The following is a 65,769-nucleotide window of genomic DNA, read 5'->3' on the forward strand; positions in this document are numbered from 1 at the left end:
TTCGACAACATATTTTTTGCCATGTTGACTGTGTTCCAGTGTATCACCATGGAGGGCTGGACCGATGTGCTCTACTGGGTAACATCAGACTCTTTTTAAAAATGTTCTTGGCTTCATCATAAATGGTACCCTATTCCCTATAGTGCGTTACTTTTGACCAGAAAGCTGTGGGCATTGTGGACTCTAGTCCAAATTAGTACACTACATAGGAAAAATAGTGCCATTTCAGATGCACACTAGTCCTTTTTTCTTCCTTTTAGGATGTTAACTTGTAGTGTATTTGAGGCTTCTGAAGTTTGTAATTTCCACTTTGACATTTCAGTCTTCCCTTACGAAAAATGTATCAATCCCTACAAAACATATTCTAATCCACATAATAATTCACTTTTCCTGTTGCTGCAGGATTATTTTCCCGCTGCAGCAAACTGGCTCAAATTAAGATCTGACATCTGTACTCCTCTGATCAAATTCTCTATCTTCATATGGAACACACCCACATGACACACTGCTTGAATTGACATCTGTGCCCAGTGGGCAGTGTCTGATTAATGATTCACTCTCTCTCTCTCTCTCTCTCTCTCTCTCATATATATTCCTGCAGATGAATGATGCAATTGGCTTTGAGATGCCCTGGGTTTACTTTGTCTCTCTGGTCATCTTTGGCTCGTTTTTTGTACTCAACCTTGTATTGGGAGTGTTGAGCGGGTGAGTGAGTTGAAGTGTGTGTATATGTTTGTCTTGTTTTAGATTTGTGTGTGAAGGCCTTGTCCGAGTGTAGGTTGTATAATGTGTGTGTGCATGTCTGTGTGTGCAGAGAGTTCTCCAAGGAAAGAGAGAAGGCTGTGGCTCGTGGAGAGCTGCAGGACGCCCAGAATAAGAAGCAGATGGAGGAGGATATGTGTGGTTACATGGACTGGCTCATCGAGGCCGAGGATGTGGATGAGGAAGGAAACAAACGTATGGTTAACTGACTGCCTAAGAGAGAGACACACACACATACATATAACTGTACCCACACACAAACATAGCCTCACACCTATATATTCAACCTGTGTGTCTCCTAATAAGGTGCTGCTGTTGCCAAGAAGAAAATGATGAAGAAGTTTGGCTGGTATAAACACAGCGAGGACGGAGGTATGATAACCTGTCACCCTCTTCTCACTGTTACTGTCTGTGTATTTGTACTAATTGATTCTCTGTAATCTTAGATGGAAAGCTAATGAGGATGGTAGCTGACTCTATAGCCACTCCTATCTGTCATATCATTAATCTGTGCCTAGAGGAAAGTGTTTGTCCTCAGGCCTGGAGGGAAGCCAAAGTCATTCCGCTATCAGCTTGCTGCAAGCTCTTAGCAAACTATTGGACCAAAATGGTGTTTGACCAAATGCAATGGTATTTCTCTGTAAACAAATTAACGACAGACTTTCAGCATGCTTGTAGAGAAGAGCACTCAACATGTCTGCACTGACACAAATTACAGATGATTGGTTGAAAGAAATTGATAATAGGAAGGTTGTGGGAGCTTTACTGTTAAATGTCAGTGTGCTTTGATATTATTGACCATAACCTCATGTTGAAAAAATGTATGTGTTATGGCTTTTCAACCTGCCATATTGTGGATTCAGAGCTATCTATATAATAGAACACAGAATGGAAGCTTCTCGAATGTTAAACATGTAAAGTGGGGTGTACTACAGGGCAGCTCTCTTAGCCCTCTACTATTTTCTATTTTTACCAATGACCTGCCACTGGCATTAAATAAAGCCTGTGTGTCCATGCATGCTGATAATTCAACTCTATATGCGTCAGCAACCACTGCTAGTGAATTCACTACAACCATAAACAAAGAGTTGCAGTCAGTTTTAGAATGGGTGGCCAGAAATAAACTGGTCCTGAACATCTCTAAAACTAAGAGCTTTGTATTTGGTTCAAATCATTCCCTAAGCTGAATCAGGTAATGAATGGTGTGGCTGTTAAGCAAGTTGAGGAGACTAAATTACTTGGTGTTACCTTAGATTGTAAACTGTCATGGTCAAAACATATTGATTCAATGGTTGTAAAGATGGGGAGAGAACTGTCTGTGATAAAGAGATACTCTGCTTTTTGACACCACACTCCAATAGCAAGTCCTGCAGGCTCTAGTTAGATCTTATTTAGATTATTGTCCAGTCATATGGTCAATTGCTGCAAAGAAGGACCCAGTTGAGTTGCAGCTGGCCCTGAACAAAGCTGCACATTTTGCTCTTCATTACGATCAGAGGGCTAATATCAATTTTATGCATGCCAGTCCCTCTTGGCAAAGAGTTGAGGAAAGACTGACTGCTTTTTTTAATAACAAACATTAATTCCAAATTGTTTGCATAGTCAACTTACACACATGATTGACACACACACTTACCCTACCAGACATGCCTCCAGTGGTCTTTTCACAGTCCCCAGGTCCAGAACAAATTCAAGGAAATGTACAGTACTATATAGAGCCATGATTGGATGGAACTCCCTTCCATCTCATATAGCGCAAGAGAACCGCATTTTTTTTTTAAGAATAAAGCATAAAGAATAAAGAATAAAGCAACACCTGAAAGGCACAATGCCTTTCCCTTGTGTGACCTACTTTTTGTGCGTCTGTATTGACATGTACAGTGCATTTGGAAAGTATTCAGACCACTTTACTTTTTTAATTTATAAAAACTGAAATATAACATTTACATAAGTATTCTGTGTCGTTGTATGTGTCGAACTGCTTTGCTTTATCTTGGCCAGGTCGCAATTGTAAATGAGAACTTGTTTTCAACTTGCCTACCTGGTTAAATAAAGGTTAAATAAATTAAATAAATAAATAGTTATTTCTGGGGTTTTTTAAAAATTAACTTGCAAAAAAAAAACTTTTCTCTTTCTCATTATAGGGTTTTGTGTGTAGATTGATGAGATTTAAAAGATATAATAATTTTGAGGCTGTAAGGCTGTAAGGTAACAAAATGTGGAAAATGTGAAGGTGTCAAAATACTTTCCCAATGCACTGTATGTTTAGCTGATCGATGCCTACACACATGTTCATGTTCAAGTGTTTTGCCTGTTGTTTTTCATTATGTGTCGGACCCCAGTAAGACTAATGAAGGTTCTAATAAAAACAACAACAGAAAATCGAATCTATGGCTCTGTGTTCAACAGAATCGGATTCAGACTCTGAATTTGGAGCATATTTAGATGACGACAATGGCTGCTGCGCATCTCTAATGTAAGGAAATAAACAAATGTTAATTTTTTGTTAATTTGTCATTGTTATCAATGGTGATATTTTAATGGTTCTTCCTCCTTTTTTTGTAGGGCTAAAATGATGGCCAACAGTTTCTGGTAAGTGGAGCATGCCTCTAAGAATATACACAATGTTTTATTTTCAGTTTAAGAAAAAGTGTACACTACACTACAGACGTTTGACAAAGCCTGTTTCTGACCCTTACGCTCCTCATATAACGTGTCTACTGATTCTCTCTTCACTCAGTGACCAGCTATGCCAACTGAACCATGCCTTTCGGAAAAACTGTCGTGTAGCAGTCAAATCCCAGAACTTCTATTGGCTGGTGCTTCTTCTGGTGTTTCTCAACACTGCAGCCAGCGCCTCTGAACACTACGGCCAGCCCAAGTGGCTCACCGAGATGCAGGGTCAGGATCCACTCTCTTCTCTACATCTGTCTGTTCTACTTTCTGTCTTCACCTACTTGTATCTGTTATTTTCTATTTATTTCTACGTCCTCCCCTCTCTCCTTTTCTCTGGGTCATTTTCTCTAATTCAGCAGGTTGAAATGGTGACATCAGGAACAGTAAATAAATACATAAATAAATAACCTTTATTTTCTCTGTCTTTCCTTCAGAGCGGGCCAATAAGATCCTCTTGATGTTGTTCACGCTAGAGATGCTGTTGAAGATGTACAGTTTCGGTTTCCAGATCCATTTCTTGGCTCTGTTTAACCGCTTCGACTGCTTTGTGGTGTGTGGTGGCATCCTGGAGACGGTCCTGGTTGAGTTGCAAATCATCCCTCCCATCGGCATCTCTGTGCTGCGCTGTGTCCGCCTGCTCAGGGTGTTCAAAGTGACACGGTAGGTAACTGCTGGCCTGGTCCCAGATCTGTTTGTGCTGTCTTGCTAGCTTAATTCCAGATCTGTTTGTGCCATCTTGCTAGTTTGGTCCCAGATCTGTTTGTGTCGTCTTGCTAGCCTGGTCCCAGATCTGTTTGTGTTGTCTTGCTAGACTGGTCCCAGATCTTTCCAGAATACGCTGCTATGCAAATCAAATGTACTTCTGAAGGAACTCTCTGAAATGTCACTCTCTGCAATTGATTAAATGCTTTGCATGCATGAATTCCATATGGAAGGGTACTGCATACCTTGATTCTTTACCCTCAAACACTGAAACCATCTGTCTCCTGTTTAGGCACTGGGCAGCCCTGTCAAACCTGGTCAATTCACTGCTCAACTCCATGAAGGCTATCTGCTCTCTACTGCTCCTGCTCTTCCTCTTTCTAATCATCTTCTCCCTGCTGGGTATGCAGCTGTTTGGGGGCAAATTCAACTTTGATGAGACTCAGATGAAGAGGAGCACATTTGACACTTTCCCCCAGGCCCTGCTCACCTGCTTCCAGGTGACTTATACTTCTAATACCCTTCACACTACAATCACATAGCATGTGCTTTTCCTTACAGACCCCCTCTTTCTGTCTCTCTCCCTCTCTCTCTCTACCTTTTTCCTCTGTAGATCCTTACAGGAGAGGACTGGAATGCAGTGATGTATGATGGGATCATGGCTTATGGCGGGCCAGTCTTCCCACAGATGATCGTGTGCATCTACTTTGTCTCCCTCTTTGTTGTCGGTAACTGTATCCTTTCTGTTTACCAAGACAGAGTGTTGGTTATTCCATAATCAACATTTGTACAAAGCCATTTAATGTACACAAGCCTCTATTAAGAGGTACTCTAGAAGATACAGACTGTACTGATCTGTATTCACTGATGTTCTCAAGCTCTTGGTCAGTTCCTTAATATCTCTTGATCAGATATCCTGCTCAATGTCTTCTTGGCTATCGCTGTGGACAATTTGGCAGGAGATGGTGGAAAAAAGAAAGTAGAGTAAGTATCACAAAAGGCAGACAAAGAAAAGGTATAATTTGATGGTCTGAGCTTAGTACTGGACATCTCTAAGTAGCATCAGTAATAAGGATGATATGTAGATGGTGAACAACGACCAAGTGCTGAAAGTGCTTTTCAGAGAGAAAAAGGAGGAGGAAGAGGACTGGGACGATGACGAAGACAAAGAGGAAGATGCAGCGGTATGTACCTAGATGTTGTTTCAGGGGAACAATACACAATTATTTTTATTTTATTTGATTATTGATTATTTACCCCCTTTTTTGTGATTACGATCTTGTCTCATCGCTGCAATTCCCCTACGGGCTCGGGAGAGGTGAATTTAAAGTCATGCGTCCTCCGAAACATGACCCGCCAAGCCGCACTTCTTAACACTCGCTCGCTTAAACCGGAAGCCAGCTTCACCAATGTGTCGGAGAAAACGCTGTTCAACTAACGACCGAAGTCATCCTGCAGGCATCGAGTTGCTAGAGCCCCCGAAGTCATCCTGCAGGCGTCGAGTTGCTAGAGCCCTCCTGGCCAAACCCTCCTCTAAACCGGACGACGCTGGGCCAATTGTGCACCGCCATATGCGACTCCCGGTCACGGCCTGTGATCCTCAGTGTTTTAAAGATAAACAATTATCTCATGTTTGCATTTCTTTTGCTCACTCTTTCCTTGTGCAGAATGAGATGGATGACTGGGAGGAGAATGAGGAGTTGAGAGCCATTGAGGGTCTGGAGGGTAAGTTTTGTTCCATATACCTCAGATGGTTCCTCATCAGACTGTGACACATGAATTGTTATCTAAAACTGCTGATCTGATCAACTCCCCTCTCTCTCTAGGAATTATGCCTGTGAAGCCTGAATTTTCCGCTCCAAAAGAGAAGATTGAACCCATTCCAGATGGTAGCTCCTTCTTCATTCTTGGAAAGAGAAACTGGTAAGTCACAGCCATAGAGCCCTATGGGTTCTGGTCAAAAGTAGGACACTATATAGGGAATTGTGTGCCATTTCAGAGCACCCATATAATTTGCATGTTCTCTCCTCTCCCCTCAGCCTCCGAGTGGCCTGTCACAACCTCATCCACCACTCCTACTTCACCAACCTCATCCTTGTCTTCATCATCGCCAGTAGCATTTCTCTGGCTGCTGAGGATCCAATCAGAGCTCACTCCTTTAGGAACAACGTAAGGCAAAGAAACTAAAGAGCCTCTAGATATCTCCTCAGCCAACAGTCAGTCCCGACCTCACAACCAAACACAAACTACTGCCCAATCAGTATATAACTGTCATTGATTCGACTGTTCTCACTCAACTCTGCCACACATCTACCGCCACTGATCAACAGTTTCAACCAAAATTACTGTTCTCATACTCACTCACCTTACACCGGCCACCAGCAAATAGTGTTTCAATATGGCTGTCATAATCCTGACATAGGATATCTTGTCTATCCTCAGATGCTTGGCTATGCTGACTATGCATTCACCTCCATATTCACTGTGGAAATTATATTGAAGGTAAAATAGGACCAAATATGTTTTGTTATATTTACTTCCTTTTGGAATGTTCCTTCATTGTGAATTGACAATGTTCTGCATAGGCTATCTTTCCTGCTGGCAGTGGCTGTATCAGTGGAGGATGGTGGGAGGAGCTATAGCAGAACAGGCTCATTGTAATGGCTGGAATGGAATCAATGGAACGGTATCAAACACTTCAAACATATGGAAACCCCATGGTTGACCACATTTAATGTATTCCATTACAATGAGCCCATCCTCCTATCGCTCCTCCCACCAGCCTACACTGAGCTTTATGTCTATCTGTAAACGTATATAGTTGTACACATGGCATTGTAAGTGCCATTTAGAATCCCCCGTAACTCTTGTGATTTAATCTCCCTCTCTAGGTGACAGTTTTTGGTGCGTTCCTTCATCCTGGATCGTTCTGTAGGAATGCCTTTAATCTTCTGGACCTACTGGTTGTCAGTGTGTCGCTCGCGTCCTTCTTCCTCCAGTGAGTATCTGTCAGAATGTTAGCTCAGCAGGCTTGAACCTCCAGCTTTAAAGCTTGTGCCTGAGGTGAAGCAGGGGGTACATTGACAATATAGTACAATAACTTTCAACCAACCTTTACTTGCCAATACTGCCTTTATTATTTGAAAGGCTCTGGTGTCTTATAAACCTTCTGTTTCCAGTTGCAGGTGGAACTCCAAAAACCAGAGAATATTCAGAAAAATATTAAATCCACTTTTTCTATCGATCAGAGTTGTGTAGGTTACTTTCTAAATGTAATCTGTTGCAGTTACTAGTTACCTGTCTAAAATTGTAATCAGTAATGGAACATTTGGATTACCCAAACTCTAGTATCTGTAATCTGATTACAATATCTTTGCTGGTAATGTAACTGGTTACAGTTTTTGTAATCATATTAAATGTAACTGATTGCATGTACATGTAATCAGTTACTCCTCAACCCTGGTATCGAGTGAGAAATGGCCTTTCACATGTGTGTAAATATTTGTGTGTGTTGTTTGAGTCGCTCTGCGTGATGTGCTGTCATCATCTTCTACATATGGCTACTGCCACATTGCTTAGAAATGACAAAGATGTTGTAAAATGCCAGATGTCTGGCAACTAAGATGGTGAGGAACCTCCTCTCGAGGTGCAAAAAGTGGATTTAATATTTCTCTGAATATTCTCTGTTTTTTGGAGTTTCACCTGCAACTGGAAACAGAAGACACTGGTGCCTTCCGAAACAGGAATTATGAAAAGTATCGGCAAGTAAAGGTTGGTCGAAAATACTGGAGCTGTATCATGCTTTTCAATGGACCATTGGATCAAAGGCCATCACAAGATAGTTAGCTAGCTATGCAGATGGATGTAAGATTTGATCAGCTGTCGGTGTGTGTCGGTGTATCGATGTGTTATATTGACATAATACTGTAACAGCACTCTCTGCTGGTCAGACAAGAACAAGTCTTTGTGATTCATTCTCACACTCTTATCTGCCTCCTCTTATATTCTCAGTTCCAGCGCTATCTCTGTGGTCAAGATTTTCAGGGTACTCAAAGTGCTCAGGCCTCTTCGAGCAATCAACAGAGCCAAAGGACTCAAGGTAATCATTTGAAAACTTTGACCACCTCTCTCTTGCTCTCTCAAATACAGTTGAAGTCGGAAGTTTACATACACTTAGGTTGGAGTCATTAAAACTCGTTTTTCAACCACTCCACAAATTTCTTGTTAACAAACTATAGTTTTGGCAAGTCGGTTAGGACATCTACTTTGTGCATGACACAAATAATTGTTCCAACAATTGTTTACAGACAGATTATTTCACTCATAATTCACAGTTTCACAATTCCAGTGGGTCAGAAATGTACATACATTAAGTTGACTGTGCCTTTAAACAGCTTGGAAAATTCCAGAAAATGATGTCATGGCTTTAGAAGCTTCTGATAGGCTAATATACAATTTACATAATTTGAGTCAATTGGAGGTGTACGTGTGGATGTATAACAAGGCCTACCTTCAAACTCAGTGCCTCTTTGCTTGACATCATGGGAAAATCAAAAGAAATCAGCCAAACCTCAGAAAAAAATTGTAGACCTCCACAAGTATGGTTCATCCTTGGGAGCAATTTCCAAACGCCTGAAGGTACCACTTTCATCTGTACAAACAATAGTACGCAAGTATAAACACCATGGGACCACGCAGCCGTCATACCGCTCAGGAAGGAGACGCGTTCTGTCTCCTAGAGATGAACGTACTTTGGTGCAAATCAATCCCAGAACAACAGCAAAGGACGTTGTGAAGATGCTGGAGGAAACGGGTACAAAAGTATCTATATCCACAGTAAAACAAGTCCAATATCAACATAACTTGATAGGCCGCTCAGTAAGGAAGAAGCCACTGCTCCAAAACTGCCATTAAAAAAGCCAGACTACAGTTTGCATCTGCACATGGGGACAAAGATTGTACTTTTTGGAGAAATGTCCTCTGGTCTGATGAAACAAAAATAGAACTGTTTGGCCATAATGACCATTATTATTATAACATCATTATGTTTGGAGGAAAAGGGGGAGGCTTGCAATCCAAAGCATGGGGGTGGCAGCATCATGTTGTGGGGGTTCTTTGCTGCAGGAGGGACTGGTGCACTTCACAAAATAGATGGTATCAGGAGGATGGAAAATGTTGTGGATATATTGAAGCAACATCTCAAGACATCAGTCAGGAAGTTAAAGCTTGGTCGCAAATGGGTCTTCCAAATGGACAATGACACCAAGCATACTTCCAAAGTTGTGGCAAAATGGCTTAAAGGACAACAAAGTCAAGGTATAGGGTGGCCATCACAAAGCTCTGACCTCAATCCTATAGAAAATTGTGTGCAGAACTGAAAAAGCGTGTGCGAGCAAGGAGGCCTACAAACCAGACTCCGTTACACCAGCTCTGTCAGGAGGCATGGGCAAAAATGTATTTTTTGTGGGAAGCTTGTGGAAGGCTACCCGCAACGTTTGACCCAAGTCAAACAATTTAAAGACAATGCTACCAAATACTAATTGAGTCTATGTAAACTTCTGACCCACTGGGAATGTGATGAAAGAAATAAAAGCTGAAATAAATCATTCTCTCTGCTATTATTCTGACATGTCACATTCTTAGGACCACTTTATTTTAACTGACCTAAGACAGGGAATTCTTACTAGGATTAAATGTCAGGAATTGTGAAAAGCTGAGTTCAAATGTATTTGGTCAAGGTGTATGTAAACTTCTGACTTCAACTGTAACTGCAAACGTGGTCTTGTCTCTGCTTTTGTTGGCAGAATGTAGTGCAGTGCGTGTTTGTGGCAATCAAAACAATCGGAAACATCTTGATCGTCACAACGCTCCTCCAGTTCATGTTTGCCTGTATTGGAGTGCAGCTCTTCAAGGTACTTGGTCATTGCTTTTAGCAGTACTTTGAAAATACTCTGTATGTTGTCTTCTCATTATAAAGCCATGTGATGTTCTGCTCTGTGTGTTACAGGGAAGATTCTACAGTTGCACTGATGAAGCTAAACACACTCCATATGAGTGCATGTAAGACTTCATATTTTGTCATTTATTTGTCTTTTAGCCAATGCATCACTCAAATTCCTGTCATGACATACTACTGTATATGTGATTTACTAATAAGCATAGCTTTGTGTGTGTGTGTCTGCGTGCTTTGTGTTTTAGGGGAACGTTTGTGGTGTATAAGGACGGTGATATGAATCACCCTATGGTGAGAGAGAGGAAATGGCAAAACAGTGAATTCAACTTTGACAATGTGCTGCAGGGCATGCTGGCCCTGTTCACTGTGTCTACATTTGAAGGCTGGCCGCAGTGAGTACCAAAACCACACATTAGTACATATGATGACTATCTGTTTATATATTAAACTTTTCATCTCTCCCATTATAAACTCGTAGGCTGCTGTACAAGGCCATCGACGCCAATGCAGCAAACCATGGCCCTATTTACAACTACCGTGTGGAAATCTCCATATTCTTCATCATCTACATCATCATCATCGCCTTCTTCATGATGAACATCTTCGTGGGCTTCGTCATCATCACGTTCCGTGAACAGGGAGAATCTGAGTTCAAAAACTGTGAACTGAACAAAAATCAAGTTAGTCCTTTTCCTTGATGAACTTATTTTGACGTTCGTCACAATCACAAAGCTACTGTACCTTATCATGTCAAAGGCATTCAGTCCACTGAGAATGCGAGTGATCACTTCACCTCCCACCTTCCCTGTGTCTCCTGTCCTGCCCTCCACAGAGACAATGTGTACAGTACGCTCTGAAAGCCAAGCCCATCAAGATCTACATTCCCAGAAACCCATCCCAGCTAAAGTTCTGGAAAATCATCGCCTCCAGCCAGTTTGAGTACATCATGTTTGTCTTAATTCTTCTCAACACCCTCACCTTGGCTGTGCAGGTACAATACTGCAGTTTCAACTACACCTAGTCATAATGTATGCATAATGTACATTGAACCAAAATATAAACGCAACATGTAAAGTGTTGGTCCCATGTTTCATGAGCTGAGATAAAATATCCCATGCATTTTCCATGCGCACAAAAAGCTTATTTCTCTCAAATTTAGTGCACAAATGTATTTACATCCCTGTTAGTAAACATTTCTCCTTTGCCAAGATAAACCATCTACCTGATAGGTGTGGCATATCACGAAGCTGATTAAACATCATTAAACAGGTGCACATTGTCCCGGGGACAATAAAAGGCCACTCTAAAATGTGCAGTTTTGTCACACAACACAATGCCACAGTTTTGAGGGAGCATGCAATTTGTATGCTGACTGCAGGAACGTCCAACAGAGCTGTTACCAGAGAATTGAATGTTAATTTTTCTACCATAAGCCGCCTCCAAGATCGTTTTAGAGAATTTGGCAGTAGGTCCAACTGACCTCACAACCGCAGACCACGTGTATCGCGTTGTGTGGGCAAGCGCTTTGCTGATGTCAACGTCGTGAACAAAGTGGCCCATGGTGGCGGTGGGGTTACGATATGGGCAAGCACAAACTACGGACAACTAACACAATTGCATTTTATCAATGACAATATGAATGCACAGAGATAATGTGACGAGATCCTGAGGCCAATTGTCGTGCCATTCATCTGCCGCCATCCCCTCATGTTTTAGCATGACAATGCATGGCCCCATGCTGCAAGGATCTGTACACAATTCCTGGAAGCTGAAAATTTCCCAGTTCTTCCATGGCCTGCATAAACACCAGACATGTCACCCATTGAGCATGTTTGGGATGCTCTGGATCGCCTTGTACGAAAGCATGCTGCAGTTCCCGCCAATATCCAGCAACTTCGCACAGCCATTGAAGAGTAGTGGGACAACATTCCAGAGGGCACAATCAACAGCCTGTCCAATTCTATGTGAAAGAGATGTGTCGCACTGCATGAGGGAAATGGTGGTCACCCCAGATACTGACTGGTTTTCTGATCAACACCCCTACCTTTTTTTTAAGGGATCTGTGACCAACAGATGCATATCTGTATTCCCAGTCATGTGACATCCACAGATTAGGGCCTAATGAATGTATTTCAATTGACTGATTTCCTTATATGAACCGTAACTCAGTAAAATCTTTGAAATTGTTGCATGTTGCGTTTACATTTTTGTTCAGTATATATTGCAACAGGAATAAGATTGTAAACTGTTTACATGTATTGCCCTGCAGCATTATGAGCAGTCTAAAACATTCAACTCTGTGATGGACATCCTCAACTTGATCTTCACAGCCCTATTTACCATAGAGATGGTCATCAAGCTACTGGCTCTCAGAACACATGTGAGTTCAACAGGCTTTCACTGGACACATGTTGATATCATTACAGTGTTCTAATGTTCCATGTTCTAATGTTCTGATACCATGTTCTAATGTTCCATGCTGTTGACTGTGTTTGTGTGTGTCTGTATATCCAGCAATATTTCATTGATGCTTGGAACACCTTTGATGCTCTGATAGTTGTGGGCAGTGTGCTAGACATCATGGTCTCAGAGCTTAGTGTGAGTACTATCTCTGTATCTCCTTTAGCTACTTCATGTTACATCATCTCTTGCATCCTCAGCCATTTCTTTACGTTAGGGAAACATGTGATGCTTAGAAAACGCTTGGAAGATAGACCTGCAACACTATTTGTGTACTGTTATTCATTGTAACATCTCAAGGTCAGTTTAACAAACGCATTGCTTTATAATACTCTTGTGTAGGGTTTGCTACAGTCAGAATAACTGTTGGATGTTCATATATGTCAGGGCTCTCCAGCCCTGTTCCTGGAAAGCCACCCTCCTGTAGGTTTTCGCTACAACCTTCGTTATAACTAACCATCATATCAACCAGCTAATTATTAGAATCAGCTGCGCTAGATTAGAGTTGTAATGTAAACCTACAGAATGGGAGCTCTGCAGGAACAGGGTTGGAGAGCTCTGATATATGATATCTAATGTATATCTTTCTGTTTTTTTCTATTTCCAAGGGTGGAGATGAGGATGGAGAAGTAAGACCACGACAGGGACACAACTCTCTCCTCTCTGTCTCTCTCTCTCACCTTCTTCTCTCTCTTTCTGCCTCTCTTTTTCTCTCTGTCACTCTCTCTTTCAAAAAAAATATTTCCTTTAATCTCTCTCAATAAATTGTGTGAAAACAAGCTTCTGTTCCCTAAACCTCTGTGTTTCTGTCCAGGCCATTGAGGCCGCAGCCAAAGCCGCAGCTGTAGCTGTACCTGGAGCACCGCCCGGGGCCAAGAAGGAAAGCGGAAAAGTATCCATCACATTCTTCCGTTTGTTCCGAGTCTTGCGATTGGTCAAGCTGCTCAGCAAAGGGGAGGGCATTCGAACCCTCCTCTGGACTTTTGTCAAGTCCCTCCAGGTCAGTGCTATGCTCAGGCAGATGTCAAGACGAGACAGACAGACATGCACAGTGTTGATTTTTATTTTGTAAATCAAATGTATGTTTCTACCTCTCACAGGCCTTGCCATATGTCGGTCTCCTTATTGCTATGATCTTCTTCATCTACGCTGTGATCGGCATGCAGGTGGGTCTCCTCCCATGTATTGTATCCCCTTCAAAAGTATTTAAAATGCAGCTGGTGACAATATGGCCTATGCTCACACCTTTTGCAGACATTTGGAAAGATTGCTATAGATGACAACTCGCATATCAACAGGAACAACAACTTTCAGACCTTCTTCATGTCTGTCCTACTGCTCTTCAGGTGAGCTCTGCAGGAGAGAGAGAGAAATAGTAAATAGGTAGAAACTCGACCACCTTCTCCTTTTCTCCCGTAGCTATCCACTCTTCGTTTCCCCTCTGTTCTCTTCTTTTCTCTTCTCTGCAGCCTCTCCTCTTCCCATTCTTTCCTCTCCTCTCCCTCCTGTGTCTTCTTTACGTTCCTCAGTCCTAATGTGTGTGCTGTTCCTGCAGGTGTGCAACCGGAGAGCAGTGGCAGGAGATCATGTTGGCAGCATTGCCAGGGAGACGCTGTGACCCCGAGTCAGACTTTGAGCCCGGGGAGGAGAGCATGTGTGGCAGCAACCTGGCCTACATCTACTTCATCAGCTTCTTCATGCTCTGCGCTTTCCTGGTGAGGGAGAGGGGAAGGGAGGGAGGAGGTGGTGTCAGAGGAAGGAGGGGAAATCTGTATGTGAGAGGTCTCTGTTGCGAAAGAGAAGTTTATCTCAATGAGACCAACCTGTATAAATAAGGGACAAATAAAGAAATGTTGAAGCAGACCGGCTGTGATCAATACACTCCGTGTTCCTCTTCTCAGATCATTAACTTGTTCATTGCTGTCATCATGGACAACTTTGAGTACCTGACCAGGGATTGGACCGTACTGGGTACTCATCACCTGGACGAGTTCAAACGAGTCTGGTCGGATTATGACCCAGAGGCCACGTAAGAGACGACTCTCTGTATCTATTTTTTATTTATTTCAAATCATGTATTTTAATGTCAATGGTCTTAACAACCCAATTAAAAGAAAAAATATACACATTCTCTTAAAATTGAAAGGAAAGGAAAGCCATTTATAATTTCTTATATTTCTCTTCTCATCAATCCCTTTTCCCCATTTGGTCCTTTATTTGGTCCTCATTTCCAATGGCTCGTAGTGGAGCTGTGTACATTGTGCTGATTCCTTTCTCTGTTGCAGGGGTCGAATCAAACATATCGATGTGGTCACTATGCTGCGCAGGATCCAGCCACCCCTTGGTTTTGGCAAACTGTGCCCCCATCGTGTGGCCTGCAAGGTAGGGCAGATCATATTTTAATGTTAAAAGTTGCATAAATGAAAAGGTATAATAAACGTATTAGCTTGAATTATTTGTATAATTGAATGTTTGATATATGTCAGATAGTGTGCAGTGATAATGATACCCTTAAAATTACATTTTATTCATCAAAGTCAGACTCCCACTTAATACAGTATATCAAGACAGGCTACATGTCCTACAGCGGATCAGTGGTATTTACTCCCTCAGCCTTGGCTGCCTTTCCTTCTCTTCCCCCTGCCAATCCAATTAAACCCTCCCTCTCTCTTCCTTCTCCACTTCCTCTCCCCTCCTCCCTTTCTACCACTCTTCCTCTCATCTGCTTGCTTGTCCTGTCAGAGGCTGGTTGCTATGAACGTGCCGCTGCACAGCGATGGGACAGTCACCTTCAACGCTACCCTGTTTGCGCTGGTCAGAACCTCACTCAAGATCAAGACTGACGGTCAGCCAGCACACACACACACAGTGTATCATTCACACATCATTATTTAGTGCAGTGGTGCTTGCAGCCTTTACTCCTGTGTTTTTAAAGGTCTTGTGTCACTCCACTAGGGCCTGTTGACCAGGACAACGAGGAGCTCAGGGCCATCATTAAGAAGATATGGAAGCGCACTAAACCCAAGCTCCTTGAAGAGGTCATTCCACCCCCTAGAGGTAAAACTCAGGAGGTGCCTTTTTTAACCAACTAGACAGAGACCTTATTACTGTATACTACCGTATAACCACACAGACCACTCTAATGGTAGTTTTAAAGTTACAGAAATACAGGTTTCTTTCTGTATCTCACTAGGATATTTGTCTGTGTTTTTTATCTTAGTCCTTCTCTATCACTTTCCCATTTGCCTCCTCCCTTTGTTTAAAATGATTTTTTTCCCATTCTCCTCCTCTGTGACGATTCTTCCTGACTTAGGGGAAGAGGTCACTTGTGGGAAGTTCTATGCCAGCTTCTTGATCCAGGACTACTTTAAGAAGTTCCGCAAGAGGAAGGAGCGGGAGAGGAAGAAGAAGGGAAAGGACAAGAAAGACTCTCTCCAGGTATACCAGTTACCTGTTTACACGTGTTACTGTTTGGTGACTGTGTGTGTGTTTGTGTATCACACTTTTTGTGTGTGTGTGGCAGGCAGGGCTACGGTCACTGCAGGCACTTGCCCCAGAGTTGCATCTGGCCTTGGCAATGGAGGGAGAGGAGGAGGAGGGTATGGAGGGAGAGTTGGACGAAGAGTTTTTCAAAGTAAGTATCTCCTATTGACTGTCATTAGTGTATCAAAACAGTATGTACTGACATTTTTTTAATTTCACCTTTATTTAACCAGGTAGGCCAGTTGAGAACAAGTTCTCATTTACAACTGCGACCAGGCCAAGATAAAGCAAAGCAGTGCAACACAAACAACATCACAGAGTTATACATGGAATAAACAAACTTACAGTCAATAATGCAATAGAAAAAAGGCAATAACTAGGCCATAGTAGCGAAGTAATTACAATTTAGCAAATTAACACCGGACACTGATAGCACTGATAGATGTGCAAGTAGAAATACTGGTGTGCAAGAAGAGCAAAAAAGTAAATAAAAAACAATATGGGGATGAGGTAGGTAGATTGGATGGGCTATTTACAGATGGGCTGTGTACAGCTGCAGCGATCGGTTAGCTGCTCAGATAGCTGATGTTTAAAGTTAGTGAGGGAGATATGTCTCCCACTTCAGTGATTTTTGCAATTCGTTCCAGTCATTGGCAGCAGAGAACTGGAAGGAAAGGCGGCCAAAATGATCTGTCTTTTCTATTTTGACATTGATCAAATATGCAAATATCACTTACAGTAGGTAAACATAAATGTTTCTATAGTATTTACAATAAGCAGCAGTTGACTGTATATTAAAGCTGATCTCTCTGTTTTCCCCTTCCTTCAGAATGAAAATGTTTTTGAAGATCCAGGCACCTCTGTCACCAATACTTCATCCACCACTCCCATACCAGGTGACATGGAGGAGTCCACCACCATCGTTTTCATGGAGCCCTTCATCGAGCCCACTATATTCAGCGACGTGGTCACAGAACAGCCATTAACAGCCAGTGAGAGATCAGAATCAGCTCTGTCATCCTTTGATGTGGTGGTTGAACAGCCAACGAGATCTGAGGCCCTCCTTCCACCAGAAGAAGTACCAGCCCAATCCCCGCCCCACCCAGCCGCATCACCACCAAAAGATCCATCCCCTCCCCAACCAGCACCGAACCCATCCCCACCACAGGCCCCATCCCCTCCCCAACCAGCACCAGCCCCACCCCCAACACAGGCCCCATCCCCTCCCCAACCAGCACCAGCCCCACCCCCACCACAGGCCCCATCCCCTCCCCAACCAGCACCAGCCCCACCCCCACCACAGATTGCTTCTCCGCCACAAATGGTTGCCCAATCCCAACCTCAAATAGTGATAGCCCCACCAGAACCAGAGGCAGCTCAAATAGTGTTAGAGGCAGCCGCTGCCCCACCTCAACCAGAGCTAGTGATGGAGGGAAGAGGAGGTGAAACTTATGCTGCACAGCAGGTGTACTACCAACAGTACCCAGTGGGCATGCTAACAAACGACAGGTAAGTGGGAAGGGGAGAGAGGCAGATCTACGTTAATGAAGCTTAGTTGAAGAGCGTGCATGTGTGCGTGCGTGCATAAGTGTTCCCTTTCCCTTCACAGGTATGCATATCAAGAGCAACCTGCAGCATCCCATATCCCACCAGAGTACATGCAGAGTCATGCTCCTAACTTCACCAATGGGAGTGTTGCAGGAGTACCCTACGGAAATGGAAATGGCATGAATGGGAATGGCTATAATGGCGCTATGAATGGTATGAATGGAGGTAGCATGAGTGGCTACACCGGTAATGGTTACATAGGAAACGGCTACAATGGAAACGGCTACAATGGCAACGGCTACAATGGAAACGGATTGGAGCCGTATGTCCGGAGACGTGTTCTTCCTCCCACTCCTGCAGGTAATCATCACATGGTCTCAGTCTTTCTCCTCAACACCAGTAGAATCAGTAGAACTAGAAACACCCAGTGACCGTCTTAGTACATTTCCATGTATTTTCCCGTCCAGGTCGTAAGCCGCCCTCCTTTAACATCCAGTGTCTGCGGGCACAGCACAGCGCGGGTGACATCCCCATCCCTGGCACATATGAGAGTAACTCACCCCCATGCAGATCTAGACTGGTGAGAAACACACACATGCAAAAGAATAGTCAACAAATACTCACTGAATCATAGTCATTTTAATTTAATAATAGAAATCAAGATTTGAGTCATTTTCCTCTTGGCGTTGTCATCCGTCGTCCTCCAGACCCTTGACTCCCGCCGCAGCAGTGTCTCCTCCATATCCTCGGCCTCCTGGGCCAACAATGGAGGAGGACCTGCAGGGTCAATGCCAGGAGCAGGGGTGTCAGCAACATCAGCAGCAGCCGCAAAGAGAGGGCGTCTGCTCTACGCCCCTCTGATGCTGGTGGATGAGGCCGGGGGCACCCAGCAGCTGTGGGGAGACAGGACCCAGGCCACCTCCAGCCTCCCTGCTATTGCAACTAGGCCCAGTGGCTGGTACCCTGGAGCCCCAACACTTCCCATGCACACGCCACAGAACAGGAGCTACACCAACGGCAGAGTGCCCTCCCAGATCAGCCAAAGACTCATAGAGAAAGGCAGTGCAAACAGCCTGGTGGAGTCGGTAAGTGATGAATAAAACAAAACGTCCAGCTAAAAGTCAGCTAAAAATCCCAAGGCTACATATTGTTTACCGGTAGGCTATACCTTATCTGCCTAATGGTGAGTGGAGGAGTCAAGTGCACTCCAAGCGTCAGTAATTTACCTGAAAATTTGCTTTGCTTTCCAAAAAAGTATATTTGCCTAAGTCAGTGATTATGAATATTCAATAAACACTTGTATGCTGTAGGTTGTTGGGATATGGAAATATATATGGAGAGAGAGACTGATAGAGAGAGAGAGATTTGTGTTCAGTGTTTCACTACTCTTCTTACTCTCCCACAGATCCTGATATCAGAAGGCTTGGGCCTCTATGCAAGAGACCCAAAGTTTGTGAACTTCGCCAAGCGGGAGATCGCTGACGCATGTAACATGACCATTGATGAGATGGAAAACGCAGCCACAGATCTGCTGACCCGTTCTACTGGACAGCCAATAGGACGCTTCGAGGAGGAGCTGGCAGATGAGATGAACTGTGTGATTTCCTACTGAGAGAGAGGAAACAGAGAGAGAGAGGGAGGGAGGTAGGGAGAGTAGGAGGGCAATGAGAGCCTTACCTCTCCATCAACATGGGGGGGGTAAGAATGCTGTCGCAAGCTATTGATCTTAGGAAACGGTCTATATCTCTTTGATCATGCTATTTTTCTTTTCCAGATCTTCTCAGTTAATTTGGCTTTGTTGAAAGCATCAGTGTGTCTTGAACAAGAGTCTGAAAGAACCATTGTGAATTAGACGGCATATACAGTACAGAGCCCAACTATTGAGGTTTGGCCTCAATACTCTTTACACATTATTCTAATGTAAGAGTGTACTGTACTATAGCCTGCCGAACATGATTGCAATTCGTATTCTACTATGAACTAGTTTATTGCTATTTTCAAAAGCGGCATTTTTGGATTGTATTTCCATTTTTGGTACTGTTCTAGAATTACTGTCACTTATACACCCAAATCATACAATAACCCTGCTAGGGTCATAAAAACATATTAAAAGCTGGCATAAATCCAAAAAAAAGAAAAAGAAATACAGTACCTGTCTATAGTTCAAGTGAGCTCCACTTGTAACCATAGATCATGAAAATGGGTTTATGATTGTCATGTCAGTTGCCCAGTGAAGCATTAGCATAGCATTAACAGTAGACTTTTGAACCATGTCATGTCATATGAACCTTTCTAGCGCAGGGGTTTCGCTAGCGGAACACCTCGACAACATTCCGCTGAAGAGGCAGCTCACGAAATTCAAAAATATTTTTTTGAAATATGTAACTTTCACACATGAACAAGTCCAATACAGCAAATGAAAGATAAACATCTTGTTAATCTACCCATTGTGTCCGATTTCAAAAATGCTTTACAGCTAAAGCAAAGTCGAAAAAACACACAGCCATTTTTCCAGCCAAAGATAGGAGTCACAAAAAACAAAAATATAGATCAAATTAATCACTAACCTTTGATGATCTTCATCAGATGACACTCATAGGACATAATGTTACACAATACATGTATGTTTTGTTCGATAATGTGCATATTTATATCCAAAAATCTCAGTTTACATTGGCGCCTTACGTGCAGTAATGTTTTGATTCCAAAACATCCGGTGATTTTGCAGAAATACTCATAATAAACATTGATAAAAGATTCACAGAATTAAAGATAGACTTCTTAATGCAACCGCTGTGTCAGATTTCAAAAAAACTTTACGGAAAAAGCATAATCTGAGAACGGCGCTCAGAACCCAAAACAGCCAGAGGAATATCCGCCATTTTGGAATCAACAAATTTAGAAACAACACCATAAATATTCACTTACCTTTGATGATTTTCATCAGAAGGCACTCACAGGAATCCCAGTTCGACAATAAATGACTGATTTGTTCCATAAAGTTCCATCATTTATGTATGTATGGAATCAATCATTAGGATGTTTTTAACATAAAACATCAATAATGTTCCAACCGGAGAATTCCTTTGTCTTCAGAAAAGCACTGGAACGAGAAGTAACTCTGTCGGGAGCGCGCGTCATGAGACCAAGGCACTCTGCCAGACCACTGACTCAGAGGTCTTATGAGCCCCTCCTTTATAGTAGAATCCTCAAACCAGTTTCTAAAGACGGTTGACATCTAGTGGAAGCCCTAGGAAGTGCAACCTCATCCGTATCTCAATGTGTACTCGGTAGGCCATGCTTTGAAAAACTACAAACCTCAGATGTCCCACTTCCTGGTTGGATTTTTCTCAGATTTTCGCCTGCCATATGTGTTCTGTTATACTCACAGACATCATTCAAACAGTTTTAGAAACTTCAGAGTGTTTTCTATCCAATACTAATAATAATATGCATATATTAGCATCTGGGACAGAGTAGGAGGCAGTTCACTCTGGGCACGCTATTCATCCAAAAGTGAAAATGCTGCCCCCTATTCCAAAAAGTTTAAATCAACAGAAACCCCAAAGAAGATTCTCATGACAGTCATGTTAATGGTTTCTCTCTAGGTTTCTTCCTAGGTTCCTGCCTTTCTAGGGAGTTTTTCCTAGCCACTGTGCTTCTACATCTGCATTGCTTGCTGTGTGGGGTTTTAGGCTGGGTTTCTGTATAGCACTTGGTGACAACTGCTGATGTTAAAGGAGCTTTATAAAATACATTTGATTGATTGATTGATTTATCTCCCTCAGTGAGAAACTTTTAAATAGTATTTATGTACGTATATGGTTAACAGGAACGCAACTTGTAAATGTAATAATAACAATTGTTAGATTTATTTTATTGTGACTGCTAACACTTTGAACTGTCAGGTATTTGTGTGTACAGTAATAAAGTGTAATGTACTTTTTCTCAAAGTTGTCATGTAGCTAGTTCATTTAGTAGCAGTAACAATAAGGCCGGAATTTAATCATGCAAATACTGGAGACATGGGCTTTTCATAAAGAACTGGCATAACTCTACATAATTATAGAGGGTGTAACATTTCATGATTTTAAGGAACATCATAAAATAAACACATGAATTGCATAATGACTCATTAGTGCCTTAACAGATGGAGAACATCTGTGTTTCCTTGGCCCACTCAGTTCCACATTTAGAAACTCCTCTTTAATTACCATGACAACACTTGGCTTAGTGGCTGATTTTCAGGTGTTTTTGTTTTCAGCAAAGAAGATAAATAAAGATGTATATGTCTGGCCATATTTGACTGAGAAACATGGTAATGGTTAAAAAGCATACATCTTTTGTCAAATTAACCTCCAAGGGGACGGTTGAGCTAACGTGCGCTAATGTGATTAGCATGACGAACATTTCCCAGGACATAGACATGTCTTATATGGGCATAAAGATTAACAATAATTTAATCTAACTGCACTGTCCAATTTACAGTAGCTATTACAGTAAAAAAAATGCCATGCTATTGTGAGGAAAGTGCACAACAAAAAACTTATCACGGCACTTAGTTTGATAGATTCACCTCTGAATAATAATAATAATAATTAATAATGTACTTACATTCATTGCTCTGATTTGTCATCCTGAGGGTCCTAGAGATAAAATGTAGCATAGTTTTGTTTGATAAAATCCATTTTTATATTAAAATGTAGGAACTGGGTTCTACATTTGGAACACCTGCTTTTTCAGATCTTTTTATCAGAAGTTTTTGGGGCATTTTAGCTAACCCTAACCCTTTTCCTAACCTTAACCTAATAATCCTAACTTGCTACACTCTAAAAATGAGGGCTTCAACAAGGGTTCTTCTAAGATCCTCAAAGTTCCTTGAAGAACCTTAGGGTTTTTGGCACTGAAAAATGCCCCCAAAACATTCTTCCAAGAACCCCATAGGAGATGGGATTCATTGAGGAACCTCTTTAGTTCTTTGGGGTTCTTGCAAGAACCTAACTGCCCAACTGAAATATTTTTTGAGAGGACAGCAGGTGCAGACACCTTACTGAAAAATGTAAAGATGTCCTCAATTTAAGGCAAGGTTTCTCCCTTTATGATCAAAATTGATATTGTTTTATGATGATAGGCCTACCATCTATCTTTTCATATTTGTCCAAATGGCTGTTTTGACACTCTCCCTTTAAAAAAAAAATGTAAACAATTCAATGGATATGAATCAACAACGAGGTAAGAATATGTAAGATGTTAAAGGCTATAGTCGTATTGGGCGCAGATGACTGAACTGCTCACTTCTTTTTTTGTGTCTGTATACTGACGAGGAGGCCCACAAAAGTATGTGCAATTTGTATTGGTTTGTCTCATAATATTATGCAGATCACATGTATCACCTACAATTCATTTGAATGAATGGTGTCTTTAAAACCTTTTGACTCAGTCACAGTAGCCATCTTCCTCCTCCCTTACCTGTTCAATGAAGATCCCAGATGGCCTCTACATTATGGACAAGGTATGTATATGAAAACCGCTGTCAAGTGAACAGTGTTTTCATTCACATCATTTTTACCACAAAAAATAAGATATGAATACTGTTGTGTGCACGTTTTGTTAATTATATGTATATTTATATATTTGTTTTATTCACAGACTTAACACTCCCTACACCTGTTCAATCACCATGCACTGCTAAATCATTTTGGAATGTGAGACATGGGTTTACATCTAGACACTAATGATCTTGGAGCAGAGGGGAAAGGGCTCAGATTCCGGGGGTGTAGCCGCGGGGCTATAGCAGCGTGCCAGCGCATCTGGCTTAACATCCTTGGGTACCGGCCGGTGTTGTGGAAACGAAGTGGCCCGGGCCCTACTGAACCCCTCCCGGATGTCCCGGTATTCCACGGGAATGGCAGAGAGATCCGGGGCAATTTCCAAGTCCCCAGGAAGACGTTCCGGGGCAGGCAGAGCTGATTTCAGGCAATGAGTGTGGCAGAAGGGCTGCAGCCCACAATGGCACCAGTAGACCAGTCAATTGAGGGATTGTGTCGCTGGAGCCAAGAGAATCCCAATGCCACAGGAACCTGCAGAGACTCAAATAGGAGGAATTGGATCGTCTCACTGTGGTTCCCCGACACTCATAGGTTGATGGGGGTGGTATGGTGGGTGACCCGGCCTATAGAAAGCCCGTCCAGCGCTCTAACATTCATGGGAAAGGAGAGGGGTTGAGTGGGGATGCGCACCTCAAATGCCAGGGTAACGTCCATAAGACTCATATCGGCCCCCGAGTCGATGAGTATCTGGAGGGACTTGGACTGGTCACCCCACAGTAGGGTGGCATGGAGAGGGGGGGCGAGTAGGGGGAGAAGCTAAATTGGTGGGATCCTTCAGTGAGCAATTGGGACCGCAATCAGACCTCTTCTCCTTCCTACGATCCCGTAGCCGCCCATCGATCTGGATGGTCAAAGCGATGAGTGAGTCGAGATCCGTCGGTTGTTCCAGGGCTGCAAGCTCGTCCTTTACTTCCTCCGAATACTCTGTGCAGGAACGTGTCGAACAGCTCTTCCGGGTTCCAGGCACCGCTGCTAGCATGCGGAATTCCACCGCATAGTCTGCCACACCGAGGGAGTCCTGCCGAAGCTGGAGTAACCGCCGGGCAGCCTCTCTCCCAGACATCTCAGCCCCGAAAACTTCTCACCTCTGCCATAAATATCTCCAGACTGATTGTTGCTCCCACAATGCCATGGCCCATGCGAGTGCCCCCCCGGACATCAGCGTAATGATATACGCTATCCTCGAGAGGTCGGGGGGGAATGAAGGTTGCAGCTCGAAATTGAGGGAGCACTGAGAGAGAATGGCCCGGCAGGTTCTGGAATCTCCATCATAGCGCTCCATGGGAGGTAAGTGGGGTTCCCGGGAAACCGGGGTGATGGCGCTGCTACCAGCCGGGTTACTGAGGGTCTGGGAGGTTACCGTCATGGTAGACTGCCTAGTAGGCCACCCACGGATTTGCTCCTGCAATGCATCCAAAGCTAGGTTGTGACTTTTAGTCACGGCCTAGAACCCTTCCATCAGATGGCGAAGCAACTCCTCGTGCCTTCCAATGGTGGCTCCTTGGGAGGAGATGGCGTTGCGGAGCTGGTAAAAGTCTGCTGGGTCAATCATGGCCAGTTTGTACTATAGCGTTTCAGGTAAGATCCAAGTGCAGACTGTGTTGAAGTAACAATGTTTATTACAGCAACAGAGGCAGCCAAACAACAGGTCAAGGCAGGCAGGGGTCGATAATCCAGAGTTGTGTGGCAAAGGTACAGGAAGGGAGGCAGGCTCAGGTCAGTCAGAGGTCGGTAATCCAGAGTAGGGACAACAGTACAGGACGGCGGGAAAAAAGAGACTGGGGAAAAGCCCAAACTGAGAAAACGCTGGTTGACTTGACAAACAAGACAAACTGGCAACAGACAAACAGAGAGCACAGTTATAAATACACAGGGGATAATTGGGAAGATGGGCGACACCTGGAGGGGGTGGAGACAATCACAAGGACAGATGAAACAGATCAGGGCGTGACAGCCAGAGGATATACTGTGCCTATTGTACTTGGGGCTGGGAGTGTACCTCATGTTGGGTTTTATGTCTGCTTTGCCACTAAAATCATGGCGAACACTGGCAACTAAAATATTGTGTTATTGTTGTTATTTTATGCTGATTAATAATAATAATTAACCCCAAAATGTTATTTGTGGAACCATTAATGGAGGTTCTTTGAAGAACTTATAGTGGTTCCCCCACCATTTCAATTTGAATAACCCCTACAGGATCCTCCAGGAACCTTCAACCTGAAGCCCTGAAGCTCAGACTAGTCTTGGTAGTGCAACTCGATTGCCTTTCCAATATCATGTAGAAATGCAAAACCTGCCTAGTGCCCACCTCCCAAAAAAACATACATTGGTGTCGCCTCTCCGTAATCCCTTGTGGCAATCGCTGTAGTCTACTAGAATAAAGCAGCCATTTGATTGGCCAAGCTGTCGAAATCGTCATTACTGTATGTCCAATGATTTATCTAACGTCTCTACGCTCCAGATGCCCTAGACGAGCTCGTGACGTAATACAGCTATTCCCATCTCTTTATCATCGTCCCCCCGTGGGCTGTTCCGGATGTAACGCCTCCCTCCAGCCTACCGGCTGATCCTCTTATCGACAAGCAGGCGGCCAAGATGGATGTTGTGAACCAGGTAGGGCTCTGGGATGAAAATCACCAATACCAATGTTTTCATTTGATTTAGTTATCTGAAAAGCCATAATTTGGCACGCCTGCAGAATGCGCACTTTGACGCGGTAGAGTTTTAGGGAAAAAAATAATAGGACATCATTATGGTAGGGGCCGCTGTAATTGTAAATCCGCGGACCGTTAGTTTGAAATACAGTGCTTTCAGTGGTCGACTCATGTGAATGAAAAGCGAGCACTGAGCTCAAAACACCGCAATACAGGCATGATAGATTACATGTGATTTAACCAATTTTACACCAGACTGACGCAGTGGAACGTTTGGCTAATAAATAGACCATGGTCCAAAAGTCCAAATAATTGATCAAGACACCCTGCGCAACATAATTTCAACAGCATTTCAAATAACTCAGACAAATAGGCTTAACACATCCAGGGTATTAGTTGAGGTGAAAGCTATATGAAGATATATTCCGTTTGAATTGTGGACACAGAAATGGATTGTTTAGTTGGAAAGACTATTTATATTTTTGAATAACTGCTATTGAACTAATAGAATCGTGTATTTAGAGGGGATTATTTTTTCTCGCTTAGCCTATGTAGCCTATGTGGTGTGTGCAGAGTATATGCCCGACTAGAGGGTGAAGTGTAGCCTACTAAATGTGGAATGAGGATATTGTTGTTGTTTTTTTTACAAAAAAAGCAACAAAACAAGAGATGATGCTAAACAAATGTCTAACTCGTGAAAGAAAAAAGAAACAGACACGCTGATCTTGCAACAAAAAGAAGAAGCAGAGAGTACAAATCAAGAGGAAAAGCGACAGACCCTATTTAATCTATATCGCAATATCAGACGACGTCCGTCTCTTAGTCCTGTAGCGAGTTGTATTATAGGCCTATCAATTTACGAGGGGCGACAGACCGACTGGGAGTTAAAAGTAAGATATTGCGAGGTGAATCGATAGGCTAAAGACAGAATCGATAGGCTACAGGACACAGTTTATTTGGGGATGATCACAGACAGATGCGACTGATGTGTTGCTTTCAACCGCACATGACAAGGCTTTACAAATTATAGCCTAAACTATAGGGCTAGCTATATCTACTATAGGGCCAACTACTATCGAGGTGACTCGAGATTTTCTTTCTGTATGCATTTCTAGAGTGCTTGCTGTCTGTCAAGCTTTGGCGACAGCAAAAACAGTGGGATAAGCAGCTTTGTCTAATTCTATGCTGGCAAGTCTCTCTCTCTCTCAGTTCCCCCCTCTCTGTCTCTCTCCCACTCTCGCTCTCGTCTCCACTAAACGATGTCAGTGCTTTGTCACACGGCCTGTCGCGCCCCAAGTCAAATAGTCCAATTACCGTACTAGCGAACGAATGACAGCATGAAAAAAATTGATCGTATCACCGCCTTCTCCACCGCTCCTGAAAGATACATTTAAATGAACTGACAGGTGCAAACTGTGGAGTAACGACAGATAGGCTATGCTGACAATGCATATAGGCCTACACAGTACACACTACAAACGTTCAAAAGATATTTCGCGACAAATTCATAAAGCAATGTTAATTGTTGATTGTTGATTTCTGTGTTGACAGTTGGTGGCCACCGGGCAGTTCACCATAATCAAACAGCCTTTGGGATTTATGAAAATCCTACAATGGGTAAGTTAATGTTTTCATACAATGTTTCATTATTTGGCTTGTGGCTGAGTGTATGAGAGGCCATGGTGAGTGCGCGCCCGTATCCTTTCCGCGCGCATGAGTGGGTGTGGAAGAAAATAGAATGTACTGGTATTGTATATTTCATGCGTAAAATCTAGATTACAGATGAGTGTGATGATATTAACCAATACACTTAAAAGCTATAAATGATAGGCCCATATATTATGCTATGGTTGGCCCTGTTTTGAGAATAGATTATGAATTTATATTGATGTTGGGCCCTTGTACTGTGTCAGAACATGTCCTTCTGTCACACAGAGGTCACAAAGCTAGGTGAAGCTTTGTGCTCGTGACGACAAACAGGCAGCGCGAGGTGGCTGACACTACCCATTCTCCCACTCGCTGCTTCCTCTTGGTTACCACCGGCAGGCAGGGCTCACTCGAGGTTGTTTCAGTGATACAATGTTACTGTAAATCGATCATGGTAATTGTGATAAATCTCTGTTCAAACTATCCAGGTATTTATGTGTCCTCTCCTGTGAAGTTTGTTGTAGGCCTACCTGATCCACCAGATAATTAACTCACGTCACTTTAGCCTTTCGCTCTGTAATCTAATCTGGAGTATTTTGTGACCACCTCAAGCATTTGGGTGTAGTTACTTCTTTATGTGTTGTGTAGTTGCGCCCTTCTAGGGCTAATCATTTTCGCACTTCTTTATGTGTTGTGTAGTTGCTCCCTCCTAGGGCTAAACATTTTCGCTATAATTTAATGTTTTAGAAGTGGCACATAATGATTTAATAGGCCTACACTGAATTTAAACCTTGGTAGTAGTAGTAATGGCCATTGACGTTGCTGCAGCGTCACCTGAAAAAGGCGCTGTCCACTTTCAGGGGTTCTGAAACGTTAAAATCGCGGGGTTCCAATTGATCGCTGTCCATGATGCTGAATCGGAATCTCCACTATTTGCTTGTTTGTTTACCTTTACATTTCTTCATGTCGCCTCAATGCTCTGTTTGTTGTATTGTGCTGTAGCATGACAATCGTTGATTGGCAATTCACGATGAATCTGTGATAAAGCATTCCACACGTTCATGTCACAAAATGTACTTGACAGGATTCAGCTACCTGTGTAGATGTAGCCTCTGACTCACTGAGTCCAGCATGATCATGTTAAGCAGAAATTATGAGCTGTAAAAATTTGGACAAAATATGAATGTACTGTGTACTACAGTATGTAACTTGTAATTAGGAACACCTCTCAGCCACATCATTACCACTTCTTTCTCATCTATTTGTCATCACACATTTGTGATAGCATCAGAACTAGCACACACATGCCCACTCATACACACACACACACACACACACACACACACACACACACACACACACACACACACACACACACACACACACACACACACACACCACACACCACACACACACACACACACACACACACACACACACACACACACACACACACACAGTCATTACTCACCACTGACTCACCACTCTCACTCAACAGAACAAATCAATGTACAGTATGTGCTCATTGAGGAAGTTAAAGTAATGAAATCTCTTCCTCCTATGTTCCATTTGGACTCACTTTGCTAGAATGCCATGATGATTGGCTGATTGAAAGAATAGGATTCATTTATGAGAAGACACATAGACCTACATACAAAAATCAACATCAGGATTTAAATAAAAGATCCCAAAACAAATGTTCTACTCTAAATCACAGCAGGTAAGAGTAACACAGGGTAGCAGAGACTGAGAGGACAGTTCTGACAGCATGACCTTGTCTGTAGTCCTTCCCCGGAGCACTGCTAGTGCTTGAACATCACATCGTTACTTCTCTGGATCACATGGTTAACAAACCTCCATGCCTGAAGCAGCACACAGGGAGGAGGCCAGAGCTCAGGAATCATAAGTTATAAAGGCCTGCATCTGCATGTTTCTACATCTGGGTCGAGGTGAGCCTAAAGAAGTTAATCCCCTGGCCTAAACAGATCCATATGTAACTCTAAATCAGCATTTAGCATTTATACATTCACATATCAATACTCATCTTTTACTCCATTTACACATCCCTACTGACCTCTCATTCAGCATTCCTGCTCTCCAATATACACGTATGTTTTTCTGTCAACGTGTGTATGTAGTGTACACACAGGAGGGACACTGACACAGACATTTTGGCTAACTATATTTGTTGCGATGTTTCAGAATGCAAGCCTTCTATGTTTTGGTTAACCACTATGTCTACCATAACAACATCCTGCCCCGGGTTACACTTGGGAACTAGGTTATTTTTGTCTTACCTTGGGATTTACAGTTAAATGCTCTGTTACAGTTTACATATTTGCTTTACTGATTCACTCAGTGCACTGTTGTGCTGTAAGAACAGTTTTCATACTGTGTGGTCAATACAGTAGAGATCTGTGATAATCTGGCCCAGTGTTCTATAAGTGGTTCCTGGTGTTGTTGATCATCAAAGCTGCTGATTGTAGGATATGGTAAGGAGTTTACATGTTAAACCTTTGCAAACTCATTGCCAGGGCTCTCTGCCCACTCGTCTGCCCCTGGCTTAGAGGAGATGTGATTGGTTGAAGCTGTCACACTTTGGATTCCTGCCAAACTCAAACTCAGAGACAGAAAGATGCTGGTGAGCATACATACAGTATTTACATTGTGATGGCTAGACTTGTGGTCCGACAACATCCATTTATGCTTGTGTATCAATCAATTATTAAGTTCAATTATTCATTTACTTGAGTTAATTCTGGAATACCTGCGGTTTTCAGTCTTGCCAGACTTGGCTATAAAATCGGTGATAAGCAGGTATTTATAAATGCAGCTGCTTCTAACTCAGAGAGTGTGTGTGAGTGTGTATTTGTGCCTGCTTGAACAGGGGTAGTGTGACAGTGGATTTATGTGAGAGACTGCAACACCTACCATGTTAGTGGGAACATAGAAATAGAATGAACAGAACGAGCGTCCCCATTCAAGTCAATGATGTCATAATGGGTGGACTGGCGACCTTTGCGAGTGTACCCATAGGATCAAAGCAGGAAGTAAGTGTACCCATCAATATGTGCTGTGATTTGTTGATTAAACTCAACTCACATGACAATTTTTTTTATTCCATTGCATGTGCCACATCAGTTAACATCCTTTGAAAACATTACCATGGAAATGATTGCATCACAATACCAGGCAGCCATTGCGAGTATACCCATGAGTTTATAAGTCAAATTGGCAGGGTTAGAAGTTCCAAGCCCGTTTTATTCATTCTATTTCTATGAGTGGGAACCCCCACCCACCCCCCTCTATGCTCATTGTATGTTGCCAATAGCATTACTATAGTATCTGACAATGTGTGTGAAGCCATGTATTTTCTTAACTAGCCAGCCTGTCTCCATTTGTCTTTCTTCAACATATTCCCATTCATTCCTTTGTGCTTACTCCAACCTTCCTTTTTTTACCGCAACCTCTTGTTAGGGAGACCATAGTCATATACCTCAACCTCTTGTTAGGGAGACCATAGTCATATACCTCAACCTCTTGTTAGGGAGACCATAGTCATATACTTCAACCACTTGTTAGAGAGATCATAGTCATATACCTCAACCTCTTGTTAGGGAGACCATAGTCATGTACCTCAACCTCTTGTTAGGGAGACCATAGTCATATACCTCAACCTCTTGTTAGGGAGACCATAGTCATATACCTCAACCTCTTGTTAGGGAGACCATAGTCATATACTTCAACCACTTGTTAGAGAGATCATAGTCATATACCTCAACCTCTTGTTAGGGAGACCATAGTCATATACCTCAACCTCTTGTTAGGGAGACCATAGTCATATACCTCAACCTCTTGTTAGGGAGACCATAGTCATATACCGCAACCTCTTGTTAGAGAGACCATAGTCATATACCTCAAACTCTTGTTAGGGAGACCATAGTCATATACCTCAAACTCTTGCACTAAGAGCGTGTTAATGAATGTTGCAAATCAGTGAAAACAGACACAGCATTTTTATGAACCAGGAAAATGATTATATTTTATGTTACTGTGCATGCCAGACTACCTAAGTGAGAGCTAAAATCTTACAAGAGGATAATTTGGCATACGTTGTGGACTATCCACGTTGGAGGGTGTGGGAGAGTTAACTAGCCTGGTGCCAGATCTGTATGTTCTTCAACTCATCTGATTATGATAACGACCGAACACGGAAAAGAGTATTTAGCTAAAGCACAAACAGATATGATTCTTCCATGTCAGAAATGATTCCATGTTCTGTTTTGTTGTCCTCCTCCTTCCATCTTTCATGCATGCTTATATCCAATCTGTTGAGCTTTTCATTATCACCCTCCCCCCTCACATTCCTCCCCAATCATTATTAAAACCTGTTAATAAGGAGATGGGGTGGAGGTGGGCTGTGTTGGCACGCTAAAGAGTAATGAGACAAGGGAATAAGTTACGTGTTTGTGTATGTGTGTTTCCGCATGTGTGTGTGTGTGTCAGTGTACCGTTGCACAAGCGTGAGCGTGCATGTGTGTGTGTGTGTGTGTGCATGTGTCCGTGCGTGAGGGTGTGTGTACAATAGCCCTGTGCAGCGTCCTTTAGTGACAGATGGTGGAGGACCTCAGTCAGATTAATAGACAGATTTTCCATCCAATGGGATCTGGCCTGCAGGGAAGAGAGGGTGTGGTAAAAATAGGCTGGCTGTATAACCTCCTATGTCAGTGTGTGCGAGTGTATGTATCTGCATGCTTGTGTGTACGACAGTAGGTCAGCGTTCAGGTACACAAGCGCTGGTTTACATTACTGTACACCCCCCTGTAGAACTGTAGTACTGTAGCCTGGGCCGTAGAGAATAACTTATTTAGTAAAACAGATATATCAACAAAACATGTTATTTTACATTTCTTGTATTTTCTTTATACAAAAGCACACAACTTTAGGTGTTGGAGTAACCATGGCAACAGGTGTAGCGCTGTAACCTGGCAATATAGCTGCATTGATGTGCAGTTTGTGTGGCTTTGTCAGCAGCCTGCAGTGGTTGGAGGAACATTGGAGTGCAGGAGACACAGCAGATGGTGAAACCAGTGTCAGGTCTTTCAGCAACAGTATACCTTTATTGGGGTTTTCCATTATACTGCATGGGCTTTCCTTTGGTTCACATCAACACCTATTTCAGACCAAACTAGAGTTATGCCAATTCCTCGACAGAGCACCATCTTTGTGAAGAAATCATCTGAAAATAAGGGCCATTTAATAGATGTATTATGCTTCTCCCTACATGTCTCTCTGTCTGGGTCATATTCTTTCCCCATTCCTTTGATCTCACTACTCTATTTTCCCTCCCCTTCCCTTTCACTTCCCTTTTACTTCCACTTGCTGTCTATAATTCTCCTCCTTTTCTCATCCTCCCTCTGTGTCTTTCAGATCTTTGCCATCTTTGCTTTCTCGACATGCGGCAGCTACTCTGGCATGTTCAAGATGAGTGTGGAGTGTAAAAACCGGTCAGAGAGTGACCTGAGCATTGAGGTGGAGTTTGAGTATCCATTCAGGTCAGTATGCCTATTCAGTCACACGTAACCCCGTGAACCTGCACAAATATGGTCTGTCTGTAATTTCTACAGTACCACTGGGCTGCAAATGTCAGTGGTGGAACATTAATCTGGAAACTATATTAACCCCGATTGACGTCTCTCTATTTCTCTCTCCCTCTCCCCTCCTCTCTCTGTCTTTCTCTCTCTCCTTCTCCCCTTTTCTCACTGTCTCCCATCTTCTGTCTTTCTCTGTCGCTTGTCCTACCCAGGCTACATCAGGTGTACTTCGATGCCCCAACCTGCAAGGGGGGAAACCCTGAGCGTCTGTTCCTGATTGGAGACTACTCCTCCTCAGCTGGGTTCTTTGTCACCGTCGGTGTCTTCTCCTTCCTCTACTCCATGGCAGCCCTTTCTGTGTACGTTTTCATTCTGGAGAAATACCGTGAAGGCTGCAAGGGAGCCCAGATTGTGAGTTTGTCTTTCTCAATTCTTGTTTCTAGTAGGCCTACACTATTCCATACCATATTCCACTACCTCTGCTACTATTACTAATATCATAGTAATGATGATGATGAGCGTGAGATTGATTATGTTTCGGATGAGGACTTTCTAGCTTGATCATGATGATGTTTCTGATAAGAACTTTGAAATTGATTATGATGATGAGCATGTCCAGTGCCTTCGGAAAGTATTAAGACCCCTTGACTTTTTCTACATTTTGTTATGTTACAGCCTTGTTCTAAAATTGATATAAAAATGTAAAAAACTCAGCAATCTACACATAATACCCCATAATGACAAAGCAAAAACAGGTTTAGACATTTTTGAAAATGTATTACAAATAAAAAACAAAAATACCTTATTTACATAATGTAAGTATTCAGACCCTTGGCTAAGAGACCAGAAATTGAGCTCAGGTGCACCCCGTTTCCATTGATCATCCTTGAGATGTTTCTACAACTTGATTGGAGTCCACATGTGGTAAATTCAATTGATTGGACATGATTTGGAAAGGCACACACCTGTCTATATAAAGGTCCCACAGTTGACAAAATGCATGTCAGAGAAAAAGCAAGCCATGAGGTTGAAGGAATTGTCCGTAGAGCTCCAAGAAAGGATTGTGTCAAGGCACAGATCTGGGGAAAGGTACCAAAACATTTCTGCAGCATTGCATTTCCCCAAGAACACAGTGGCCTCCATCATTCGTAAATGGAAGAAGTTTGGAACCACCAAGACTCTTCTTAGAGCTGGCCGCCCGGCCAAACTGAGCAATCGGGCGAGAAGGGCCTTGGTCAGGGAGGTGACCAAGAACCCGATGGTCACTCTGACATAGCTCCAGAGTTCCTCTGTGAAGATGGGAGAACCTTCCAGAAGGACATTCATCTCTGCAGCACTCCACCAATGAGACCTTTATGGTAGAGTGGCAGACGGAAGCCACTCCTCAGTAAAAGGCACATGACATCCCGCTTGGAGCCAAAAGGCACCTAAATACTCTCAGACCATGAGAAACAATATTCTGTGGTCTGATGAAACCAAGATTGAACTCTTTAGGCAGAATGCCAAGTGTCAAGTCTGGAGGAAACCTGGCATAATCCCTATGGTGAAGCATGGTGCTGGCAGCATCATGCTGTGGGGATATTTTTCAGCGGCAGGGACACTAGTCAGGATCGAGGCAAAGATGAACGAAGCAAAGTACAGAAAGATCCTGGATGAAAACCTGCTCCAGAGCGCTCAGGACCTTAGACTGGGGCAAAGATTCACCTTCCAACAGGACAATGACCCTAAGCACACAGCCAAGACAACACAGGAGTGGCTTCAGGACAAGTCTCTGAAGGACTTTGAGTGGCCCAGCCAGAGCCCGGACTTGAACCCGATCGATGATCTCTGGAGAGAACTGAAAATAGGTGTGCAGCAACCTGACAGAGCTTGAGAGGATCTGCAGAGAAGAATGGAAGAAACTCCTCAAATATCAAATCAAATCAAATTTTATTTGTCACATACACATGGTTAGCAGATGTTAATGCGAGTGTAGCGAAATGCTTGTGCTTCTAGTTCCGACAATGCAGTAATAACCAACAAGTAATCTAACTAACAATTCCAAAAAAACTACTGTCTTATAACACAGTGTAAGGGGATAAAGAATATGTACATAAGGATATATGAATGAGTGATGGTACAGAGCAGCATAGGCAAGATACAGTAGATGATATCGAGTACAGTATATACATATGAGATAAGTATGTAAACCAAGTGGCATAGTTAAAGTGGCTAGTGATACATGTATTACATAAGGATGCAGTCGATGATATAGAGTACAGTATCAGCGTATGCATATGAGATGAATAATGTAGGGTAAGTAACATTATATAAGGTAGCATTGTTTAAAGTGGCTAGTGATATATTTACATAATTTCCCATCAATTCCCATGATTAAAGTGGCTGGAGTAGAGTCAGTGTCATTGACAGTGTGTTGGCAGTAGCCACTCAATGTTAGTGGTGGCTGTTTAACAGTCTGATGGCCTTGAGATAGAAGCTGTTTTTCAGTCTCTCGGTCCCAGCTTTGATGCACCTGTACTGACCTCGCCTTCTGGATGACAGCGGGGTGAACAGGCAGTGGCTCGGGTGGTTGATGTCCTTGATGATCTTTATGGCCTTCCTGTAGCATCGGGTGGTGTAGGTGTCCTGGAGGGCAGGTAGTTTGCCCCCGGTGATGCGTTGTGCAGACCTCACTACCCTCTGGAGAGCCTTACGGTTGAGGGCGGTGCAGTTGCCATACCAGGCGGTGATACAGCCCGCCAGGATGCTCTCGATTGTGCATCTGTAGAAGTTTGTGAGTGCTTTTGGTGACAAGCTGAATTTCTTCAGCCTCCTGAGGTTGAAGAGGCGCTGCTGCGCCTTCCTCACGATGCTGTCTGTGTGAGTGGACCAATTCAGTTTGTCTGTGATGTGTATGCCGAGGAACTTAAAACTTGCTACCCTCTCCACTACTGTTCCATCGATGTGGATGGGGGTGTTCCCTCTGCTGTTTCCTGAAGTCCACAATCATCTCCTTAGTTTTGTTGACGTTGAGTGTGAGGTTATTTTCCTGACACCACACTCCGAGGGCCCTCACCTCCTCCCTGTAGGCCGTCTCGTCGTTGTTGGTAATCAAGCCTACCACTGTTGTGTCGTCCGCAAACTTGATGATTGAGTTGGAGGCGTGCATGGCCACGCAGTCGTGGGTGAACAGGGAGTACAGGAGAGGGCTCAGAACGCACCCTTGTGGGGCCCCAGTGTTGAGGATCAGCGGGGAGGAGATTTTGTTGCCTACCCTCACCACCTGGGGGCGGCCCGTCAGGAAGTCCAGTACCCAGTTGCACAGGGCGGGGTCGAGACCCAGGGTCTCGAGCTTGATGACGAGCTTGGAGGGTACTATGGTGTTGAATGCCGAGCTGTAGTCGATGAACACCATTCTCACATAGGTATTCCTCTTGTCCAGATGGGTTAGGGCAGTGTGCAGTGTGGTTGAGATTGCATCGTCTGTGGACCTATTTGGGCGGTAAGCAAATTGGAGTGGGTCAAGGGTGTCAGGTAGGGTGGAGGTGATGTGGTCCTTGACTAGTCTCTCAAAGCACTTCATGATGACGGATGTGAGTGCTACGGGGCGGTAGTCGTTTAGCTCAGTTACCTTAGCTTTCTTGGGAACAGGAACAATGGTGGCCCTCTTGAAGCATGTGGGAACAGCAGACTGGTATAGGGATTGATTGAATATGTCCGTAAACACACCGGCCAGCTGGTCTGCGCATGCTCTGAGGGCGCGGCTGGGGATGCCGTCTGGGCCTGCAGCCTTGCGAGGGTTAACACGTTTAAATGTCTTACTCACTTCGGCTGCAGTGAAGGAGAGACCGCATGTTTCCGTTGCAGGCCGTGTCAGTGGCACTGTATTGTCCTCAAAGCGGGCAAAAAAGTTATTTAGTCTGCCTGGGAGCAAGACATCCTGGTCCGTGACTGGGCTGGGTTTCTTCCTGTAGTCCGTGATTGACTGTAGACCCTGCCACATGCCTCTTGTGTCTCTTGTGTTCAACAAGCCGTTGAATTGAGATTCTACTTTGTCTCTGTACTGGCGCTTAGCTTGTTTGATAGCCTTGCGGAGGGAATAGCTGCACTGTTTGTATTCAGTCATGTTACCAGACACCTTGCCCTGATTAAAAGCAGTGGTTCGTGCCTTCAGTTTCACACGAATGCTGCCATCAATCCACGGTTTCTGGTTAGGGAATGTTTTAATCGTTGCTATGGGAACGACATCTTCAACGCACGTTCTAATGAACTCGCACACCGTATCAGCGTATTCGTCAATGTTGTTGTCTGACGCAATACGAAACATCTCCCAGTCCACGTGATGGAAGCAGTCTTGGAGTGTGGAGTCAGCTTGGTCGGACCAGCGTTGGACAGACCTCAGCGTGGGAGCTTCTTGTTTTAGTTTCTGTCTGTAGGCAGGGATCAACAAAATGGAGTCGTGGTCAGCTTTTCCGAAAGGGGGTGGGGCAGGGCCTTATATGCGTCGCGGAAGTTAGAGTAACAATGATCCAGGGTCTTTCCACCCCTGGTTGCGCAATCGATATGCTGATAAAATTTAGGGAGTCTTGTTTTCAGATTAGCCTTGTTAAAATCCCCAGCTACAATGAATGCAGCCTCCGGATAAATCGTTTCCAGTTTGCAGAGAGTTAAATAAAGTTCGTTCAGAGCCATCGATGTGTCTGCTTGGGGGGATATATACGGCTGTGATTATAATCGAAGAGAATTCTCTTGGTAGATAATGCGGTCTACATTTGATTGTGAGGAATTCTAAATCAGGTGAACAGAAGGATTTGAGTTCCTGTATGTTTCTTTCATCACACCATGTCACGTTAGTCATAAGGCATACGCCCCTGCCCGTCTTCTTACCAGAAAGATGATTGTTTCTGTCGGCGCGATGCGTGGAGAAACCCGCTGGCTGCACCGCTTCGGATTGCGTCTCTCCAGTTAGCCATGTTTCCGTGAAGCAGAGAACATTACAGTCTCTGATGTCCCTCTGGAATGCTACCCTTGCTCGGATTTCATCAACCTTGTTGTCAAGAGACTGGACATTGGCAAGAAGAATGCTAGGGAGTGGTGCACGGTGTGCCCGTCTCCGGAGTCTGACCAGAAGACCGCTTCGTTTCCCTCTTTTTCTGAGTCGTTTTTTTTTTTTTTTTGGTCGCTGCATGTGATCCACTCGGTTACACTGGTTGTAAGGCAGAACACAGGATCCGCATCGCGAAAAACATATTCTTGGTCGTACTGATGGTGAGTTGACGCTGATCTTATATTCAGTAGTTCTTCTCGGCTGTATGTAATGAAACCTAAGATGACCTGGGGTACTAGTGTAAGAAATAACACGTAAAAAAACAAAAAACTGCATAGTTTCCTAGGAAGGCGAAGCGAGGCGGCCATCTCTGTCGGCGCCGGAAGTTCTTGACGCCAATACAGGTGTGCCAAGCTTGTAGTGTCATACCCAAGAAGACTTGGGGCTGCAATCGCTGCCAAAGGTGATTCAACAAAGTACTGAATACTTCTGTAAATGTGATATTTTTAATTTGTTTATAAATTAGCAAAAATGTCTAAAAACCCGTTTTTGTTTTGTCATTATGGGGTATTGTGTGTAGATAGATGAGGGAAAAAAAACGATTTAATACATTTTAGAATAAGGCTGTAACCTAACAAAATGTGGTTAAAAGTCAAGGGGTTTGAACGAAGGTACTGTAATTTGCTAATGCTTTGTAATGTGATTATCCTCAGGACTTTGTTGTGACCTGTGTGTTCACCTTCTTCTGGCTGGTGGCTTCTTCTGCCTGGGCTAAGGGTCTGTCAGATGTGAAGGCATCCACCGACCCAGACAAGGTTCTCTTACTGATCGAGGCCTGCGACGAACCGGAGAACCGCTGCCGTGAAGTCCATGACCCTGTCGTCTCTGGCCTCAACACATCTGTGGTACGGATTTCAATTGTAACGTTGTGATTTGTAAAAGGGCATGGACTACTGAGGAAAATCCTGTACTACAAGATATGGACCCCATTCTTTTTCTTTTTCTTCTTCGTCCTTTTCTTCCATTCACCCCCTAGGCATTTGGCTTCCTGAACCTGATCCTGTGGGGAGGGAACCTGTGGTTCGTGTTCAAGGAGACTGGCTGGCTGGCAGCTTTTGGAGGCACATATGCACCTTCCCAGGAGAAAGCGCCTGCCCCAGAGTCCTTCGGCCAGGACGGCTATGGGCAGGAGGGCTATGCACAGCAGGGGGATGCCTATACCGGCACCCAGGGAGGCTACCAGCCCGACTATGGCCAGGGTGGCTACACTGAGGGAGGTGGAGACTATCAGCAGGGGGGATACGAACAGCAGCCCACCCCCTACGCCAATCAGATGTGAGCTGGTCCACCCTATGGCAGCTGGAAGCTGGTGAGTGTCAGTGCATATGATGGAGCAATCCTGAGAATACTGATAAATGACTGTGAGAAATACTGCATTTCTCTTCCAAAGGGAAATACAGACTGTGGCTTTATGACATCTTCATAATCTTTAGGTATGCATTAGTTGTAATATTTCTCTCTCTCTCTTCCCCCCCACCCCCAGGGGCCACCATGTGATTTAGGAGTGTGGTGCCTGACCCCCACCCACAATTCCACACTCCTCTGTTTGTCTGTTTGTGCATTTGTGAGTTGACAAGAGGAGGGAGGGAGGCAGGCAGCGAGGGATGGAGGAAGGTGGGCTCTTGGAAGGGGAAGTTATCAACACCGTGTCCCTTGGGAGAGGGTTATTTTGTTGAGGGGGAAATGGGTCCTTACTGTAACATGCTGTTTATTCTCGTGATGTATTTAACTGTGGAAGACAACAGGGGATTCATTGACAGTTTGATCGCACAAGAACAAACTGGAATACAAAAACCAAAACATGAACATCAATCTTTTAAAGGAATAACACTTAAATGAAGGACAATAATGGTAGTAATATTTAACGTGGGAGAATGTATTTGTTTGTGCTATGTAAATATCAACATATTCTTATAGAAATATATGTACACAGTTGAATAATTGTGCACTCCATATTAGTTGTTATACAACAAATGTAGAGAACAGAGTTATTCAGTTGTATTTACTTCAGTTCTGTTTAGGAGCTCACATAGTTCAACCCTCATTGTTTTTTAATATTTATGTTTTGTGTTTATTTTATTCCTCCAAGTGTGTTTCTCTACATTTTCAGTTTATTCAGTTTCAGAATAGTTATTTTCTCATTGTGCTTTTTTATTTGATCAACATTACTGAATGAGTTTAACGGGATAGAGTAGAGAAGATGTGATGGAGAGACGTGATGGATGAAGACAAAAAAAGAAAGCAAAAAGAATGACGAATTCAGAGAGAGAGTAGAGAAGAATGAGAGAGGTGTTTGCAGTGATTTATGTATTCATTACAACTTGTATTCATTGTCTTTTATATTTTTCCATTGAAATATTACTCAAGGATTTAGCTATGTTTGTTGAGAAAAGCTGAAATGCAAAAAGGAGAAAATGCATCTAGGATAATGAAAAAGTAGTTAGCATGGTAAGAATTGGTATTCTGCTAATACTATGCTGTTCCTAAAAAGTGCTGTACATACTATGCTATCAACACTTTTAGTTAAAGATGATTTGAGGTTGTGAAGTCAACTGATGTTAAGGGGACCATTATTTTTACGTAGTTTAGAACTTGATGTCAGATAGATTGGGCCCAGAACCTTGTCATGTTTCCATCCACTATTTATCTCGTCTAGAGATGAGTCATAAGACAGAATAAGTAATCATGTTTATTCACAATTTATTTTGGTCATCTGATCAAAACGCATCCATATATTTTCATAGAACTAAATCAGTATGGCACAATGTGTCATTTTCAAGACCATATACAAGCCATAGAAAATAAGTATATTTTACATATTAATATAGCAAACTAAGTTGTCCTGAACTGTATCTTGTTTCCATATACATAAAATATGGGGGGGTGCAAGTGGCAAACAAGTGTTACAGTAATAGTATGTTTGGCTCATCATAAGGTCACAGCACAGTGCAGCTCTGCTATATTTTACACAAAGTACAGGGACTACACATGTTGCAATGGTCACTCTTTTCAAGGTCATGTAGATTGGCTGACCTGCCATACTGCCAATCTTCTCTTTGGATAGAATAAAAACTGTATTGCCAAATGGAAACAGGACAGGGGTGTCTTGATCGATAGATTTTGCTTCCACAGTTATCACAAGTAAATTGTTTTTCATCCATGTTATTCCATTATGCAGTTTTGGATCCATACGTTTATTTTTTTACCAGTCGGTGTAGAGGCACCTCACTTTCTCTCCCTTCTCCTGTGTTCTCTCTCTCTCTCTCTTTCTCTCCCTTCTCCTGTGTTCTCTCTCTCTTTCTCTCCCTTCTTCTGTGTTCTCTCTCTTTCCATCTCTTTCTCTCCCTTCTCCTGTGTTCTCTCTTTCTATCTCTTTCTCTCCCTTCTCCTGTGTTCTCTCTCTTTCTCTCCCTTCTCCTGTGTTCTCTCTTTCCATCTCTTTCTCTCCCTTCTCCTGTTCTCTCTCTTTCTCTCCCTTCTCCTGTGTTCTCTCTTTCCATCTCTTTCTCTCCCTTCTCCTGTGTTCTCTCTCTTTCCATCTATTTCTCTCCCTTCTCCCGTGTTCTCTCTCTTTCCATCTCTTTCTCTCCCTTCTCCTGTGTTCTCTCTTTCTCTCCCTTCTCCTGTGTTCTCTCTTTCCATCTCTTTCTCTCCCTTCTCCTGTGTTCTCTCTCTTTCCATCTATTTCTCTCCCTTCTCCTGTGTTCTCTCTCTTTCCATCTCTTTCTCTCCCTTCTCCTGTGTTCTCTCTTTCCATCTCTTTCTCTCCCTTCTCCTGTGTTCTCTCTCTTTCCATCTCTTTCTCTCCCTTCTCCTGTGTTCTCTCTCTTTCCATCTCTTTCTCTCCCTTCTCCTGTGTTCTCTCTCTTTCCATCTCTTTCTCTCCCTTCTCCTGTGTTCTCTCTCTTTCCATCGATTTCTCTCCCTTCTCCTGTGTTCTCTCTCTTTCCATCTCTTTCTCTCCCTTCTCCTGTGTTCTCTCTCTTTCCATCTCTTTCTCTCCCTTCTCCTGTGTTCTCTCTCTCTCTTCCTGTGTTCTCTCTCTTTCCATCTCTTTCTCTCCCTTCTCCTGTGTTCTCTCTCTTTCCATCGATTTCTCTCCTTCTCCTGTGTTCTCTCTATTTCCATCTCTTTCTCTCCCTTCTCCTGTGTTCTCTCTTTCCATCTCTTTCTCTCTCTTCTCCTGTGTTCTCTCTCTTTCCATCTCTTTCTCTCCCTTCTCCTGTGTTCTCTCTTTCCATCTCTTTCTCTCCCTTCTCCTGTGTTCTCTCTTTCCATCTCTTTCTCTCCCTTCTCCTGTGTTCTCTTTCTTTCCATCTCTTTCTCTCCCTTCTCCTGTGTTCTCTCTCTTTCCATCTCTTTCTCTCCCTTCTCCTGTTCTCTCTCTTTCTCTCCCTTCTCCTGTGTTCTCTCTTTCCATCTCTTTCTCTCCCTTCTCCTGTGTTCTCTCTTTCCATCTCTTTCTCTCCCTTCTCCTGTGTTCTCTCTCTTTCAATCTCTTTCTCTCCCTTCTCCTGTTCTCTCTCTTTCTCTCCCCTTCTCCTGTGTTCTCTCTTTCCATCTCTTTCTCTCCCTTCTCCTGTGTTCTCTCTTTCCATCTCTTTCTCTCCCTTCTCCTGTGTTCTCTCTTTCCATCTCTTTCTCTCCCTTCTCCTGTGTTCTCTCTTTCCATCTCTTTCTCTCCCTTCTCCTGTTCTCTCTTTCTCTCCCTTCTCCTGTGTTCTCTCTTTCCATCTCTTTCTCTCTTCTCCTGTGTTCTCTCTCTTTCCATCTCTTTCTCTCCCTTCTCCTGTGTTCTCTCTTTCCATCTCTTTCTCTCCCTTCTCCTGTGTTCTCTCTCTTTCCATCTCTTTCTCTCCCTTCTCCTGTGTTCTCTCTTTCCATCTCTTTCTCTCCTTCTCCTGTTCTCTCTCTTTCTCTCCCTTCTCCTGTGTTCTCTCTTTCCATCTCTTTCTCTCCCTTCTCCTGTGTTCTCTCTCTTTCCATCTCTTTCTCTCCCTTCTCCTGTGTTCTCTCTCTTTCCATCTCTTTCTCTCCCTTCTCCTGTGTTCTCTCTCTTTCCATCTCTTTCTCTCCCTTCTCCTGTGTTCTCTCTCTTTCCATCGATTTCTCTCCCTTCTCCTGTGTTCTCTCTCTTTCCATCTCTTTCTCTCCCTTCTCCTGTGTTCTCTCTCTTTCCATCTCTTTCTCTCCTTCTCCTGTGTTCTCTCTCTCTCTTCTCCTGTGTTCTCTCTCTTTCCATCTCTTTCTCCCTTCTCCTGTGTTCTCTCTCTTTCCACGATTTCTCTCCCTTCTCCTGTGTTCTCTCTATTTCCATCTCTTTCTCTCCCTTCTCCTGTGTTCTCTCTCTTTCCATCTCTTTCTCTCTCTTCTCCTGTGTTCTCTCTCTTTCCATCTCTTTCTCTCCCTTCTCCTGTGTTCTCTCTTTCCATCTCTTTCTCTCCCTTCTCCTGTGTTCTCTTTCTTTCCATCTCTTTCTCTCCCTTCTCCTGTGTTCTCTCTCTTTCCATCTCTTTCTCTCCCTTCTCCTGTGTTCTCTCTCTTTCCATCTCTTTCTCTCCCTTCTCCTGTTCTCTCTCTTTCTCTCCCTTCTCCTGTGTTCTCTCTTTCCATCTCTTTCTCTCCCTTCTCCTGTGTTCTCTCTTTCCATCTCTTTCTCTCCCTTCTCCTGTGTTCTCTCTCTTTCAATCTCTTTCTCTCCCTTCTCCTGTTCTCTCTCTTTCTCTCCTTCTCCTGTGTTCTCTCTTTCCATCTCTTTCTCTCCCTTCTCCTGTTCTCTTTCCATCTCTTTCTCTCCTTCTCCTGTGTTCTCTCTTTTTCCATCTCTTTCTCTCCCTTCTCCTGTGTTCTCTCTTTCCATCTCTTTCTCTCCCTTCTCCTGTTCTCTCTCTTTCTCTCCCTTCTCCTGTGTTCTCTCTTTCCATCTCTTTCTCTCTTCTCCTGTGTTCTCTCTCTTTCCATCTCTTTCTCTCCCTTCTCCTGTGTTCTCTCTTTCCATCTCTTTCTCTCCCTTCTCCTGTGTTCTCTCTCTTTCCATCTCTTTCTCTCCCTTCTCCTGTGTTCTCTCTTTCCATCTCTTTCTCTCCCTTCTCCTGTTCTCTCTCTTTCTCTCCCTTCTCCTGTGTTCTCTCTTTCCATCTCTTTCTCTCCCTTCTCCTGTGTTCTCTCTCTTTCCATCTCTTTCTCTCCCTTCTCCTGTGTTCTCTCTCTTTCCATCTCTTTCTCTCCCTTCTCCTGTGTTCTCTCTCTTTCCATCTCTTTCTCTCCCTTCTCCTGTGTTCTCTCTCTTTCCATCGATTTCTCTCCTTCTCCTGTGTTCTCTCTCTTTCCATCTCTTTCTCTCCCTTCTCCTGTGTTCTCTCTCTTTCCATCTCTTTCTCTCCCTTCTCCTGTGTTCTCTCTCTCTCTTCTCCTGTGTTCTCTCTCTTTCCATCTCTTTCTCTCCCTTCTCCTGTGTTCTCTCTCTTTCCATCGATTTCTCTCCTTCTCCTGTGTTCTCTCTATTTCCATCTCTTTCTCTCCCTTCTCCTGTGTTCTCTCTCTTTCCATCTCTTTCTCTCTCTTCTCCTGTGTTCTCTCTCTTTCCATCTCTTTCTCTCCCTTCTCCTGTGTTCTCTCTTTCCATCTCTTTCTCTCCCTTCTCCTGTGTTCTCTTTCTTTCCATCTCTTTCTCTCCCTTCTCCTGTGTTCTCTCTTTTTCCATCTCTTTCTCTCCCTTCTCCTGTGTTCTCTCTCTTTCCATCTCTTTCTCTCCTTCTCCTGTTCTCTCTCTTTCTCTCCCTTCTCCTGTGTTCTCTCTTTCCATCTCTTTCTCTCCCTTCTCCTGTGTTCTCTCTTTCCATCTCTTTCTCTCCTTCTCTCTCTTTCCATCTCTTTCTCTCCCTTCTCCTGTTCTCTCTCTTTCTCTCCCTTCTCCTGTGTTCTCTCTTTCCATCTCTTTCTCTCCCTTCTCCTGTGTTCTCTCTTTCCATCTCTTTCTCTCCCTTCTCCTGTGTTCTCTCTTTCCATCTCTTTCTCTCCCTTCTCCTGTGTTCTCTCTTTCCCATCTCTTTCTCTCCCTTCTCCTGTTCTCTCTCTTTCTCTCCCTTCTCCTGTTTCTCTCTTTCCATCTCTTTCTCTCCTTCTCCTGTGTTCTCTCTCTTTCCATCTCTTTCTCTCCCTTCTCCTGTGTTCTCTCTTTCCATCTCTTTCTCTCCCTTCTCCTGTGTTCTCTCTCTTTCCATCTCTTTCTCTCCCTTCTCCTGTGTTCTCTCTTTCCATCTCTTTCTCTCCCTTCTCCTGTTCTCTCTCTTTCTCTCCCTTCTCCTGTGTTCTCTCTTTCCATCTCTTTCTCTCCCTTCTCCTGTGTTCTCTCTCTTTCCATCTCTTTCTCTCCCTTCTCCTGTGTTCTCTCTCTTTCCATCTCTTTCTCTCCCTTCTCCTGTGTTCTCTCTCTTTCCATCTCTTTCTCTCCCTTCTCCTGTGTTCTCTCTTTCCATCTCTTTCTCTCCCTTCTCCTGTGTTCTCTCTCTTTCCATCTCTTTCTCTCCCTTCTCCTGTGTTCTCTCTCTTTCCATCTCTTTCTCTCTCTTCTCCTGTGTTCTCTCTCTTTCCATCTCTTTCTCTCTCTCTCTTGTAGCTCTTATAAATATGCTCAATGCAATATGTATAGTCTGTCGTTAGTGGTGAATGATGTCTTGTGATACTCTCTACGCCTTTGGACAGTTGTGTTTATTGTTTATGATGTATTCTTATGACTATTTATGATAATGACTATTACAATTCAGAGAAAATAATATCCAAGATTCTCCAGAAATCTATTGTATTCTTATTTTATGGAAACCCTGTGAAACAAAATCAAATAAACTTGACATTCTGTTGAAGGTTAAATGTTTTGTCTAATTCTCTAACCTTGTAGATCATATGCATTGTTCATGCTGTACTATTTACTGATTGATGTTCAGTAGCATGGGGAGGTCCCTAGGGGGTTCAATGTCTGAGGGTATAAGGTATGCCTACTACTAGGCTATGTCATGACTTTGGCCTGATGGGGGAGGTTTATGACCCCTATAAATAACTTTCCCCTTTTTCCTCTCTCTACTCTACCAATGTGACTATTGAAAATCCCTTTGTTAACATGGAGAGTCTGGTAACATCAATAGGTGGGAAACTGAACAATATTTCGGTTATCCAACCAGTTGAATATATGCGTTGCTACTTAATGAATATGATGTCAGATCAGTTGGCATCTGAGACATCATTACTAATGACAGGATGAGAAACTGCATCTTGGAAAGTCGACACATTCTAGTTATCAGGTTCACATGGAATTGTTGTGCAATTTAAATGTTTAAATGTAATTTTAGCTTCTTAAATGAGAGAACGGTTTGTCATAGAGAAAGGACTTGCGGTCCCCACGTTGAAAGGACAAAGACCACCTACAGAACTAAGCCAACCTCAGCGTGAGCTCTGTTTGAACGACAGGAAACTAACGAAATTAGCATCGAATCTCATCGACCTACACGTCAAAAGGATGAATTTCCACTATACAGCCAGAATATAGCATGAGCACATAGCATGGCAACTTGGTATGAACTTTGAACTCTTATTCACTAAAGAAGTGATACCTCCTAGCCGTTGCGTTAGTGCAGCAACTGTAGACGTGGGCTAGGAGAGGACGGACAGAGTAACTGTTCTACCACACGACGACGGTACTACCAAGTACCCGTTCTACCACCAGATATTCTTCAAAGGACAACCCGGCCTTCCATCTACGACCAACCGATCGAAGCGCAGATCAGAGTAAATATTTATTGCTTTTTCCTTTTCCAAATGGGCGGTTATTTAGAATGCATAAGATTATGTATTTACGATAGAGTAGCTGCCTACGGCCCGATAGAGACACAAAATATTTTTGTTCCTCAGTCTTCCCGCTCTTTCTTTCAGAACCCAACCCCCTTTCTTTATGTAACCAGCCGTCATATCTGCTCTGTCCGCTAGGGACGTTTTCCTTTATGACATCATTTGTAATCAATGTATGATCCCTTATGTGTAGATTTAATTCTGTGTGATTATTTAGGTATTTAGTAAATAAATAATTAAACAAAATGTTGTATTGCTGATTCAACTTGTTAGCCAGGGTTCGTGAAGATAACCAAGAATTTACAACTTTCAGATGTGACTAAATAAAGTGACGATTAAATATTGACTGCTATTGAGGTAGATGACCATGACTTAGTTGGCCAAACTAAGAGTTTATTCGAAAAATAACAGCTCTATTAACATTATTTTGTGGTGCCCCGACTTTCTAGTTAATTACATCTACCTGATTAGCTTAATCATGTAATATTAATTACAGAGAAATGATTTTATAGAATAGCATGTCATATCACTTAATCCGGCATAGTCAAAGACACGACAGCTACATGGGCTGCGTTTAGACAGGCAACCCAATTGTGATCTTTTTTAATTGGTATTTTGACCAATCACAGCAGTTCGTTTCACATCAGAACTTTTTCAGCGCTAATCTGATTGGTCAAAAGATCAATTAGTGAAATAAAGATCAGAATTGGTGACACGCAGTTTAGACACGCAGCCATGGAGTGACACATCAACTTCTATTGTTGGCACATGTAGTCCTGCTGCTGTGCCACATGATGGTATGATATCTCTGTTTTCCAGAATGCTACTATTGTAATGTATTTTCATTATCAGGGTTTGTAAAATATTCAAAGCATTTTAATGATTCAGAAAATCTTCAAATCCTTTAAAGTGGCTGTGATTGATACACTTATATATTTTTTACTTTTAAATTAAAAGCATGGTTAAAACACTAATTTTGATCTCATTTACCCCATCTTTGAATTTGAGTGGTTACATTTCTCCAGCACAATTTTTTTTAACCCTTTTTCTCCCCAATTGGTAGTTACAGTCTTGTCCCATCGCTGCAATTCCCGTACGGACTCGGGAGAGGCAAAGGTCGAGAGCCATGCGTCTTCTGAAACACGACCCCACCAAGCCACACTGCTTCTTGACACACTCCTCACTTAAACCGGAAGCCAGTCGGAGGAAACGCCGCACAGCTGTCATCCAAAGTCAGCGTGCATGAGCCCAGCCCACCACAAGGGGTCGCTAGAGCGTGATGGGACAAGAACATCCCGGCCGACTAAACCCTCCCTTAACCCGGACGACGCTGGACCAATTTTGCACAGCGTCATGGGTCTCCTGGTCGCGGCCAGCTGCGACACAGCCCAGGATCGAACCCGGGTTTGTAGTGACACCTCTAGCACTGAGATGCAGTGCCTTAGACTGTGCCACTTGGGAGGTCCTCTCCAGCACCATCCTTAAACTGTTTGCCCAAAAAGGTGGCGGGAAGTTGCTTTGTTATTGTTTGAACTCCAGATTACCCAGTGGTGTAATTGTGCCTGGAGAAGTGGGTACACTAATTTTGCACACAAAAAAATCCAAACGGCAAGCCTGGCGAAGGAAATGTGCCCTGTGTAAAAATTCTATGAGAAATAGTAACATACACTCTGAATGATCAATCCCATATTGGTTGTTCACAGTTTAGACTTTTGAAGGTAGTTACCCTTTATATTTGATTAGCATTGTTTCTGTAGCACGAGATGTAGTTTGCAAAATAAATGGCCACTTGATTAATGCAAATAATAATAATTATATAATTCTGACCGGTAGGCATGGGCTACTTTGTAGCAATTTAAGATTTAATAGAGAAGACGGTTAGGCCTATCTAGCAGAAGACGGTTAGGCCTATCATTAGCATCGCTATATTTTCATTGTTCCTCGATTGTTTGAAACCTGGACGTTATACTTCATATTATGAGGCATGTTTTACGTTGCTTCAAAGTAGCCTGTAGCCAAAAAATATAGAAACGTGCAGGCAATTGTTTTTATAAAGACTTACTCATATGCGTTCTGTTAACTAGATTTTCTTTAAATGTTCTTTACTTGGCTAGCAGCCAAAAGCATTATCGTAATCATATTAGCAACCCAAGATAGTTGTTGCATCTTTAAATCCCCCCTCTTTTTCACGGATATTTCCATCTCTGTGGATTAATTCGCCTACTGCCCGTGTGCACATTGCTGTGCCAAAAACGTGAAGAAATAGTTTATCAACATTTTAAGAAAAACATTCTGTTCCATCAGCACTATTAATTGATAGGGCGTATACCTGCACGACACTACTTTGATCAGTATCAGTATGGATTAAGTGAGTATGGGCAATGCCTATTGAAAAATAAGTGGGTATACCCTCCACTACACCACTGAGATTGCCCCTTTAATGCCCCTCTAATGAACAATACAATTATATTCTGCATAGAGCAAAGTAAATGAAACAGCGCATTTTACAAAAAGGTAACGTGTCATGCATAGCCGTGGGCAACTGTTCCGAATCTGTTTGCTCTAAAAAAACATCTGTTCACACCCCCTGGGTGAGAAAGCTGCGCACTACGAAGTGGTTCCCGTATGTGCCTAACAGCACCAACCTACCAGTAGGCAGTTCTAGTTACGTTGTCAAGAACATAGTCGACGGTGTTGCCAAAGCAAAGAGAGGCTTGTCACACAGCAACTGCATAGGACATGTCTAATGCTTTCCATTCGTTTCTGCCCACTGAACTTGAGAAAACATATTGCTGATGGCTATAATGTTAATGAACGATAAATAACTTCCATAAATTAATCACAGCAACAGTTATAATCACAGCAACAGTTGGAGCAAACTGTCTTCCACCACCACCACCTAAATCTCTAGAGAAAAGTTAAAGCCAACGCCCCGTTTGCCCGTTTTTACTCCCTCCTTCCAATTTTGTTCTCTAGTCCAGGAAGTTGCCATTACTCACCCATTCGAAGGAGTCGCAAGTTGGAGAGAATAAAAAAAACGAAGTTAGGAGGCAACAGCAGTCTGCTTTTTCCTTACTGAATGTAACTTGTGTCTTCGTTGAGTTCTGCAACATTCAGCCGTTATACTTAACTGGTAAATTATACATTTAATTTCGTTATGGCTGATACAGAGGCCAGTGTCGCTGCGGGCTGCCTGGAGAAACTGAAGGGCTACGTGAAGACCCGAAAAGGAACTATTCTTGCTGCAGAAATAGTACGTTTGTTTCGATTTACTCTTAAAGCCTTATACACAAGGAGTAGACTACTGCTGCAACTTAAACGTACTGCTATTTAGGAGTTTCTAAACTATGAATGAAAGCTCTGTTGTAGAAATATTATATAATTCCCTAGAACATATCCTTGTTGTGATGACATACTACTTTAGGTTTGCATTCATAACCTTAGCATAGGCCTCTATTAAGCAGTAAGTAAACCTACTACTTCACAAAAAATGTATCTTAGATCATAACTGAATAGGCTATGTGGGTGTAGTTCATTTACCTACAGCTGTTTTTGCAATACAGATCTGTGAGTATTTCCATTATGGTATTCCAATGATTTTATCATGGCATGATAATGAATGGGGCCATTTTAAAATCGTGGACACAGTTATCTGGACTTAAAGGAACTGGACCTAGAATGAGAACCATGTGCTCTTGGAGGTAGGGGCCAGGCCAAGGGCTGGGTTTGTAGGCCAAGGGTTAAGAGCTTCCACCTGTCACTTCTAATGTGGTGTTGTGCGTGAATCTCCCCTCATTTGACACGCAACATTCAAATGCTGACAGTTTAGATTGAAAATCAGAGTGTACATAGGGTCACATACTACAGGATATCCATGAGAGTTATGATTACGTGTGACAATTAGTCATGGAAGGATGACAGACATCTCCCTAAGATTGATAAGGTGTGCCGAATAAATGTTACACATTTACTACCTAGCTTGTAAATGTGTAAAGTTCCTTCTCTTTGATGTTGTGCTCATTAATGCTCCGTTATGTAGCAAGGTTATATAGTAAACTGAAATTAAAATGCAAACTAATCTTCTTTTTTTTAAACTGAAATAAAATAATTAACAAACCCATCTAAAAAACTAAAACCATACTGAAATTATTATCTTTGACCCCAAAACAAACAAAAATAAAATAACCATCATAAATTTTGTTCAGATAAAAGATCTAAACTGTAATGGGATTTTCAATGGGAGTTTCAAGCTTTAGGGGGGTTCATGCTACTGAATGTGGCTGTTAAAAATGTGGTCAGGAGATGACATTGTTTCAAATAGGCCTAATTTATGCATCACTATCACAAGCTAACAGGGGAAAAAATGTAGCTAACTTGATTCTTACATGTACTACTACATTTAAAAAGCATTGGATTAGTATATGGGCTAGAGAGCTTTTCCTTCCACCATATTGTTTTGCACCTGTCTCAACAATATTCATTTTAAATCCAAGTCACATTGAGGTTGACTTTATAAATTAAGGCTGCGGCTGCGGCTCCGAGGTAACTGCCCCGCCCCCCTGGATCAATTTTACCCGGAGTTGGAGATCCGAATCACATTCTGCGCATGTTTTTCTTTACCTCTACTTTACCAATACATTTTTTGTGGTCACCCTCCCTTCACATTTCTCACTGTCAATTAATAAAAATAATAATTCTTCAAATTTTACTGGTGAAATGTCCATGCAGCATCTGCATACCAACCATTTAATTTCAATCAATTTCATGGGGATATTCCAGACCTGAATCCTTAATTTAACTATTCGGAATTAATGTAGGAGGAGCCAAATAAAGGAGTGGCAGCTGCAGCAGCAAACCAGGCTTTTGAAAACGCCTATGAAATTTGACTTTGAATAAATGTGGATAATCATCAGAATCTTAAGTAAAATTGTGATCCTGTTACCCACGCATGCTTTCTGTCCCTAATACTGAAACTTTTTTTTTAAACTAGAAAATCAGGTCTAAAAAGAACTTCAACTGAATTTCAAATAAAAAATAGAAAAATTAATAAGAATTTTAAAAATATGAAAACCTTGTTATGTAGACTAACAAGCTGACCAAACTGGACACGCACGTGCACCATTGCGCGCACATTGATTTTGTTCACCCACACCAGAAGCGATCAGGACACACAGGTTGAAATATCAAAACAAACACTGAACCAATTATATTAATTTGGGGACAGGTCAAAAAGGATTAAACATTTATGCCAATTTAGCTAGTTAGCTTGCTGTTGCTTGTTTATTTGTGCTGGTATATAAACATTGGGTTGTTATTTTACCTGAAATGCACAAGGTCCTCTACTTTGACAATTAATCCACAGATAAAACTGTAAACCGAATTTGTTTCTCGTCATCTTTACTCCTTCCTTCACGTTTCTTTTTCTTCTTTGTAATTTAATGGCAGTTGGCAACCAACTTTACAGCATTACTACAACTGACCGGAATGGACCTAAGTTCATCTTTCAATCCCCCACGTGGGTATATGCTTCTAAAAACCCGATGGAAGAGGACGGACTTGCAGCACGTTGAGCGTCACAAATAGAACCAATTTCTATTTTAGCGACCTGGCCATGCATGAGCTCGCTGACACGCGCGAGCAGTGTGGGTGCAATAATTGAATAACATGTATGTGTACATTTATTTTACAGTGCTCGCACACGCGACATGTCCGGTCTGTTTTAGCATGTAACTGTGGCCAAATTCAAGTAAAGGTTTATTTAATCATCTTTCAGCAAACTGTAGCCTATGTCCAGTCATATATGGACATTTAAAATCCAGCCCACACAAGAGCCCATCAAATGTAGAACAAACACAACTGTTGAGCACAACCAGAGAAAGACAAAGTGGGTACATGGTTTGATGGAAAGAGGAATGCACTGCAGATGACATCCAAAATTATGCACAGGCCAATCAAACTGTTTTTTTTTTCAACATTATGCTAAACCCATCTGGATTGAGTTAACCAGGATGTATGTAAAGACACTCCAGGAATAGACATGAATAACTTCAAGCAGGCCAAGTGTTTTTGTACACAGTAGACCCCTTTTAATGTGCTCTACATCCATGAGATGTATTGTAGGGTACTAAGTGTCCTTTGGGGGCTTTGTTACCCATGCCTAAGTGCATTGAAGAGGGCCATCCCACTACTCTGGTGGAGTTGTTGCATGCATACTCATTGCCTATCTTGTTGCTCAGTGTTGTCATTGCCCTAAGAAGTCAGCACTGGTGAATCTCTCCTTTTGTAAAGATAAGCACTATTGGGTATGATAGGTGTTCTGTTCTAAAGGGGGTGGTAACTCACAGACTGAGCTTTCTCATAAAATGGAACAGAATATAATTCTAGCGAGTTCTAGAATTTTAAGAGTTTCTTTCCAAAACCCTATATCCACCAATTTTTCACATTTGTTTTTTCATCAGAAATGATTGCTTATGGGTACATTCATGTGTGTGTAAAATATTACTGTTCTCAGATTTTTAATTCAAGGATTTTAGATATCCATTAAAATGGGTTTTGTTGCAAAAACTATATCCATTGTTTAGCTGGAATTGGATATTTGTATCTTGACTGTTATATGTGTTTGTCTCACCTAGCGATCTTAAAATGAATGGACTAACTGTATGTCACTATTTTACATACAGATCTCATATTACTGTATTAATTAATTTAAAAAAGTTACATTTGTAACATCAATACGAAACTATCATTTGTACAGTTCTTTATTAAAAATGTTATTTGTTATTTGACTGTGTAAAACCTAGCAGTGCTACTTATTTCTCTGAGTGAGCCGGATATATAGCGCTTTGCAGCAAAACATGATTTGTCTCTCTGAAATGAAACCATCAAGTGATAGATTTAAACCAAATACATTTCTGTCTTTGAACAACCCCATTCCATGATTAGGTGGGGAAAAACACTGCAGTCTCTTTCATAAGTTATTTAAACAATCAAAGATAATTGACCTTTTCTGAAAATAGAAATATTATATATACAAAAGTTTGAACACCCCTTCAAATGAATGGATTCTGCTATTTCAGCCACACCAGTTGCTCACAGGTGTGTAAAATCGAGCACACGGCCATGTAATCTCCATAGACAAACATTGGTGGTAGAATGGCCTTACTGAAGAGCTCAGTGACTTTCAACACGGCACAATCATAGGATGCCACCTTTCCAACAAGTCAGTTCATAAATTCCCTGCTAGACCAGTCCCGGTCAACTGAAAGTGCTGTTATTGTCAAGTGCATATGTCTAGTGCTGAAGCACATAGCGTGTACAAATCTTCTGTCCTCGTTTGCAACACTCACTACCGAGTTCCAAACTGCCTCTGGAAGCAACGTCAGCACAAGAACTGTTCGTTGGGAGCTTCATGAAATGTGTTTCCATGGCCGAGCAGCCGCACACAAGCCTAAGATCACCATGCTCAATGCCAAGCGTCGGCTGGAGTGGTGTAAAGCTCAATGCCATTGGACTCTAGAACAGTAGAAACGCGTTGTCTGGAGTGATGAATCACGCTTCACAATCTGGTAGTTAGACGGACGATTCTGGGTTTGACAGATGAACACTTTTGAGAGGAATTGGAATGCCAACTGCGAGCCAGGCCTAATCGCCCCACATCAGTACCCGACCTCACTACTGCTCTTGTGGCTGAATAAGTCCCCGCAGCGATGTTCCAACATCTAGTGGAAAGCCTTCCCAGAAGAGTGGAGGCTGTAATAGCAGCAAAGGGGGACCAACTCCATATTAATGCCCATGATTTGGGTATGAGATATTAGACGAGCAGGTGTCCACATACTTTCCGTCATGTAGTGTATGTGTAGAGTTTATTTTAGCAGGGCGGTTCCTAGACTCAGATCCCAGAGGTCAGTGTTTCACCACACATTAAGAGTCAGTGCTTTGCAGAGGTAATGGAAATTCCAGAGATGTGAGGTTGCTGCAGCCTGGGATAAAGAATGCAGGAATCGCTTATTGCAACTCTATATGACTTGGCATGGCATTCAAGGACAGTTTCACACCTTGCTGGAGAGACAGGTCAGGTGGATGACCCCCCTTGTGGAGCATCACAACAGCCTGGGAGAAAGTATGAAAGTCACAGGACGAGAGATGGTAGGTGTCTCAGACAGTTTACATATTGTAGTTCATACAGAGCAAAGAATACTCCAGCAGGAAGAGGAGGATCATGTGATGTGAGATACACAGGAAGACAACTCTTGCCATCATTAATCAGTCGGGAAATAGTCATTTCCTCACCCACTGTTTCATAGTAACCCCATGTACTGTAAAGGATTGACACTGACACTATGGTACATGGCTTCTGAACTTAAATGGGCCTATGGAAGCCATATTCCAAAAGGGTGATTCCATGCAAGCATAGCCCCCCAAAATATTTTTGGTATCTCAGATTGTTCTGCCAATTCCCACATAGAAACTTAATTGGGACAAAGAATGTATGATATGCTTTTTACCTAGAGAGCAAACAATTAATTGGTTCATTGGGTTTGAACATGCTTCTGTGAAAGCTAGCTAATGTCAAAGTGAAACATAGTCAGTGTGACTCTCCCTGGATGATGAGCAATCGTTTCATGTAAGCTGAGTGATGTAGGCATTGCAGTAGCTTGTTCTGTTCCTATTACTGTGCTTAGAAATTGTATTTTGCCTCTCATCCCGATACTATTCAGAGAAGCTAGTTCCATTGAAACATAAGTTGAGCTTTTCCTGGCATTTCTTTGTGTGTGAGATTGTGTGTGTATAGTTACATCTCTCTGTGTTTTTGGTTGCCACTCTGCTCCTGCTTTTAGATTGTTAATATATTGACTGTAATCATTGACAAAATATTGGTCATTTTCCATAGTCAGCGTATGGAGGACTGAACAGATTCCATCTAGGTCTTCAGTCTGGTCAGAAATGGAGCAGTTTTTCCTGTGGTGTAACAGTGAGATGTCAACATCGCAGGCCCTTTTTTTGTTGTGAAGGGCTTTTGGATAGTGGGTGTTTCTCCATTCTTCATTAGCCGGTTACACTTAGAGCAGCTGGCTGAGGCCAGAATAGAATAGAGCCTCATTGTGTAGGCCCCTCGCCCCGGCCACCCCACAAGTGCACAGAGGCAGCTCGTGCCAGTCTCTGGAACACACGAAGCACTGATGTGTGCCGGGGGGGCAGCGTATTGCATCATCTGTAGGCTACTACCACACTTTTGACTGGGTTTGCCCTAACTTAGCTTACTGCTCTGTAGCAGTAATCCAGTTCATATATAGCCAATATAATTATTTTATCCCTCAAATCAAAGAAAAAAGGGTAGCTTTGCAAAAGCAAGCAAAGTTGACAATCTCCAATATCTTCCCTGAACATCTAAGTCAGTAACATCTTTGTCATCCTCACAAAGGCTTTGTGATGTCAAGTTGCACCATGAAATGTGACCATTCTTTCAAAACCTGCCTGTGGTTGTATTTAAATATATCTACCCACCCAGAATCATAGCTCAACAGCAGCAACAATAGAGAGATTCAATAAGGGCTGGTGTTGCTGCTACACTGTGGACTGTCCAAGTTTATGTACTCTCCACACTGACCCTATTTCACTGGAATGGACTGAAGGGAATGCCAGCTGATTTTTTTTTTTCTGATGGAAAAATGCATTCTTGACTTGGTACAGACCCCTCTGTAAATACAATTAAAGCAACATGTTAAAGAAAGACATGTAAATGTTTAGGATAAAAAAAGATCAATCCCAGCACTGGGAATGTTACTCAGTGTGATAGCAGCTTCTAAACTGATTGGCTATGTTAGCTACTATGTTTTTTGTTGCATGTGTTTTGTGACAGCCTCGGTTGTTTGTGTACTTCGTTGCATCACCACAGGGTCTTTAACCCCGTATAGACTGTGTTTATGTCCTGTTTGATGTGGGAGATGCTAGTGTTTGTGTGTGACATGGCAGTGATGGTGTCTGTCCATTTGACATTGCTGCCCCCTGGTCTCACTCAGCCTGGGTCTAGGAGTAGAAGACTATCGTGGATAAAATATGGTCTTAAGTCAACTGTCATACCATCTTCATGTGGTGGAAATGACTCTGAGATGACTGTTCCTATCACTGCTGATCTGCTGTCTGGGATGAGTTTTAATCACGTCATTCAACCTGAACTGCTAATTCAAAGGAAAGGGAGGAATCTGGAGCCAAGTTGTTAGTTTGTTGTAAACTACAGCGAGACGTTCCCCAAGGATTCTGGGATACGTAGCAGTAATTTCCTAAAAAGGAAATGTTATGAATAACATCCCAAATTCAAGCAATTCGGCTACAGATTAATTGAGCATAAAAGCAATTTTTGCCATACAGATTTGGCATTTTCTAAGTACCTTTATATACATATTACACTGAATATGTTCTTGCAGGCCTTTTCTCTCTCTCCTCTTTCTATCACTCTACCTTTCCCCCAAATTAATTGTCTGTCATTTTCTTTCAGCTCATCAGTTTTATTATCCTAATCTGCTATGCTGCATCATTGTATGGAGGTTATTCTGCAGTGGCCATCTGTGAGATGGTGTTCGCCATCATCTTCTTTGTCGTCTTCATGATGGAAATGGACAAGTCCATCCAGGTGGTCAACTGGGTCTGGAGTGTGAGTACAGTATATATGTTTACACAGACACACACCTAGACACACACACACAAACAAACATGTACGCACGCACACACACACACACACACACACCTAGACACGCATACCTAGAGACACACACACACACATAGACACACATACCTAGAGAGACACACACACAGAGAAAGAGAAGCACACAGAAGCACATACACAAATTATAGATACATTCATAAAAACAGACAGTAACACAAGGACTTTCCAATTGCCATTAGAAGTACAATCATTCACTAATGTTGGTCTCTTCCTCTCAGGATCTTATCCGTGCTGCTATTGGTGCAGCCCTGTACCTTATCACCTCTCTGATCTGTGTGATTGGTGGAGCCGGGGACGGCGCCCGTATTGCAGGAGGGGTGAGTCAAATGTCTAGCCACCCTGAGATTTTTTAATAGAAACAAACTATAGCATCTCAAATTGCCTACTTCTTCAGCTCTCCAATACTTCAGACCAATTAATCACTGAAAAGTAGAACTTGGTGCTTAGAATATGTTTATATTAACAGTTATTCCATTCCCTTAGGTGTTCGGCCTGCTGGCTGGGATCCTGTTTGCCTATGATGCCTACACCATCTTTCTGGTCATCAAGAGCACCAGGCAGCACACAGCAGCGCCCACTGGTGGGTGATTTAGATAAGGTTGCAGCTTTGCTATGAACTGGGTCGTTCCACCAATTCGGTGCCTTGGTAATTTTAACATTCTGTCATAAAGAGCACATGTTCAACTTCATAAAAAACATTTTCTCATCGCAAAAGGTTAAATAAATAAAAATGACTATAGTAAGTGCCAAATAAAGTAACAGGGGAGATAGTAACAAGGTTCACGATTTCATCTTAAATCAGCCATAAATCCCCTTTTGACAGGGGAAATGGAAGCTTGTTGTGTGAAACAGAGATGAGCAATGCAAGCTTCACAAAACAAATTGTCCTGCTAATATGGGTAACAGTGTGGAAGTTTTTTTAATTTATTTTACCTTTTATTTAACAAGGCAAGTCCGTTATGAACAAATTCTTATTTTCAATGACGGCCTAGGAACAGTAGGTTAACTGCCTTGTTCAGGGGCAGAACGACAGATTTGTACCTTGTCAGCTCAGGGATTTGAACTTGCAACCTTTCGGTTACTAGCCCAACGCTCTAACCACTAGGCCACCTGTTTTGTGCTTGACCTGCTCGGTTTTCCACCACAAAACACCAGAAAATGGACAAAAAGATTAGAGTTAAGTTCACGTAACAGGGTTGACCTTAATATGAGGGACAGATGTAAGTGAATCACTAATCACATTAAATAATCATCTTCAGAAATGACTTTGTCAAAGCAACAAAATAACTAGGGCTTTACAATGATGCTGGAAACTTGGAGAAATGTTGGGGTTAAGTGGATTAAAATCTTCCTAGAAGTCACAGAGGGTGCACAGAGGGTGCACAGAGGGTGCACAGAGGGTGCACAGAGGGTGCACAGAGGGTGCACAGAGGGTGCACAGAGGGTGCACAGAGGGTGCACAGAGGGTGCACAGAGGGTGCACAGAGGGCGCCAATCTGAACCACATTGCTGAATTTTGGCACTTTAGCACGTCTTTATTCATGTCGAAAATCTGATTTATTGAATTCTCCATGTGGTCTACATTAAAGGGCACTTAATTGAATCTAACGGGCATTTAAAATGCAATATTGGTGCACAATTTTTACTTAAAATATCAAAGGGACTCAAGTCACTCATTTCGTGGAACGACCCAACTACAGTTTTGACAGACATTTTCTCACCTAATTTGATTTGTTCTATTCTCTGCTTTGTTTACAGACGACAGAGTTTAAGCACTCAAAGCTATACCCCCCCAAAAAAGAAAAAGGAAGTTTGTGCAGGAGGAGTTGAAAATGAAGAGAGAAAGAAGTGCAGCAGATTGGAAGGAATTTGATGCTCAAATGAAGAGATTAATAGCAGCAATTAACCAATGTTAGGGTCAGAAGAGAGAAACATCTGCAGTACATCTATAGCTGACCCAGAGGAGAATGTTACTGCATTGAGATCTGCATGTTCAAAATAATTATGTCAATTCCATGAGGGATTCTCTTGACAAAGGGTTATTCCAGTCTCGGTGTACAATTCTACCATCTACCGAAAAGGGAAAGATGTAAATATTATGCAGCATAAGGAGGTGAAAAGCTTTGGTCAGTTTTCATACCTTTGTTTTCTGATCTAATTAATTAATGTGTCAAAAGATGTCTGTTTGTATTACATCCACTACTAAAGGTTTTGGTTTATTAGTAATGAGATTGTAGCATTACATCCATAGAGGTGCTCAGATTAATAAAACATTAAAATGTAACATCAGCTGTTTACCTTTGCAGTTTTAGTACAAATTACTTCAAACGGCATTCTATCTTTCTGCGTCATCAACATTTCACCTCAGCGGCAAAACCCTCTCAATATTCGCGCTGTAATATATTATAATTGTGCTGGTCAAATTTAGCCGCCACTTAGTCAATGTTCTCCTTGTGACCAGTGATATCGCTACCTACACTGAGTGTACAAAACATTAGCAACACCTTCATACTATTGAGTTGCACCCCCATTTGCCCTCAGAACAGCCTCAATTTTTCGGAGCATGGACTCTACAAGATGTCGAAAGCATTCCACAGGGATGCTGGCCCCATGTTGACTCCAATGCTTCCCACAGTTGTGTCAAGTTGGCTGGATGTCTTTGGGTGATGGACCATTCTTGATACACACGGGAAACTGTTGAACATGAAAAACCCAGCAGCGTTGCAGTTCTTGACACACTCAAACCGGTGGGCCTGGCATCTACTACCATACTCTGTTCAAAGGCACTTAAATATACTGTCTTGCCCATTCACCCTCTGAATGGCTCACACACAATTCATGTCTCAATTGTCTCAAGGCTTAAAAATCCTTATTTAAACTGTCTCCTCCCCTTCATCTACACTGATTGAAGTGGATTTAACAAGTGACATCAATAAGGGATCATAGCTTTCACCTGGATTCACCTGGTCAGTCTGTCATGGAAAGAGGAGGAGTTCGTAATGTTTTGTACACTCGGTGCATAGTGCTATTTGTACAGTAATGCATACTATCAATAGAGCTCTACATCTCTCTCACAGTGCCTTTAATACGCCATTTGTTGTAGCCTACCTGGAAACATTTGTAGTGCCTTCATTTTATGGGTTGTTATTTTGCCTCTCTTCTCAACTAGCACTGTTACTGACCACCATTCATTCTGCCCCCATAGTAAGGTTAGATGTTCCTTTGCCACCAAAGAACTTCTCGTTAGTAGGTTACATTTGCCATAGGAAACACACATGTTTTCATCATCCTGGTTTTCACAAATCTAACTCAGGTTGTGTGTTTCTTCCCTGTATTTGTGTGTTTTTTTTAACCAATGGTAAAAAATATATTTTAATGCCATTTTGTGTTGTACAAGAGAAATGTTACCTCAGTAAGTGCACCGTTGTTAAGGGATATAGACAGTCTGTATGCGGTTATAGTAAACTCTTAGAAAATAGTTTATTTAGAATTAGCAGTTAAAATAATCTTCTCTGCTAATTAATTTATCAATTGTGTGGTTGACATTTCAGGATCCATATGTTATAATTTTAATATGCTTTAGTAAATGCTACCTTGCCTCCGAAATATAAAATTAATGTTTCAAGGTATAATTTGGCCTCTGTTTTATTTCTAACAGGATTTTTTTATTTCTTGTTTTTGTGTGTTTGAAACACTGAGGCATTCACAATGCTTTGCACAATAAAAGCCATTTGTTTCTCTAAATAATTATGAACCTTTCTAATAACTGCTATTACAAATTATATAATCACATTGTTGTTATATACATAGTACTTACTAGCCTGACGACTCACACTAAATTATTCTGCTTCTCTGTCGTTTGCTACATACCTCCGTTGGTGTGGAGTAGCGTTTGGCTTGGAGTAGAGTTTGGCCAGAGCAATGATTCTGGTTAGCCAGGCTAACAACTGTGTATACTGGTTTGTGGCATATACAAGGACCTGAGGGCTGTCTCTCAAGCTACCACAAGATGGAAGCAGCTGCCCTTTCAACATGACCAGGGTTCATTCTGTACTTTATTTTCTTCACAAATGGGCCCAATAATCGCAATAAAATGGAATGCTGCAAAATACTATCAACAATTACTAATCATTTAGATCTTGACTTGACCTAAATAACATATTTAGTATGATTTTCAGGAAACTAGATAAAAACATGCCCTTTTTCACTGTCTTTGGTTGATCCTCCTCAGTAAACCCCATAAGCCTTTGTAGGCCTTTTGTTAGACCATAAACAAATATATATATATCTGGTTCTCCTTTTACTTTTCCCAAATTCTCCAACAACCCTTCAGTTGATCCAACAAGTACCCACACCGTGCTGGGAGTTATACTGGCTTAAACCTCTTTGACCATTTGCATGCTGGCCAATATAATCGTTTTTTTGTGCAACTTATCAGCTATTCCTTCCTTAATACAAAAATGTTTGCTCATTGGCGTCAAAAAATGTCATTCATGTTGGACCATTATTTGGAAAAAACACTTCAACAGAGATTTTAAATTACATTAGTATAAAGCCCACCATTAATACCTAGTCTCATCAAAGTGAGAAAATATGCTAGAAATATGTGTCACAAGCTGGCAAAGTCTTAATCTGGGAAAATTCATGTTGGAATGGGGCCCCTACAGGGACTCCATATGTGCATAGTTGGCTCAAGTAAAAATATACTGTATATAGGCCTAACATTAACTCCTGTGAATAGTCACTTTTCCATGTAAAGATGCTGTACACTAGGTCTAAGTTGGAACAGAGATTGGATTGGTCAGGGGATGCGTATGGTATGTCTAGGGCCTAGTATGAGTACCCAGCTAGAAGAAAACCCATATTTTTAGAAGATTCATTAATTTCACAGTATTGCAATCAGGTTACCTTCCTCTGTGGTTCACTCAAGAGGCATCATGCACCTTAGGGGACACTTCTTTACTTTTTTTACCAGCCCCTCAGCAGTTTTATGAAGATAGGTTCCCAATCTCCCAACCTCATTACTAGCTACCAAGAAGCCATTTCAGGCTATCAATCAAGTTAGAGTAGCTAGCTTCATAAAAATATTAAAATCAAACATTTATAATATATATTTTCGAAGACCGGGTTCCCCGCTTGAATACCCATGTTCTAAAGTCTTCCAACCTTGCCAGAAGGCATACCAGCTAAGACCAGCTATCTTAGCTGGTATGCCTTTAGAACATGGGTATTCAACCGGGGAACCCGGCCTTCGAAAATGTACTATAAATGTTTTACTTGAATGTTTTTACGAATATCGCTAGCAACAACAGACTAAACAAATGTTTTATTATAAAGAGGGAAATATCGATTTTCTAACGATATGAACTTTAGTTCTCAACTCCTAATATGTAGCTAATTTCACTCGCTGGAGTATTTGACAAGGCTCTGAAAGAGTACCAACGAGTAACATTACCAGTCGCGGCAAGTGATGCTGGCTGCTGGTAAGCTTTCTTGACTTGGACATTAACTTTTAAAATTCCCTGTCTCAGGTCAGTAAGGATCTCCACTTTATTTTAAGAATGTGAAATGTCAGAATAATAGTAGCGAGAATGATTTATTTCAGCTTCGATTTCTTTCATCACATTCCCAGCGGGTCACAAGTTTACATACACTCAATTAGTATTTGGTAGCATTGCCTTTAAATTGTTTAACTTGGGTCAAATGTTTTGGTTAGCCTTCCATAAGCTTCCCACAATAAGTTGGGTGAATTTTGTCCCATTCCTCCTGACAGAGCTGGTGTAATTGAGTCAGGTTTGTAGGCCTCCTTGCTCGCACACACTTTTTCAGTTTTTCCCACACATTTTCTATAGGATTGAGGTCCCGGCTTTGTGATGGCCACTCCAATACCTTGACTTTGTTGTCCTTAAGCCATTTTGCCACAACTTTGGAAGTATGCTTGGGGTCATTGTCCATTTAGAAGACCCATTTGCGACCAAGCTTGAACTTCCTGACTGATGTCTTGAGATGTTGCTTCAATATAGCCACAGAATTTTCCATCCTCATGATGCCATTTATTTTGTGAAGTGCACCAGTCCCTCCTGCAGCAAAGCACCCCCACAACATGATGCTGCCACCCCTGTGCTTCATGGTTGGGATGGCGTTCTTCGGCTTGCAATTCTCCCCCTTTACCTCCAAACATAACGATGGTCATTATGGCCAAACAGTTCTATTTTTGTTTCATCAGACCAGAGGACATTTCATCAAAAAGTATGATATTTGTCCCTATTTGCAGTTACAAACCGTAGTCTGGCTTTTTTATGGCAGTTTTTGAGCAGTGGCTTCTTCCTTGCACTTTTCGCACCAAAGTACGTTCATATCTACGAGACAGAACACGTCTCCTTCCTGAGCGGTATGATGGCTGCGTGGTCCCACGGTGTTTATATTTGCGTACTATTGTTTGTACAGATGAATGTGGTACCTTCAGGTGTTTGGAAATTGCTCCCAAGGATGAACCAGACTTGTGGAGGTCTACATTTTTTTTCTGAGGTCTTGGCTGATTTCTTTTGATTTTCCCATGATGTTAAGCAAAGAGGCACTGAGTTTGAAGGTAGGCCTTGAAATACTTTCACAGGTACTCCTCCAGTTGACTCAAATGATGTCAATTAGCCTATAAGTAGCTTCTAAAGCCATGACATTTTCCAAACTGTTTAAAGGCACAGTCAACTTAGTGTATGTAAACTTCTGACCTGCTGGAATTGTGATACAGTGAATTATAAGTGAAATAATCTGTCTGTAAACAATTGTTGGAAAAATGACTTGTGTCATGCACAAAGTAGATGTCCTAACCGACTTGTCAAAACTATAGTTTGTTAACAAGAAATTTGTGGAGTGGTTGAAAAGGGAGTTTTAATGACTCCAACCTTAGTGTATGTAAACTCCGACTTCCACTATAGTTCAGTTCTTTCTGTTGGTATGGTTGTGAGGTATTGTTTGTTTTTGACTATCTACCTGTGTTTGACCATTGCCTGCGACCATGATTCCTGCCTTCTACGAAGGCATAATAAACATTTGCCACGCTCTGCGCGTGAATCCCTGAGTATTCATTACAGAATACTTCACCTAAAAACGGAATCGATACAGCGGAGCTACAGCGGAGCCTAACCCAGCAAGGGGAGCTTATGGAGGAAATTGTACATCTCCGCCAGCCTATCCCTACTCCTCCGATGCCCGGTATCATAACCCATAGCCCTCCTTTGTTCATACCCATGCCTGTAAAATATGACGGTATACCTGGGAAATGTTAGGGATTTCTTACACAATGCAGAAAATACATTGAGCACAGCCCCACTAACTTCGCCACCGACAAGAGCAGGGTGGATTTTGTTGTCTCTACTCACAGGCAAAGCACTGGATTGGGCCACCGCCTCTTCAAAGAGGTACCCTGTGCTAACAAATCTCCAAACGTGCTTCAACGCCATACAACACTCCTTCCGTGGCCTTCAACTGCTCTTAAATGCTAGTAAAACTAAATGCATGCTCTTCAACCGATCGCTGCCCGCACCCGCCCGACTAGCATCACTACTCTGGAAGGTTCTGTCTTAGAATATGTGGACAACTATAAATACCTAGGTGTCTGGCTAGACTGCAAACTCTCCTTCCATACTCACATTAAGCATCTCCAATCCAAAGTTAAATCTAGAATTGGCTTCCTACTTTGCAACAAAGCATCCTTCAGTCATGCTGCCAAACATACCCTTGTAAAACTGACTATCCTACCGCGTGTGGCTCTCTACCATAGACATCCACCTCCCCTGCAAAAAGTTCTGTCCTCGCTTCATTGGTACCTTCAAGATAACACATCACATCAACCCTGTCACGTACCGCCTCCAGTTACCCCATCAGTATAAAAATCTCCTCGTCCTTCCATGGGTCTCTGTTAAAACCTCCAGTCCTCTTCACCCTCCAGTCTCTACCCACAGTGCGCCCCCACCGCTGGACGTCGGAGGGGAACCTGCCTACGCCATACGGGCCATCCTTGATTCCAAA

General features: G+C 42.5%; 3 protein-coding genes across 5 annotated transcripts; all 3 read left to right on the forward strand.

Moving 5' to 3' along the window:
- The first annotated feature begins 5,058 nt into the window (after positions 1-5,058).
- Positions 5,059-19,262, forward strand: LOC112216220 (voltage-dependent L-type calcium channel subunit alpha-1F-like). 2 transcript variants are annotated; one of them, XM_024376056.2, is made up of 31 exons: positions 5,059-5,124; positions 5,264-5,324; positions 5,808-5,865; positions 5,967-6,063; positions 6,180-6,309; positions 6,583-6,642; positions 7,032-7,138; positions 8,152-8,239; positions 9,945-10,052; positions 10,148-10,200; positions 10,339-10,485; positions 10,572-10,773; positions 10,926-11,084; positions 12,363-12,473; positions 12,608-12,691; positions 13,162-13,182; positions 13,368-13,553; positions 13,654-13,719; positions 13,808-13,899; positions 14,109-14,268; positions 14,455-14,582; positions 14,839-14,935; positions 15,296-15,398; positions 15,509-15,610; positions 15,867-15,991; positions 16,077-16,187; positions 16,866-17,545; positions 17,646-17,944; positions 18,052-18,164; positions 18,292-18,669; positions 18,990-19,262. In XM_024376056.2, exons 3-31 carry the CDS (start codon positions 5,814-5,816, stop codon positions 19,194-19,196), a joined length of 4,266 nt encoding a protein of 1,421 aa, XP_024231824.2. In that variant the 5' UTR covers positions 5,059-5,124; positions 5,264-5,324; positions 5,808-5,813; the 3' UTR covers positions 19,197-19,262. The 2 variants fall into 2 exon arrangements, with proteins under 2 accessions (XP_024231824.2, XP_042155469.1); XM_042299535.1 differs by having other exon boundaries at positions 5,100-5,324.
- A 6,453-nt stretch (positions 19,263-25,715) lies between these two features.
- LOC112216206 (synaptophysin) lies at positions 25,716-41,500 on the forward strand. The gene is made up of 7 exons (XM_024376032.2): positions 25,716-25,809; positions 27,402-27,467; positions 32,928-33,052; positions 33,304-33,502; positions 38,831-39,022; positions 39,154-39,486; positions 39,661-41,500. The coding sequence occupies exons 1-6, from the start codon at positions 25,792-25,794 to the stop codon at positions 39,454-39,456; spliced, it is 903 nt and encodes a 300-aa protein (XP_024231800.1). The 5' UTR covers positions 25,716-25,791; the 3' UTR covers positions 39,457-39,486; positions 39,661-41,500.
- An 8,484-nt stretch (positions 41,501-49,984) lies between these two features.
- Positions 49,985-60,036, forward strand: plp2b (proteolipid protein 2b). Of its 2 annotated transcripts, none has more exons than XM_024376053.2 (5): positions 49,985-50,271; positions 57,514-57,669; positions 57,960-58,058; positions 58,225-58,339; positions 59,500-60,036. In XM_024376053.2, the coding sequence occupies exons 1-4, from the start codon at positions 50,176-50,178 to the stop codon at positions 58,327-58,329; spliced, it is 456 nt and encodes a 151-aa protein (XP_024231821.1). In that variant the 5' UTR covers positions 49,985-50,175; the 3' UTR covers positions 58,330-58,339; positions 59,500-60,036. The 2 variants fall into 2 exon arrangements, with proteins under 2 accessions (XP_024231821.1, XP_024231820.1); XM_024376052.2 differs by having other exon boundaries at positions 49,986-50,271; positions 58,225-58,321.
- The last annotated feature ends 5,733 nt before the right edge of the window (positions 60,037-65,769 follow it).

The sequence above is a fragment of the Oncorhynchus tshawytscha genome, linkage group LG16 (assembly GCF_018296145.1).
Source record: "Oncorhynchus tshawytscha isolate Ot180627B linkage group LG16, Otsh_v2.0, whole genome shotgun sequence".
NCBI classification, from domain to species: Eukaryota; Metazoa; Chordata; class Actinopteri; order Salmoniformes; family Salmonidae; genus Oncorhynchus; species Oncorhynchus tshawytscha.

What these genes read in the sequence shown, in the direction of transcription:
- LOC112216220 (XM_042299535.1), top strand. Translation starts at nt 5,226, where the DNA reads ATGGTGAACAACGACCAAGTGCTGAAAGTGCTTTTCAGAGAGAAAAAG. An exon ending in AGCCATTGAGGGTCTGGAGG is followed by an intron (nt 5,866 to 5,966) that starts GTAAGTTTTGTT and finishes CTCTCTCTCTAG; the next exon opens with GAATTATGCCTGTGAAGCCT. An exon ending in GGCATGCTAACAAACGACAG is followed by an intron (nt 17,546 to 17,645) that starts GTAAGTGGGAAG and finishes TTCCCTTCACAG; the next exon opens with GTATGCATATCAAGAGCAAC.
- LOC112216206 (XM_024376032.2), top strand. An exon ending in GCTGCAAGGGAGCCCAGATT is followed by an intron (nt 33,503 to 38,830) that starts GTGAGTTTGTCT and finishes GATTATCCTCAG; the next exon opens with GACTTTGTTGTGACCTGTGT. An exon ending in CTGGCCTCAACACATCTGTG is followed by an intron (nt 39,023 to 39,153) that starts GTACGGATTTCA and finishes TTCACCCCCTAG; the next exon opens with GCATTTGGCTTCCTGAACCT.
- plp2b (XM_024376052.2), top strand. Translation starts at nt 50,176, where the DNA reads ATGGCTGATACAGAGGCCAGTGTCGCTGCGGGCTGCCTGGAGAAACTG. An exon ending in CTATTCTTGCTGCAGAAATA is followed by an intron (nt 50,272 to 57,513) that starts GTACGTTTGTTT and finishes ATTTTCTTTCAG; the next exon opens with CTCATCAGTTTTATTATCCT. An exon ending in GCGCCCGTATTGCAGGAGGG is followed by an intron (nt 58,059 to 58,224) that starts GTGAGTCAAATG and finishes CCATTCCCTTAG; the next exon opens with GTGTTCGGCCTGCTGGCTGG.